The 62,727-nt window shown below is 35.6% G+C and overlaps 2 protein-coding genes across 2 annotated transcripts in view; one reads left to right on the forward strand and one right to left on the reverse strand.

Moving 5' to 3' along the window:
• The window catches only part of LOC113232388 (protein TRC8 homolog), a 20,068-nt gene extending 1,263 nt beyond the window's left edge, over positions 1-18,805 (reverse strand). Inside the window, exons 1-2 of the mRNA XM_026467088.1 lie at positions 18,477-18,805; positions 1-784 (exon numbers count right to left, since the gene is read on the reverse strand). The exon at positions 1-784 is cut by the window's left edge and continues 1,263 nt beyond it. Of these exons, the coding sequence (XP_026322873.1) occupies positions 1-784; positions 18,477-18,723 (1,031 nt within the window). The 5' untranslated portion in view covers positions 18,724-18,805. The remainder of the gene's footprint in view (positions 785-18,476) is intronic.
• Positions 18,806-33,741: 14,936 nt separating this feature from the next.
• On the forward strand, positions 33,742-60,403 carry LOC113232510 (protein glass). Its single transcript, XM_026467261.1, has 10 exons — positions 33,742-33,886; positions 40,051-40,292; positions 44,807-45,015; positions 47,756-47,873; positions 52,808-52,942; positions 56,150-56,560; positions 56,746-56,963; positions 57,148-57,231; positions 59,038-59,142; positions 59,963-60,403. Exons 2-10 carry the CDS (start codon positions 40,158-40,160, stop codon positions 60,033-60,035), a joined length of 1,488 nt encoding a protein of 495 aa, XP_026323046.1. The 5' UTR covers positions 33,742-33,886; positions 40,051-40,157; the 3' UTR covers positions 60,036-60,403.
• Positions 60,404-62,727: the final 2,324 nt, after the last annotated feature.

The following is a 62,727-nucleotide window of genomic DNA, read 5'->3' on the forward strand; positions in this document are numbered from 1 at the left end:
TGACAGAAGAAAGATATCACTGAAGTCATGCCGAGAACTGCAGTGATGGTTTCACATCCCGTTACTAGCAAAGACTTGGCCATCGAGGCGAGTGACTGAACAGCTAGTAGGGTGGAAACTTTGATTACTTCCTCTGTGTCTTCGTCGTAATTGTCCATTAGTAGTAAAATTGCGTGTTCAGCTACACGCATCACCCAAAACACTCTTAACACACACGGCACGTTTAAACGCATCCATTCGGTTTCCACCAAAGCCGATAATCCGTAATTGCTAACAAACAGTCTTCCGTGTTGATATCCAGCGTAAATAACTTGAATCACGTTATAGGCGGACGACCAAAGGACGTATTTCACGAGGAAAAGTGGTAATAGGGAGGAGAAAACCGGGGAATGGTGTAGGAGGTTTGAAGGCACTGGCAGCATGGCCATAAAAGATGGCGCCATGAAACTGAGGGACAACAGCTTTTGTACGGTTGGGTGTCGGGGGCCTAAGTGGACGTTCCTGAAGAGGACTGATAGTAGGAATTGTATGGCGAAGTTTTGAATGACTAAGATTCCAGGGCCGTCGAGGTCAAGCAGATTTTTCATGTTTAAGTTGAGGATATCCTCGAGGATGCTGGTGGAGGGTCCATCTGACGTGGATAGCGCGAGCGCTTGAATCTGCTTTATAGCTGATACATTGGTCCAATACGAGACGAAGACTATGCCCACTGACATGAGGTAGAGGTATACAATGATGAGATGCTTTGTGTAGAGTACGAATACGCAGAGTGCAGACATGCATCCTGAAATAAAAAAGAGAATACAACAATGAGATTTTTATTTCGGAAATGTTAAAAATATATGCGAGTTTACATAAGATTTTATTGAATCAAAAATGTAAAACAATAAATGCACTTTCAAATCACTGTACCGATAATAATTCCAAACTCGTGTAGCACAAAAATTAAATAACAAAAAATTGAGTTCCAATATTTGACCATTCCAATTTTAAAGAACATTTTGGTAATTTGTGACTGAGGCGACCGGGCGGGGGTCGTTAACTTACACAGAACTTGAGACATACGGAAATAGATTGACCTAACTCGATCAACGTAGAGTACGTTGAACTTTGTACGGTAGATACAAGTATGTAATAGGTAAGCAAAAAAACTTATTTACTTTTTTACAAGTTTTTATCGAGTTCTTAGGTTTTCGCGATTGTTACACATAGGAAACTATTTTTCCGGATTTAAATCGTGTATATTTGTTTTTTCAAACAAACCGACGTTTCGGGCCCTTTACAGGTCCCATGGTCATGGTTGACTGACTGATTACGCGATGTAAATCCGGAAAAATAGTTTCATTTCCTACAAGTTTTTAGTTTTTTAAACACGTCGAAAAAAGATGTGTAAAATCTGAAGTGAATTACAAAAAAAAAATGAACCAAAACAAACTTAATTTTGCGTGTAGTATAGTAAATATATAATATCATCTACCGTATTGGTTTTTTTCGACAAACTTTAAGGTTTATTGTGAGTAATACAAGTTTCTTTATGTACGAATTCATTAATTACAACATTAGTAACCTTTCTCTGCATAATTTTCATGATAACTTTATATAATTTTATGTAAGTGTCTCCGTAACCGAACGGTTACCATGCTGACCTGTCACGAAGAGGTCCCGGATTCAATTCCTTGGTCGGGAGAAATATTTGTATGGCCTACATTCATTTATCTCGTGAGTTTGAGTGTAATTTGTAGTTGTCTATGTGTGTGTCCATGTCACCCGCGACACTAGGTTTCCCTAGTGCGGGACTTTGAGAGTTTGTGTTGTTATATCAAAGTAAGGAGTATTTTTTAAAACAGACGAAACGACGAACCAACAGCAGAAGTTGATTAAGTTTATTCTGAATACGAAAAGTAGACTATCATTAAACCATTTCGTATCCCACTGCTGGGCATAAGATTTCTATAATGAGAGGGTTATATATCGCCACGCTGGGCCAATACAATGAGGACTTAACATGTTTCCAGGGGTTGTGAACCTACATACTTAACCCATTACGTGTCCTAGAAGTGCTGCGTTGTTCTCTTCCACCATTACAAAAGTATCTTTTTTTAATTTACCATAAATTGATGACATTCAAACACTGTTAATAACCAAAAAACAAAACGATGTTTTCTTCACCGTTAGCAAAAGGGATAGCTACTAAATATTCACAAATATAGGTACATAGATTTCGGACCGTCGTTGATTTCATAATTATTGGAAGGGACCGTTTTCGGGTGATTACACTTTTCGAATTTCAATGGGGTGAATCTCACCTTCAGATTTTTGTAAAACTCATTTTTCTTTCGGTTTTAAGGTACACATACAAAAGTACAAAATAATTTATTTATTTATTTAATAGTTTATTGTACAGGAAAAATACAAGTCACAAAGAATACAAGCGAAATTAAAAACAAAAGGTTCTGCTTATTTCTAATAGAAATTTCTTCCTGCAGACCTAAATACAGGACACTATAACTAAAAGAACGGGCATATGTGCACAACAAAACAAGGAAAAAAATAAATAAAAATAATATAAAAATATTAAATTGTTTTAAATTATATAAATACTTAGATAAATACATATTTTATAATATATACCTAAGATATGGATGGAATAGTAGATAAATAATGCTCTTTAACTCTCACTTTAAAAATAGCTAACGATTTACTTTCGTGAACAGTAATAGGAAGTGCATTCCAAAGTCTGACCGCATGAACAGTGAAGGAATGAGAATAGAAACCGGAATTGAAGCATGGAAAAGATAACTGGGACCTAACAAGAGAGCGACAGGGTTTATCCTGGGACCTAAGGAAGCTGAAACGCTCTTTCAGGTACCCGGGAGACACAGGGTTATGTAAAATATTGTAAAGAATGGAGACAATATGCAAATTCCTGCGGAGACGGATGGGAAGCCATTTGAGCTGACTGCGGAAATGTGAAATTCGGTCATATTTACGAAGCCCAAAGATGAACCTTATACATAGGTTTTGCAGTCGTTCAAGCTTATTTAGCAGTTCTTCAGTAGCATCCAAATAGCAGGAATCAGCATAGTCTAAGAAGGGCAAAATAAGTGTTTGGACTAAACATATCTTGGTTTTTAAAGGTAAATCGTTTTGGAGGCACTTAAGTGAGTGCAAGGAGAAATGCACTTTACGACTGACTTCATTAATATGTGGAGCCCAAACCAAATTACAATCTAAAAGCAAACCAAGATTAGTTGCAGTAGAAGCATAAGCAATAGGCGTGGAATTATACGCTATAGGTGGGACAGAATCTAGATGCAATATGCCACGCATATACCCACTTCCCACAATCATAGCCTGTGAGTTTTTGGGATTCACCAACAAACCAAAACACTAATACAATAATGTCATTAACAACATTTTAACATGTAACAAACATTTTAATTTCACTTCTTGTAACAAAATCCTTCTCATCCGAATAAGGCCATCTATCTAAATAAGTATTTTGTTAATGTCTATTAAACATTATTGTACATCAATATAATTATCATCATCACCATGATCACAGCCATCATCATAATACCATTATCATCAGTCACCATCACCATATTCAAAGTTACCATCACCACCACCGTCATCACCACCACTATCACCATCTGATTGTTACACTTAAAATAACTGTTTGATTTAAAAGTAGACAAGAATGAGAGCGACAAGAATGATATTAGAATGCATTTTTAATTGTCAAGGTCGTAGAATATTCTACATCGTTATAAAAGTGCGAGGATTTTAAAGTTCCCTTTGTCTAATTGGTGCACAATAAAGTTTATAAGACTATAACACAATATTTATTTAGACCATTGACTTACAAATAAATGGACGACGGGTCTAATACAAAAACCACGAAAAAAATGTCCCAAGTCAACCTATTCGAAATTTAAATTGTAATGTCATCGCAGTATCGCGCTGTTAGTCGAACAAATGAAGACTAAAGCGGAGTTTGGCGCTCTGTATACGATTTTAGCGTCTTACAAGTGCGGACACTTTTTAGCGCGGACCCGACGTCCATATAATTGTAAGTCAATGATTTAGACAGATTGATTTTATTACAAGCACTGAAATTAGTTTAAGTCGGTCTTTTGCAAAAAGGGGAGATGCGCAAGTTACTTCACGGTGTACACTCCAATCCGGCAGGAGCTCCTTCTCACGTGTGCGAAGGGTGAAGACGATGCGGTATGAACTTTTGTTATTAGACGATTTTTACGTGAAGTTACAGTAATAATAACAAAATTTTGAACATATTTTGTATTCCCAGGAAAACATATTTGTTTAGAATAAATTGTAAAGTTACGGTATTATTCGACGTGAAAGTTATTTAAGTTTATCCTTGATGAGAAATATAGCAATTTCCACGAGTGTCTAACGTTTTTTCTTCATTTCTTGAACTTAGGGAGGCGTGCAACCGGCTCCGATGAATGAAAAATTACCCACTCTTTTAATTTTAATTTATTACAGCGTAGTAAAATTGTCTAAGTAAACAATCAATCATATTAAATAAATGTTTAGAATTCATGTAAAAATATAAGAGATACATTTTTTGAGGTTATTTGAAAACGACCCTCTCCCGCTATGCTACCACTATAATCCTACCCCAACCCCTGAGTTACAGTTACTTCAACTTGTTCCATGAATCTCAAAAGTAATGTCAAACAGGTAAATAAACATTATATGCACCTGTAAAAACTGTCCTAAAAATAACTACCTCTTACGAAACTCATTCAAAATGAGGCAAAACTGCACATAAGACGTGAATTTTGAAGTTCAAGGTTAAGGAACCGGTCGATATTGTAAATAAATCAACTACTTAAAGGAATATAAAAACATATGTTATTACTTCCTAGGCATTTCAGGGAAGGAAATCTTTCGGAATACAATTTAAGAATGTTTATTTCAATTTATAATATTATATATATAAAGCTACACGTTTAGACTCACTTAGAAATAGAACGCATACATCCCGATATGGTGGAAAAAATTATTTATACCGTTGTACGCGGATAGGCTCCAAGGCAAACAATCGAATATGAGACCTGAATGTGGAAAATGTAAACGAGTGATCAACGGCCTGCAAAAGCTACAATACATTTTTGCGGGAGATTTTTGTGCATTTGTATGAGATACGCCCTGATCAATTTCCGTGGGAAGAAAAAAATGTTCGAAATTCAAAGAAACAAGATGGCCGCCATACAAATTTCAAAGCTTCTTATCACGGAAACTATTAGAGACAGGTAGGAGGTGCTCGAAGGAATGTCATAGAGGGTAACACTTGTCAACTCTCTGGGTTAAAAAAAATTCAAGATGGCGATTTCAAAAGGGCGGTAAACTTGCTTCGATCCGGATGAAAATTGGCATGCGAGGGTCTTTAGGAGTCCTCAATCATAATTTGTGGTCAAAAATTTCTTTTCGCCATTATTTAATATGGCTGCCGTATAAGTGTTTTATACTTAAAATTAGCTGCCACAAGAGATTTGCTTTGATTCGACTGAAAATTGGCATGTCAAGGCCACTAGAAATGCCGGATAATAATTTGTCCTCAAAATTTGTTTTTCGCCATTTTCAAATATGGCCGTCATAGAAGCGTTCGTTGAAGGCAGAAAAAAATTGCTCAGATCCCTTTGAAAATTGGCATACGGGGGTCTCGAGGAGTGCTTGATAATAATTTGTGGTCAAAATTGATTTTTCGCCATTTTTCAATATGGCTGCCATAGTTCTTAGGTTTTCGCGATTGTTACACATAGGAATTGAAACTATTTTTCCGGATTTAAATCGCGTATATTTGTTTTTTCAAACAAACCGACGTTTCGTTTCTTGTAACTATAGTGAAAAAATAGGGTGGTTTGCATTAATATTAGACATAACTGGTTGAAGACTGTACCACCTCAGTCAACCGTGACCATGGGACCTGTAAAGGGCCCGAATACTTGAAGCTTGTAAATTCACTAAAAAACACTCTGACTTGTATTCGCCGTTAAAAACAGTTAAACGAAATAATCGTAATCTGTTCAAGTTGAAATTACCTCCTTCAAAAATGAAATTGTATTCATCGGGTCCCCACTCAATGTTAATAAAAATATATAACCATCTCCCGAACAGCATAAAATGTACTCAGGATTCCAAGGCTTTTGAAAGACAATTAAAAACTCTCTTAATTGATAGGAGTTATTACAATATAACAGAATACTTTAATTATATTTTTGATGACCTTTTTTAAATGATTTAATATGAAATAATAATAGAAAATTATAATTGTATGTTTCTGTGTATAAATGTATGTAGGTAAAATTATTTCAAAAATTATATCAATTAGTATAGAGTTGAAACATAATGTGTAAATTATATAGTCCTACTAGACACCATTTTGTATGCGTGGTATCAATTAGGAAATAGTACTGTGTAATAATTTTTATCTTATTTCTAAAATGTGTATAGCGCCACTCTCTTTGCAATCACACTTACAGGGTGTCACATGTACTGTAATTTTAATATTATTAACATGTGAGTATGCAATAAACGATTGAATTGAATTGAATTGAGCATAAGCACAGCCCGTAATCTGAAACCGACCACGCGCCGCAGGCCGAGCCCGACCCCACCGTAGGTGGGGTATAGGGCTCGTTTTATATAACCTTGCTGCCTGCTATTATTGTATTTGTGACTTATGTTTACATACTAATACATAATTATTCTAATACTTTTTAATAATAATATATTTATTTAAAGCTACAACGCTATTGCTAAGGAAGATATAGAGCAGAACACCACAGGGAGCAGTTTCGGTGGAGAGCAAATTGACATGAAAGGCACCATGACGTTCAGTTCCAGTTTCTCAGCATTGAATACTTAGGAAGCTGCTAATACTTACAGTATGAACAATTAGGACATAATTTAAAATTTAGTAATAAGCACCTACATCAAACGACGACAAGTTTGCTAGTTTAAAGCGGATTACTTTTTTATGAAACCAAGTGACGGGGTGTCAATTGTGTGCCTGGTGGTGGTGGTAAGTGACATGCCTGTCGATAACAGTTGCAGTGCCGCTCACAGTTTTAAGGGAGTCACGAAACTTGTCAACGCGGAATCGCTTTGATGCGACCGTTAGCGCGCCGACGCACCAGTTGTTTCTTCTAAACCAGGATCAGCCGTCGTCGGATCGGAAATTCGCAAGTAGCAGATTCCTTGCCGACTTGTGTCATTTTCGCTCTTACGTTCATGGATATAAACATTTTCTGACCCGCTTAATGCGATTGTGCGTTAATAAGTGTGGTGACTCCCTTAATCGCAAAGATCTGAAGGGCACTACCACTGCGTCCGTTACCCTGAGACATAAGTTAACAAGTCCCATGTGCCTGTAATTTCTTCATCACCCTTACCCTTCAATACTAGAACACAGTAATGCTCACATAACTGCTTGGCGGCAGAAAAATGTAAGGTGGGCAGTAGGTACTTCCCAGTAAGGCTAGCACGACAGGGCGCGACTTGCGCGAGAACGACATAAAGAGCGCGAGATCTCTATGTGAGAATAGCAATATCTCGCGCTTTAAGTAGATGCCAAACTTATTAACGCGGAATCGTCTTGCCTGCTGCTTTTGCAAATTTAAAAAGATCTTAAATTTCAAACCTTATTGATAATGAATAATGTATTTCGCTACCCATAGCAGATATCCGCTTAGATGGGAACAGTGGAAATATCGCGTACCCACTCGGATTTCGCTACCCACCGCTGTAGTGAATAACGCGTATATCTGGGGCCTTATTAGTGTAAGTTGACAAAAATATGTAAATTAACTATCGCGTTTGCGTTAAGATTTTAATTTAAACCTTATAAATATGCAATTAAGATCTAAATAAAAATCTTAGCGCAAACGCGGTAGTTATCATTTCAAATATTACAAATTACACTCGGGTCTCTGAACAGGCCTTTATATGATTATATGATGCTTATTGTATACTTAGTGATAAGATGTCAGCCGTTTACGTTTACAACCTTTTTTTTTTTTAACTGCAAATATAAGCGCTAAATAAACGCTGAGTACAATTTAAAAAAAAATTGGCGAACGGTATGTCTTAGAGCTGTGCCCAAATGTAAACAAAGCTAGTCGGTATTTTAACCAGCTCAAGCTTATATTTTAACTGAGCACAGACAATATTGATTGTGTATTTAATTTTATGTGTGTTTGTTTAAGTACAAATTTCTGTGAATTTTCAAACTAATCATATAAAATATATCGTAAAAATCTTCATTGGAGAAGTTACGAAACATCGTACTGGTAATTATGAAGACACCAATTCGGGTAGCTGCCTTGGTAACCTTTACAACGCTTAAAGGCAGGTGTCACAGATTGCACGATACACAATAATTTATTAAAAAGTTTCGTTTATTTTAAATAAAAATGTATAGCGTCTCGTGTCACAATTCATAGACACGAGTCTTTACTTAATAATTATATTTCGTACTAAATAAACATCTAATTTTAGAAGATGGAATTGGGTATGGTAATAACTACACTTATTTCAATTTGTTGCAGAAGTGGTGGAGGTAACCAAGTCACTTCATTCTAGATACAGAACGATAACTTAAATCGTATCCTACATCTTGTAGAAACTAGTAGGATTGCTGGGTTTAGTTATCAGGTCTTAAAACTTTAAATCATTAGATCTATTGCAAGAACCGTAGATACGTATTTTATATAATACGTCTCAAGTAGATGAGTGAACAAAGGTTATGTTTTGGGATAATGCAATCATTGTTATTATGATCATCGAATATATAACCTAAATAAAAATGAAATAAGGGCCATCAATCCCTGGCAACTCATCAGTCAAATGGTACTGATATCACTTGTAAATATCAACTCTCGTTTGCGCTGAAATAACAAATTAGGAAGCTGAAATAGTACAGCGCCAACAGCTGACCTGTGTGTACGTCTCGTTTGTCGGTAATTAAATATTAAATTATGTAATTTTTCAATTGTCGTCCATTGTAGCAAAGCTCTAGTTAAACTGGTCGTTTGAAGCGATCGAATTCGGGCTGGCCAATCGGAGCGCGGTTGTCACCATAATGATATGGCAGAAGGTTTTCAAACAAATTAAAAGACATTTCGTCTCTATCTCTAGTTACATACTTACTCGGTGATGGTTACGATACTCTCTTGGGAAATGGCGCCGAAACTGGATTCATATGAGACAACAAAATAATTGGCTAAAAGAATATAGTGCATACTTCTTATCAGCAAAAATATAATAATGTATACTTTTAGTGCAAAATAAGAGTAACTGGACTGCAATAATAAAAACCTAAGAAAAACAATGCGTTAACTTTGCACCATAAACGAGTGAGCAGTGTAAAATTATTCAGTGTTGCGAAAGTGAGACCGTGCAAAAAGCAGCTTGGCCGTTTAGAATAACTTAGCGAACCTTGGCCTAGTAAGGTTTAAAAAATTCATATCAAACTAAACTGATTTTGTTCAATGAATCATGCAAGTATATTAGCTTCTTATCATTACTCGATTATGGAGTATCCAAAAATAAGTATAATAATGTCTACGATATAGCCACACCCATAAGGATGTTTACATGGAACTTCTGATATGCCATTTGATTGTGCAAAAGTAGAATAGGTATATTTTTAAGTGGTATCCCATCGAAGAGAAAAAAATGTATATTAATAAAAAATTGCCAAAAAACGCCAACATAACGAATATGTTGCATATGAAACCAAATACTCCCGTAACTTAAAATAGTGGAATTGAGAAAACACAATTTGAAAATAAAAAGAAAAATTGAATAGATTTTATTGGAGTAATGTGATTAGCGTATTTTTATTCATACATAATCTATAATAATTGTCCTAATAACTCTATGATACTATAATAATTGTCCATTTATAAACGAGAATATAAATATATATATATTGGTTTCATTAGGTTTTTCCCAATTCCACAATTTTGAGTTACGACAATATTTGGGTTCGATATTATATATAAAACACATGTTTTCATTTTCACATTTCCGTAAGCTCCCAAGAACACTCTTGAGATAAAAAAGAGACGATTTTCTAGAATTTCATTGTGGTTTCATAAATTTTGTTCATATGAAAATAGAGTAAACATAAAGCCATATTTATGATTTGGAGAACACATGGGTATTTGCTCGGACGCGCGATACAATTTCGCAATAGACGTAATCCTTGACCCGGCAGCGAGACATATGGTTTATAAAAAGTATACTGAAATTAAGTAAAGTAGCTAGCAGTATTTAGAGTCCGTGTCTGCCTGTTTTCTGTACCGTCTTTCGGAAGTAGCTCATTAGTGTTCAACCTCTTTTGTTGCCGCGGGTTTCACACGATCAAGGCCACTTGGCGGTGGATCCAATCGCATATTTTGTGATAGATGATATACTAGCACCCGTAACGCAATCATCATCAAATAATATATAAGAGGAATGGTAGAATTTAGCGTTTTGTCCTTTTTTTCAAACGCAATTGTCAGACTTAGCTCACTTTACTTTGTAACTTACTCTCGATATTATAAAATTATTAACACAAAGATCGAATTCTGTGTGATCCAACACTGTCTTAACTGCCTCTGTGGCCGAACGGTTACCATGCCGGACTGCCATGCAGAGGGCTTTCCTAGTGCGGGGCTATGTTAAGTGTGAGCGTTATTATTATTATTATGTGATCAATATGTGCTTGTTACAAATAACTGTTTTTATCGACTTTTTACCGTAGCGCCATCTGTGACAAATCTATGAGTTTTTCTTCATTCAACCAGGTACCTTTACAGCTACCAGCGGCTAACTAGAGATAACGCTTTAATAAACTCAATGTTAGCGTAGTATAAAATATTTGCACTAATTTTAGGAAATGTACATTAGGTCTCCAAAGAATACTCTTTTCAAATAGGAGGATATAACATCTTGACGGTAGGTATCAAGAAGCGTGATGATTTAAAGGCTGTTCAAACCAAAATTATAGAGAAAGTATTACGTGTTTAAGTGAGATGAATAATTGTCACCCATCACCGGTCGCTTGATTTAAGAGAACGATTACTATGCTCATATATTAACTGCCTTGTAAACATTACAATATCATATTAATGAACTTTGTACACAGTAAAATACTCTTTACACACTTCGTAGTACGGTCGGCAATTGGTGGGTACGTTGGTACGAATGTCACTTGAAGTTTAAAATTTTAATAATTGTTATTTCTGTAATCAGTATTCTTATGTAATGAATAATGAATCCTTTTATTTACGTAACAAGTCGTCGATCCCTGTATGTTACGGTGTCTTCAACGGCGAATAATAATCACCAGTTGTAGGCTGAAAATTAGCAAACTGCCAAGGCTTTTACCTTTTGTTTGACATAGTTTTAAGCCATTGACTTACAATTATATGGACGTCGGGTCCGCGCTAAAAAGTGTCCGCACTTGTAAGGCGCTAAAATCGTATACAGAGCGCCAAACTCCGCTTTAGTCTTCATTTGTTCGACTGACAGCGCGATACTGCGATGACATTACAATTTAAATTTCGAATAGGTTGACTTGGGACATTTTTTTCGTGGTTTTTGTATTAGACCCGTCGTCCATTTATTTGTAAGTCAATGTTTTAAGCAATTATTTTAAATGTAGTGTTTTGGGTTGAAAAATAAAATCTTTTTATTTTATTTTGATAAATTAAATTTATCTATACTAAAAACTCTAGGTAGTGGTTATTAAGGAAATTTACGATAGTGGCTTACAGAATAAACGCTTGCACGAGATCGCTCAACTGTGCGCTTCCAAAGCTGAAAATCGTTTATTAAACTTTGCACGTGTTTAAGAATCATCGCGAAATCTTGGTTGACTTTTTTCTCTTTTTAAGTAAAATAGGTGAACTTTTGGCGACTATTTCACCTAAATGTTAAGCGACGATGTTACGCGTTTGATCAGCAAATGCCTATTTACTCATGCCTTGCATAGTCTAGTAATAATAACGAATTTAGGGTTATGTTGGGACTGCCGTGGCGTTGCAGTGCTTCGGGAATGTTTGCGGAGGCGCACATGAGAAGACGCGGCAGCACCAACGGACTCCCGAGTGTGTTCATAGACCAATGGGACTCCCCAGTGTTCCAGGATTGGGTGCAGCTCCATACCAGGATATAGAGGAGAACTACTCTATTAGCCTACTAATACTAGTACTAAGATAATTTGTTACTAACACTACAAGATTTCGATATAAATGGTATATTATTATTATTATATTATTATTATTATAGTCCTAAATTGTAGGTTACGGGAAATACAGGCGCTAGTGTATTATTCCTTTGCCATACGCACCAAGAGGAATAAATAAAAGTGCTTCATAGGAATTTTGTGGTAAGTAAGTGACATAACGATGAGAGTGTTTTCTTGGATTCTCTGCCCTTAACCTGAAATCAAAATTTTTACCAACACTGTGCTGTCCTTAAATTTCTAACAATTTATCTATGTATTATTAAGGAGCACAGCAATAACTATAAGTCTTAGAAACATGAAATCTCGGAACTAAGTTACTTTTATTTAATGTCGGCACACTAAGAACATAATATACGTTTCGAAATTCAATTCCTCGAGAGGGTGAAAAGTGTGAAATTATTTGTATGAAATGAACGTATTCCTTGAACTTATAAAGATAAAACTTAGTGTAAATAATCTACAATGCAAAAGGTAAAAGATTGATATGATTTTTTCATACCACTCTTTAAATATGGATTAAATGGGGTATTAAAGTTTGTGTAGAAACTTTAACGCGTGGTGCGATTTGTTTCAAAATTTGTTTGGATACTTTACATGCAAAATAAACAAACATTTGTTTCCGGGTTTACCAAAACAAGGGCACGACAGTTTATACTACTACGCGACGCCATTATCGAATTATAACTATCGGTCAACACAAGCAACATGTATTTACATTTTAGCGAATAATTTAAGCATTACGTCTTACGTCTGCGTGGACGGAGTCGCGGGTAAAAGCTATTATTTATATTTTTCATTTGTTTTCGTAGTATACGAGAACAATACATGCAAACATTTACGAGGACGACTTCAATTTGTCTGCAATCAAAATTATTAATTTTTCACACTTTCGTATTAACTGGTCATGCAGGAGATAAAACTTCAAATGTATTCCATTATAATTTTTATTTTCGTTAAGATATTGATCTTACCAAAAATTATTTGATTATATATGAAAGAGCTAAATAATTAAGAAATTAAAAATCTAAACTATGATAACATAAAAAAACGTTTGAAAAAACAAATATACGCGATTTGAATGTGGAAAAATCGTTTCATTTCCTATGTGTAATAATCGCGAAAACCTAAGAACTCGAAACATTAAAAATTTTAGATTTTCTTGAATACTTTCAAAAAGTTTAAAATAATATTATAAATGCAAAAGTAACTCTGTCTGTCACCTCTGTTAACCGCAAAATTTTATGAATTTTGATATAGAAATAGACGAGACCTAAGAGAAGGACATAGGCTACTTTTGTCACAAAAAAAAACTAAGAATCTGTACAACCTCAAATGGCTTTGATTAATTCCGCATAATAGTGAGTGTTGAATTTGGAGAAAATATATATAGTAAAATTGAGGATAGACACTGATCACTATAAGGTGAGAAAACAAGATTCCTAAAAATTTTCACGATAGAAAAAAATACAAAGTTACCTCGAAATTTTACAAGAAAACCGCTGTATTCAATAGGTACTTTACATATACCAATGATTTCTTTTTTATAGTAAGTGAACTAAATAGAATACGTATACTATACGATGTACATTTTTCAAATGGCTTTAATTTCGTTTGTAAAATAAAATAAATTCTGAAATAAAGCCAGTGTCCCTGCCGCTCGACTTAAGCAAAATGAACCGTATTAGTAGGGGAAAAAATGCAATTCGAGCTGAGGTAGGATTGACTCTTGAAGGGAATGAAATAGGCGATGAAATTTTGTATGGAGAATCAACCATTTCTCAAGTAAGTACTGTACGAAGTCGCGGGCACCAACAAGTAATTTACAAACAAGATTATTAAGATACAAAATAATCAAGTGATGACTGTCATAAAACATCAATTCAGATGATCAAATATATTTTTTTATGAATTCACCACATCGTTAGAAAAAGTTGATTGACCCATAAGATCTAAAAAATTAAACAATACGGAAGATTCAAAACGAAGTCATTGTGTGTAAATCACAGATTGACAACGTCGCTCTTCTATTGATTCAAGTCAAGTATATGCTATCGACTTTAAAACGTTATTGCATTAAATTGAGTGTGATTTTTTTTATATAACACGTGGCAGCTTGCTTTAGCTAGAATTTAATAATGAAGCCTACCTAGTGAGGTATATAATTTATAGAATAATTTGTTTTGCTACTTCAAAATATGTTGTGTGTACAATAATTTCCAAATCAATAATTTAATATTTAATAAACATGAAAGGAAACAATATCGACGCTAACTTTCAAATATTTTCTGAAAATTATTGTGGGATATGGATACAAAGATCGATTCGAACCGACATCTTCTAGCATACCGTGCCAGACGCTATACCAACTAAAAGACGACGACGACGAAAAAAAAAGAAGACCTCGGTTCGAATCCGGCCGGATCGAAGGAATTTTTTCTGAGTGTTCGATCTTTGTATTAATAATTATTACAAACTAGTGGAGTAATAACCTTTTATGTCCGTTTCAGTCTGGCTTTCGTTCATCTCATAGCACTGTTGGAGCATTACTGAACATTACGGAAGACATACGTCGTGCTATGGATGATACGAGTCTCACTGTCATTGCTCTCTTGGATTTCAGCAACTCATACTATTCTGTTGACTTTGACATTCTTCTTGGTGCCCTTCAGGCAGTTAATATCCCCTCTTCTGTTTGAAGTTGGTTCTCTTCTTATCTTTTCGGTCGCCAGCAGTGCGTGAAAATCATTGATGACTCGTCATCTTGGTCTAACTTAACTGCTGGTGTGCCCCTAGGCGGCGTACTCTGTCCCTAACTTTTTTCCATTTTCATCAATAATATTTCCCGTGTCATTTCTTCTCTATTCCATCTATATGCTGACGATCTTCAACTCTATCGTAACTTTGAGGTAGGCGAGGTATCCGAAGCAATTGCGGCCATTTTGATTTTGATTTTGTTATGGGCTAAATCTTTTGGCCTTTCAGTTAATCCCGCTAAGTCTCAAGCCATAATTGTAGGCAGTAGCTGATTAAGGTGCAAGTTGGATTGGTCATTGGTACCTGCGTTAGTATATGATGAAACTCCCATTGCATAACTGACAAAGCAAAAAATCTAGGGCTAACAATGGACTGCACATTGTCTTGGACTTTTCATGTCAGTTTAGCAGATGAATGCACTTCTCATTTCACTCTGTCAAACAATTCCAATACCTTCTCCCTTTTCATACCAAAATTATGCTTGCACAAACCCTTCTACTCCCCATACTAGACTATGTCAACGTTTGTTAATTAGATGTGACCGAATAGCTTATGAATAAACTAGAGCGCCTACAAAACTTGGCTATCCAATTTATTTTCGGTTTCCGTAAGTTCGACCGCGTTTCCGAATTTCGCGCTCGGTTAAAACGGCTCCCAATTCGCCTCCGCCGTGATGTGCATATCCTGTCCGCTCTTTTTAATATACTTCATAACGCCAATTCCCCTTCCTAACTTCGCTCCCGGTTCCAGTGCATCACTAAGATACTCGTTCGTCCTAACTGTAAAACAAACTCCGTTCTTTCTCGTGCAACGCAGTTGTGGAACAGACTCCCTTCCCATATCCAGTCTAGTCTGTCTAATTCTTTCAAGAAAAGGTTGAAAGCGCACGTTTTTGCTGAAGTCTCTTAGTAATCATCTTACTGTATTTTTTTACATACTTATTTATGTATATATGTACAAGTGTACCTATGGTATATATTACATTATTTGTAATATAATATGTATGTATATTAATGCTATTTACTATGAATCATTTCAATACTTATGTCAGTAATGGTATTTTTTTAATGCTTTATTTATGTACTTTATTATATTTCTTCTGCACTCTCTCTTGCACGCTATTGTCCGCTTATAACCTTAGCTCTCACTACCCTGGGGTGGCTGGAAGAGATCTCTTTTAGAGTTCTGTTAATCTAATATTTCTGTTGTATTTATTTGGTGCAATAAAGAATATATATTATATATATGTAATTTCACATAAAAAATAATTGGATATCAATGCAATAAAAAATTCAATACTATGAATAGCGACATCTCTATGTAAAGGTATCTAACTAGGTGACGAAATACTTAAGATTTCTCATAGATGGCGCTACGGCTAAATGTCATTCAAAAAACCAAATACAACGACACAACAACAAACACATAGAAGAATTTGTGAGATCCGCTGTTTTGTTCTGTGGCTTAGTTGGTCTGGCACGGTAAGCTACAAGACGTCGGTTCGAACTCGGCCGGATCAAAGGAATTTTTTCTGAGTGTTCGATCTTTGTATTAATAATTATAACAAACTAGTCTCCACTAGTTATTCCTAATTTCACATAAAAAATAATTGAATATCAATTGAATAAAAATTTAAACAATTGTGTTGTTTTTAATTGTATTGTGCTACATTTTAGATACAATAATGCATGTTAACTATTAAATTGTAATTGTAAGCGTGAGCTATGGTAGCCTAATGGTTTGACCTACCGCTTCTCACATACAATATCGTGGGTTCGAATTTGGGTTTGCACCTCTGAGTTCTACAGAATTTATGTGCAAAACTTAATTTGAAATTTACTGTTAAGGAAAACATTGTCAGTGTGTGAAGTTCCCAAACAGCATAGGGCCCACAAAAGAACTATAATACAAGCCCTCTCCTTGCGAGAGGGGGCTCGTGAGATTTGATTGTACACTTATTATTTGAAGTTTAGGTAGTTACATTCTTTCATTACGATTTGTGCCTATGGGACTATACATATAAGCTATCTATTTAATTGCAAGTAAAAATATATATTTATTTTGAATTGATTTTACAGCTTTAATTTTTAATTACTCTGAAATTGCAGAGATAGAGATATTATCCACACCATTATTTGAGGTTCAGATAAATATACTCTTTTATTCCAATCTCTGCTAATATACACATTGTACTATTATACCATAGTGTACTAAAACTATTTTAAGCTATTTTGCAACCCAATCTGAAGGTAAATAATGGAAAAAATGCACTTAAACTTTTAAACAATAAAATGGTTATTGATTTTCATACATCTCTACTTGAACATACCTAAATAGTATTCCTACATTCTGGTATTGATTTTAAGATAGCTTATCCTACTACAACAATAATGGACAAATATACAACTCTGACAAAAATGAATAATATTTAATCATGTCATAGAGCATGAATCTCTGAATCAAATTATGTAAATGATGTTTTTTCATTAAAATTGTAAGTTATATTTAATTGTGATAAAGTGGACAATATATGAAAAGTCATGGTTATGTTACATTGTTTACTATATAGTTTCATATTAATATGTGATGATTTGTTGTATTTTCTACTATATTGCTGATAAAAAGTTAAGGATGTATGCAAAATACTGATTTCTGCTCATGAGAAACATTTCGAAATCTCTAGGCAAAGATCATTTTTAACGAGACTGTTTAGTGTATTATTGGCAAAGTTGAAGCCTTCCCAGTCCCTACAATAAATTTTTGATCATAATAAAAAAAAATATTTAAAATGTGATCTAGGGCCCTTAAACTTTATTGATTGACAACAACAAGCAAACTTCGGATGGTAGCTACTGACTGCCATTGCCCACATGCAAAAACAACTCTTATGATGGTAATGTGGCAATTTTGCTGAAAATGTATACGCCACCACCTTATAACAGTGGCAGGGTATGGAATTCTCTATTTAATACTAGAGTAATAAATTAAATTGTGAAGGTGTTATTCAGGATGTGTAACAAAGTTATAAAAATTTTGGATTTAAATAGGTTTAAAAAAGAAATCCAACTTAGAATGTCTGTAATATAAGTGAATAATTACTGAGCCACTCACACTGTCATTGAATGGTCAATTAAAAATAATAAATAAAATGTTGCATTCACTGCCATGTTTTACATTTTAATATAAATCAACTGAATTCATTATAATTAAGTTATTTATAAAATAATAAAACTATGCATTGCTTGCCTTTTAAAGTTTGAAGCCATGATATTGATAGACATTGAAGATAGATAAAGGAATATATTAAAATCAAAAACATAGTGACACTGTATCTGTAAAGAGCAAACACAGAGCGATTTCGAAACCCTCAGTTGAGAAATGAACGGGCTGACTAGGCAGTTACGTTGCAGAATCATTTGCTAATTAAAAAATAAGAAAATTTACTAACCCAAACAACAAATCAGGAACTTGAGGAGTGTAAAGAAAAACGCGTTGTAAAAATTGGCGTCGTAGTAATTGGTCTCCGAGTCTGTTATATCGACGTGGTCATCCGTCACGTTGCTCAGTGAAGGAACGTCCTCTCCATTTGACACCGGTAGTCCAAGGCTGACTTTCAAGAACTCATCCACCACAAACAGAGGCGGCACCCTCAGAAGCACCTCCACAAGGGCTAGCGCCTTCGACCTCAGCGACATAATTCATTTATGCGACACTTGACGCACGGCAACACTGACAATTTAGTAACAACAGCCGAAACGACCAATGGCCGGCGGCTCGGTAGATTGTTGATTTTTGTATTTATGATATATTTGATGTCGTAATGAAAATACTAAAATATGACTGAAATTTTTGCGATAATAAAAATTTGACAATTTGACACTACAAATTTAGAAGTTGCTATAATGAAAATAAAATCCTACCCTTACTACAACTACAGTAACTTTTTATTCTTTTATACTAGAAGACAAAAAATGTTACTATTATAATGGTCAGATAGATCAAAAGCGCTATTGAAATTAGAAATGAAATTATTTGTAATGATGTATTTATACATCATTATAAATAGAGCAAATAACTAATTTGTCAATTCAAATCACTGCAGTTGACGCAGTCTTCACATTTTTTAAATAGCAACTCTTTCTACACGTTTCACAATGCCATCTTCCAAAAAATTTACCAATGTAGTAGAAAAATACAAATCCAGCTGTTGAAAAAATTATTTTCTTAATTAATTATTAGTCTCTTCATATACTTTTTTTAATAATTTGCGGATAAAGTGAAAATTTCATGATGAAAATGAAGCCTCAAAAAGCGCTAAATGCGAAATCCCAATTTGAGTTTTTTGAAGTAAAAATGTATACCTCCTTTCTCTAACTTATAAGAAGACAGCCTTCTCGTAATTCGTGCCGTCTACTACGATCTTGCATTCTTTTTACTTTAACTTTTACAATGTCGTCCACCCATCTCGTTCTAGTACGTCCCGGAATGCTTCCGATCAATTGCAAATTTATATAGTACCTAACCAAATTTGCGTAATTAAAATTAGTTTCTTGTTAAAGCTATTTGTTTTGATAATTTGTTTTACCAGCAATTTTTAACACATTCTGATCATTTTGTTATACCCTGTATACGATTAAACTTATCTCCATTAGCGTTTAAAATATTGAATTAGTTTTAGTTACGCGGGGCGCACTATAAGTTTCGCGGAATGAATAAGAAAAAAATACTATAAATGGTCAGAAATGAATTTATTATTTATCAAAATATTCTCCTTTAGCGTCAATGCAGTTTTTCATGCGAATAAACCAATATTGAAAACATATAAGCCACTCCTCCGTGACTATCTCTGAAACATATTTTTCATACTCTTCGACAGCCTCTTCAGTTGATGAAAATCGTTGACCGCGTAACTGGTTCTTAATTTTTGGTAATATATAAAGGTCAGAAGGTGCCAGGTCGGGATTGTACGCGGGATGGCTTATAACGTCAACGTTGTTCACCTTCAAAAATTCATGTCTGTCTGGCCGTGTGAGAACTGGCATTATCGTGGTGCAAAATGATACGGCGTTTACGGTTATTTTTACGGAGTTTGTCAATAACTTCCAGCAAACAAATGGTCGTGTACCAATCACTATTCACGGTACTACGATTCTCTAAAGCAACAGTAGCCACGTGTCCAGTTTTATTAAAAAAATAAGCAATTATCCGCTTAGAGGCACTTTGCACGCGCGCCACTTTGGTTGGTTTCGGCTCATCTTGAAAGACTTTTTACGCTCGATTGCTGCTTTGTTTTGGGATCGTAACTATAAATCTATGTTTCATCACCTGTTACTATGTCCCACACCAAATTTGACGCCCCTTCGTTGAATCTGATAAACATGGCATTGCACCAAGTGACGCGATTCGTTTTTTAAGCCTCAGTCAAATTGTGTGGGATCCACCGAGAGCACAGCTTTTTCAAACTCAAATATTTGTGTAGTACCTACCTATTGATTGTATTTGACTCATGCCTATGCCTAAAAATGCCCGAATCTCATGGTATGTCACATGCCTGTCTGTTTTGATCATACGGAGCACAGCATCGATGTTTTTGTTGTTCACAGCAGTGGACAAGCGACCATCACGAGATTCGTCACTGAGATTCACACTACCGCGTTTCAATTCTGCAAACCAGCTATAAATAGTCGTCTTGCATGGTGCTTCATCGCCAAAGGCAGTTTGAAGCCGAGTTATGCTCCGCTGAATTGTTAAATTACACTTAAAGTCGTAGAAAATTATACTACGAAAATTTTCACCAGTTAAATCCATGGTGATGTAGACAACCAATTTCTAAAATGACGCCACAGTGTAACAACAGGTGACAGTTAGATGATACAAACTGTATTCTACAGCCAAAGAGTTCCATTTTCAAATGTTGTAATAACTTTTTAAAAATAGTTTATGTAAGTGGCCAGTTCCGGAAACTTATAGTGCGCCCTATGTAATAAAATAAAGTCAAAAATAGACAGCGACCCAGACATTTACCAACATATTACGAACTATGCAAACATTTGTAGATTATACCTATTCATAAGTTCGCTATGGAGCTTTCCCGCGAGCTTCTCACAATAACAATTTTAATTTCCCTCTGAACGTGAAGCCTTACGGGAAGCCACAAAAATCGAATCGATAAGAATGAACTTTCGCCGGCAATCGTCGAGTTACGAGCTTTCGGTTTGTAGGGGCATAGATTATTTTATAGTTTAGAAGAAGTAAAATAGATGGTCTTGCCCACTTTTAAGGTTTTTTTATGATACTAAGTGATGGGACGAACAAGAGGTGCGCCTGGTTATTAGCGACACGCCTGTTATGTCCATAGCAGTTGCAGTGCCAATCAACGCTTTAAGATCTGACGGGCACTGCCACTGTGCCCATCACCCGAAATATACGTAGTTTATTCGTAGTTAGTATGTACACATGGTATTCCCACAATTCAAACCGTACGTTCCTTGGTTACGTAAGTAATAAATTTGAAAAGATTATTATTGCTATGAGAGTTTTTTACATTTAATTTTGTCCACATCTCACCAAATGACGATATAGATAAAGAAGGACCATATTTGTCTTGAAAGTGCTTATTGACTCAACATTAGAAGTTTTGTGAAACAACAACGCTATATTCTTTTTAAATTGGTTTTATTACCGTATTCTTTTTCAATAGTTTCATTATTTAACTAAATAGGTATAACTAAGAAGTATAGGTACTATCTGGACGGGAAAATTAAACAGGCCCGAATAAATCTCTGGAAGGAGAGATACCCCACGGCATCATTCATCCTGCTGTCGGAACTCCTCCTCCCTCCTGGCCATGATCGATCTTGGCAAACTTGGAAGTCCCTAAATAGGCTGCGGACCCAAGTCGGCCGAAGCAAGGAGTGCATGCACGGGTGAGGTTACAGCACGGAGAACGCATGTCTGTGTGGTGTCTCTCCCCAGACAATGGCACATCTTTTGTCTTGCCCTGCGCGTCCCTACACCTGTACACGCGAGGACCCGTATTACAACGCCACTGATAATGCTGTCTCAGTCGCTAAGTGCTGGTCCTCACAAATATAAACGTCAATGTCTACACACTAAGAAGAAGAAGAATAAGAAGAAGAAGAAGGATAGGTATAAACAGTACTTATTTGCCTACAATAATAGCTTCGTTACGTAATGTTTTACTAAACCCAACCACATCATTTTGATGTGTTTTAATCTGTTAATCACACTATAATCTGAATAATACTTTTGCGAAAATGACAATAATTATTCGCATTGATGGCTGTAACTGCCAACAAATCGCAATATTCTGCCATGGCACGCGCGAGACACGCGGCAAAATGCATTTCGACGATTAAAACGGATTTCGGCAAAGTTTGTATTAAAAGTTAGAAAAGGACCTTATCATAAGGTACAGCGGTACGTGAAGGGTGACATAGACGCCCTCCTGGTACACTGTTCATGAAAAAATAAATGTATTTAACTTTGCGGATAGCAAATTAATCTTTGTGGAGTGGCAAACCAGTTGGTTGATGGAAGATAAGCGGTGAATCCACAAAAAGAGATTGAATTTCAAATGGCTAACTTTTATTTGCGTTTCCGAGTGGGATGCTAAAAAGTATCAGTTTACCTGATTAGTTAAAATGTTATTGTTTTGTATGGGAAAATGATTTGTTTTTATTACAAATGGAACTTGGGGTCGCTTTGTAATGCGGGACGCTGAATTAAACTCATTAATGCATTCATAAATTCATAAATTTAAACACATTGTGTGTCTACTTTGTTTTTATCTGTTTTAGGAAACTGGAATATTTATATAGTCATACATTTAGATTAAATACATATAAACATTTATTTTGTATGATATAAAATTTCGCTTTAGGGGTCACCCTATATATTAAGCTGAAAATATCTAATTTGGATCGAAACTAAAAACACAGATTTTGCTTACACGATACTTACGGTACATACTACAGCATAAAAGAAAGTTAAAATTTAAGTTTATAACTTGAAATTGATGAAATTCACCAGCAGCTGTTGAAGTTTCTGGGAATAAATCCAAAAGGAGGCGTTCAGAGTTTACTGAAATCCCTGCCAGACTTAAGATGCACCTACCATGTCATTTACTCAACCAATACCACAAGCACAACAATACCACAACCAATGTATAGGTGCAAGAATCAAAACGAAACGTAATGTTTTGGAGTTACCAGCAAGCGTTTTTTATTTATTACAATAGAGTTCCTCCTTTGAGAGGAGCGACAATTTTGTGCAGCTGGATTAGGGGGAGATATTGTTACTACCCGTTTTGTGTGATTGATACCTGTCGTAATTGGTCTGATAAAATTCAAACAGTTCTCCACAAAGCCAGCACACTTGCCATTAAGCCGCAGGGTAAACACAGGTGTGAACCACAAGAGAAATGTTTGCCAAATTATTTCCAAACGAATGGTTGTTTGTGGAGAGATTAAAATTTAATAAGGGTGATGATTTGTAACTGTTGATTTTTGTAATTTGAGATTTTTATCATTTTTTAACCAGTTTTTGTGCGCGTGGGAAACTTAGTACAGCAATAAGTAGTCATTGCAATACTAAGGGTCGTATTCCAGCACTCTACTCAATACTCAAGTCAGGACTTGAGTATTGCAGTGAGCACTGAAAATCATACTCAAGTCCTTGCCATTAGAGTCGTATTTCCAGTGCTTGAAATCATACTCAAGTCTGCTCAAATCCTGACTTGAGCATTGAGTAGAGTTCTAGAATACGACCCTAAGTCTATTGAATATACAATGTTTTGGTTACCATGGTCTTCAATTTTTTTTTTGGGAACATTTTCCACTAATACCTGGTTGAGTGAAGAAAAACTTTCATAAATTTCTCACAGATTGCTACGGCAAAAAAAAATCCTTCAAAACCAAAAACAAAGATCAGCAACAGGACATAGAAAGATTCGTAAGCTCTGCTGGATCGTTCCTTAGCTCAGTTGAAAGAGCGTCAGGTACGGTACGCTGAAGGAGCTGGTTTGAAACCTGCCTGATCAAAGGAATTTTTCTTAGTGTTCCATCTTAGAGTTAATAATCATAGTTATTGTAATTTCTTTCCTACGGAGTAAGTCCTTTAAGTGATTTGTTACTTTTGCTATTAAAGCACCATTTGGTTCTTTATCTATAATTTTCTGTCATTTAGCTATTAATATTTTAATTACACCATGTAACACGTTTTTTGCTTCTCGCTTAAAAATAATTGTAATTGGTTAAAGTAAGAAACTGTTTCGATGCAAAAACTTTGCTTTTGTGGTAGGACAACGAAAAGTTGAAACTTGCGTAACATTAAAGAAACTTCGGGTTTCTCTTTACTTAAAGACAAATAAGGAACATAATATTTCAAATCAATAGTAAATGTATTTCAACCAAAATTCTACAAAAGTATGACAAAGAAAAGTGTCGAATTGCGACATTATATAAATACCTCTATGTAGCTATGTAAATAGGCAGTTATATAAATCTTTGACTATGGAAACCATTTTTTTTTCATCCTCTAAGATATTGGATATTGAATTGTACAGTGTCGATGAGTTTCTTTTGAAACAATTTTAATTTTATTTTATTCGACAAGCAGTAGTTATACTACTTTATTTTATATTCATTATTATTATTATTATTTTGTTACTGACGATCATAGTTATCCCTTGACATTGTATTTCCAATTGTAATATTGTGACATTGATAACATGAAATAAACGATTCTATTCTATTCTATTTTATTCTATAAATACTACTGTGACTTCCACAAAAGCACTCTTCTATATAATTACTTACTTGTTAATTAAACATAAACCCATACTGTCAAACGAGAAACAGAACCTTTTTGAAAATAGGTTAAATAGTGTTATGTAATGCGGTTCACCGTGCGTAGCGAAGGAGGGTTTGGGGTCCATTCGGCGAATTGCGACGTGCCGTTAAATGTCGTACAATTGATTTCAATTGAATTGATTTTTTAATCTGATTGAATTTCTGATTGAAATTTAATTGATTAACGCCCAACACTGAACGGCTTTTCCTCTGTATTACAATGGACTAATAAAACCATTAACACTTATTTTACTCAAAGCGTAGATGGACTTAATGATCTTGGTTCTTCGTAAGAGTCATGGACGCGCTAAAGGCTTTTTCTGAATTCAAGTTTTATTTCTTTAATCATCAGGCCGTTTTATTTAACCTTGTAAGTACTTCGTAAAAACCGACGACCGACTCTTTTCTTACTGATTCTATGAAGTTAGTTAGTCAGCTAGTAGTTAGTCATAAAAATTATCAAGTTTAGAATTAAGTGCCAATGCGTAAAAGTGTTTAAACTAGTTGTTTGCACTATACAGATGGCACGTGCGTTACAGAGACGGTTCACTCTTTCGTCTTATTGTACTCTAAAGATGAAGCGATAAGACTAATCGGTGCACATCATAGACCACAAAAATTCTTTCGCGGTGCAAATAATATTTCGCCATCAATGCCTATTGACTTTTGTTCAGTACAATCACAGAGATAATACATACAGAAAAAATAATATGTGGTAAAATCTGTCACGTCATGACTGAGTCAGGAGGTTTGTTTATTTGTAAAATGGAATATTATGGCTTGATTTCCAGGTGCATCGTTATTTTTCGAATATATGTGTATATTTACTTTATTTAATTATTTAACTTACTATATTGCTATGAATTAAAAAAATTAAAAAGATGCCACAAAATATAAAGCCTGCAATATTGATCGTTCTCCTAACCAATCGCGCGAGGATTTGAATGGCGTGGGCAGGTGTATGGATTGATACATTGTTAATAGACCGTACATTGAAAATTTGATATTGCAGTAGGATTTATCAAAATTACAAATTAAATTCAAGAATAAGCAGCTTGCAGTAAGTATTTCAAATAATTTAAATTAAAAAATGTCCCGAAAATAACTAGCTAAGCCTTCCAGGATAGGGTTCGGATCCGATTACCGGACGCGGACTGGTCACCCGACACTTCCGTTTCCGAATGATCGGCTTTCCTCGATCCGACAGGTGACGATCGATCCGGTGCAATAGAAAAGAATTTGTATTTGAACTTATTATTCTTTATTCAAATCGAGATAAACTCATGGTAAATTGGGAATAAAGAGATAAGAGTTATCTTTTTTTTTTATAAAAAAAATGGAACTAGTTCCACGTGAAAAGAAATTAGTTATTAGCATACATTTCACACCTTTTCTCGTCGATATAGGCAGAGACCAGTAGGCAGCCTTCCATTTGCTACGATCTTGGCACTCATCTTTTGCCTCATCAACACGAATCAATTTTTTCATACGTGCTTGTAGGTATTCTAATTAAATTCAATTAGATAGCCTTGGATTTATATGGTTAGGTTTATGTTTGTGCTTTTTATTGTTTTTTGTACAGAAGCATTTTGCGTGATATTCAGAATTTAAATTCCCTTCAGTCTACTTGACGACGTCGTGTGAGGTAGGCCACCAACATTCAGGCACTGCTGTTCACTGATTCGCGTGGTCATCGCCAGTTCACACGGTGTAACTTTCGGGTGTTGCGGACAAGTAAGGAAATTTCGCACGCAAATTTTTGAAGTTTTTGTTCAAAGTTTAGTGCGTTCGAAGTTTTTGTACATGTTTATTTGGCTTCACTTGTTGTTGGAGCTATTTGTATAACGAGTTTAAGACGAACATTTTCGCAATTGTTTAAAAATTCAATTACTATACTTTATGAATCCAGAGATGATGATGCTAAGAAAAATGATTATCACTAATTACAGGTTTCTTATCACGATGTGATTTCTTTTTATTTTCCCGATGTTTCGGAAAGGCTCCATGGTCATGGGAAGTAAAACATCTGACATTCAAAAATTCCTTTTTTAAAATTTTTATCCAATTTAATTGAACGCATATTGTAATATGAAGTTTGTTGAATATCATCGTTTTTTCTTGCCAGCAATCATGGTACTAAGTAAAACGTTCATTATTGTTTATGAAATTAATCTACTAGTTTGTTATAATTATTAATACAAAGATCTAACACTAAGGAAAATTCCTTCGATCCGACTGGATACGAATTTACGTCTTCTGCATACATATTTTCTTGTAGACAACTCCAGTAAAAGTAACGTATCGAACGTTTTACGAAACCATCTGTCAGATCTATTGGAAAGTATATTGCACCTAATGTGGTATCAATGTGGCAGGTGTCCGTCCGTCTAGTGAGAGAATGCCACAATAAGGAGTACGCAGATCGATGGCGCCAAGGCTTGGTCCAATTTTGTGGCCGCCCCGTTCTCCAGGTTTGAACTTTCATTTTAGTAGAGTGGTCTGAAAGAAAAAGTTTATGCAAAATCAATTTCAAACGTTGTCGAACTAGGACGATGAATCACGGAAGCTATAGAATATACAAATTTACGACGATAAGCTCGATTGGTTAAAAGATAATTTTTTATGCATCGCTGTGCACATGGAAAGCAGTCCGAGCCGCGGCTGTAGCCTTTAATAAACTTATAATAATTTATGCATTAGTTTTATTTCAATTTTCAATTCCTATATCTGTCGAGAAAGCTGGTATTTTGGGACTGTTTGTTTTGCTCATACTTACCATTACTTTACAAATTAAATTAACTTAGGAGGCACTGATAGACATTTTCACCCAGAAATTGTAGGTAATATCTTTTTAAATTGACCTCTGTTTAGAAAAACCAAAATTGTTTTTTTAAAGCATGACGTAGAAAATTTTATACCATTTTAGAATCTTAATTTGTTGCGCCAGCTTACAGGTACAATAAAAAATAAAAAAACCTGCTAACAATTTCAAAAAAAATGGTAAACACATTGTTTTTTTGTGTTGAAACTGTAGCAATTCGGGCTTTCTCTGAGAATGTGTTCATTAGCTGGGCTAGTTAGTTGGGTTATAGTTACAAAATTAAAACAGTAAAATTTGTAAATTCGTAATCGTAGTACATAAAATGGTGAACAGAGCGTGCATTTTTCAATAAAATGCTCATATCACAAAAAAAATTACTCCGATTTTTTTTTGTGGACTTTCAGGCTGTCGTTCAATTTTGGGACAACCTGTATATGTTTTGGGAAAATACTCAACTAGTTTGTGGTTATTATTGACAAAGATCGATTAAACACAAAGAAAAATTCTTACCAACCGGACTTGTACCGTAGCTCCGTAGGAAAAGCATTTGCCGCGGGTCTGGCAAACAGGCGCTGGTTAGTGCCCAGTAGGATCGAAGGAATTTCTTTTTGTTCGAAATTTGTATCAATAATAACTGCCTTCGTGGCCGAACGGTTACCATGCTGGACTACAGAGGTCCAGGGCTCGATTCCCGGGCCGGGAGAAATATTTGTGTGACCAACATTGGTTGTCTATGTGCATGAGTTACAAAAAAAATAATAGGTTGTAATTTTCCAGTATTTTAAGTCTAAAAGATTTTTTTTTTCGCAGCAATGGATGCACTAGACTGCGTGTCTCCGCAACATGGGTGGCCTACAGATGCTCTCACTTCAAGCATAATCTAATGCGATCATCGTATCGTGCTCGGTCATTCACACTGTCTAAATTGAAAATATTTGAACCTTACTTTTAACCCTTCCAATTTCTGTTAATGTGCCAATAGAAAATACGAAAGATGTATTACCTAGACGTCCCGTAGAAACGAAGCTTGTATGAATACCTACATAACAAATCTAGTTTAAAAATTCATAAATTTGGATATATTAATTAAAAATAAACACAATTCCTGCACGTTACAAATTACAAGAACAACACAAAATGGATTGCCATTTTTTATAGATAGGTACTGTTATAGATATTTCTGCTTATTCTGTTATAGATATTTCTTAATAGAAGTAATATTAAGTAGAATAAACACGTGCGGCATTATTGTAAATGTACGGCCTGTCTGTGAAAATGTAGTCAGGAGGAGCTGTTTGCCCGTCTCGGAGGTTTAGTCAGGACCCCCTCATCGTCTTTTTTCAAAAAAGAAAGTTGGTCTAATTTTGAATAATAATTCCTTCATCTATATCTATGGAAACTAGACGAGACAACTAAGTAGCAATTTCTTTAGCACAGCTTTAACCATATTTAAACGATGTAAAAATGAGTGCAATCAAGGAATATTTTTAATAGAACAATAGCGATTTGTTTTTAATTTTTAAATTAGTACTAAGACCCGTTCGTTTTCGACGTTTATTTTTAACCGACTTCGAAAAGTAGGAGGTCTCAATTCGACTGTGTTTTTTGTTTCTCGATTAATCCAACATTTGGAAACTGATTTCGATTATTCTTTTTTCGTTGGAACGGTCTGGAGTGGTTCCATTCAAATTTGAAGAAAATATTGGCAAATTTGGCGATGAATCTGGTTTATTGGATTTCATCCACTTTCCGTTAGCAGAGTTCATTAAAACTTGGCAAATAGATTTAATAAAGTAGAAAATATCATTCCACAAACTTCAAAAGTTTATTTTATAAAAATGTTATGATTAATGGTTCATTTCCAAGAAAAGACCTTGCGCCTTAATTCTACACGAATTTCATCGTGCACACGCGCGCGTCTAACGCGCGACGGCCGCGCGGTTTTATTATTCCGAGGAATTTAAATGTTGTCGTGTAGCGTAACTGGGCGCTTACTTTGTAAATGTTAGACTATTGTCAGAAAATGTTAAACTGCCTCCGTGGCCGAACGGTTACCGTGCTGGCCGGCCACAGAGGTCCCGGGTTCGAGAAATTGTATGGCATTCATTTATTTCTCCCGTGTCTTTGGGTGTAATTTGTGGTTTTCTATGTGTGTATCCATGGTATCCGCGATACAGGATTTCCCTAGTGCAGGCTACGAGTGTGTGCGTTATTATTCTTTGTTAATATTGTATATTATTTTTTTCAATTGTACGTGTAGAGTGCCTTTAGTATTCTTTCCAAAAACGCCGTAAACACAAAGAAAAATATTTAACGTGATATCAGTCAGAAGATCCTTCGCTAGAGGTTTTTTGGGAAGGTTTTTCTCTTCAGGGCTGAAGACTATACTTAAAATGTAAACAAGAGTTTAAAAAGATCTAAATAAACTGGTTCCTACGAGGAAACGCCTTCTACATGTATTGTAATATCGAATATCATTGTTTTTACTACATGTAGAGCCCACATACACATATTACACATGTACATATGTATGTATGTACGTACGTAAACTCTTTATTGTACCACGAAAGAAATTACAAATTTTAACAAATAATTAGTAAACAAATGCCAGCTTATCCCATAAAGTAATTTCTTCCAATGCCCACCCATTCAATCTAAATGCCTTATTTACTATTCGTAATTTTCTGAAAGGGGAACCAGAAGTGCCATAAAACAGGATCCTATTTCCCGTTACAGTTAACCTGTACAATTAAATTTGTGAAAGTATTTTTTGTATTTTTATAAATTATTGGAGATAATAAAGAAATTTATTACATATTATATTATTTATTGATGAAATTATTAAACTGGTAAGGAAATACGTAAGGAACTTATTTTTTTAAATTCATTGTCATCGTATAAAAGTATAAAAGTAATGTGTATTTAATTCAAATTAAAAATATCTGCATAATCAAAATGAAGCAATTCTGATTACACGAAAACTGTACATAATACTCCCCTCCTTGTAATTAACGTAATCAACATTTCTGTGAAATTGAGTATTGACTATCTGGGACCAGCAAAACGAGATCTACAACCCTCTCTAATCGGTTTTTTTATATCTTATTTATTTCAGTTTTATCGTTAAGCAAAATACACATTTTTTACTAGCAAAAATAAACTAAAAATACCAATATTTCGAAAGTTACCGAAATGCAAATGTGTTAAGTATTCGATTTTTTTATATTGTAAATTTGTAATCGTTTATTTAATATTCGAATATTATACCGTGAAATGTTACTTAATAAGTACACGATAATAGACTTGAATATTTAAATAATAAAAATTGCCACGGAAATTAGGTAGTGAACACGAGTCCAAGAATGACCGATAAGTGCTTGCCTGCGCTATCTAAATGTAAGAATTTTCAATACGTATTTATAAAACACCGTTGTCACGACATTGAAAATTCAACTAAACATCAAAGTATACTTTACATGTAAGATCAATATATTGATCAAAATGTGCCAGACATCCAGTCTCCGCTACCTGGGTGGCATCGGATGGTCTCGTTCCAATTGATCGCTAGAGATCAGTGTTACGTGGCCAGCGGCCTGTCCAAATATGTATGTTAATTTTTTTGCTGAGAGTGCAGTGAAATGGGTCGATAAAAAACAACCCATTTTGACCTTTTAATTTATTTTGTTTTTGAATTACTTACAGTAATTTATTTAGTGGACATTATCTTCTTATCGTACCCATAGTATACACTACAAAGCGTGTCATCCCTCGTGGTGAAAGCATTTGATAATATTTTTTTTTGTAAGGCCGATTGTTGCCCAGGGTGTGCTAGACTCACAGGAAAGGAGTCATGAGGCGAGGATCCTTTCGTACAGCCCTAGTAGATATTTATATTAAAAGATGAAGTTGATAGTGAAATTACAGCCACGTGGGACTTGTCAACAACTTATGCCTCAGGGTGATAGACGTAGTGGCAGTGCCCCTTAGATCTTTGCGATTTAAAGCTCTGAATGACACTACAAATGCTACAGACAGACGTGTCGCTTACCACCAGGCTCTTTCGTCCCGTAACTTGGTATCATAAAGTGATGACAAGATGAGTAGTAGAAAACATCAACTGCCTCCGTGGCCAAACGGTTACCATGCCGGACTGCCACGTAGAGGTCCTGGGTTCGATTCCCGGGCCGGGAAAAATATTTGTATGGCCTACATTTATTTCTGTCGTAAGTTTGGATGTAATTTGTGGTTGTCTATGAGTGTGTCCATGGCACCCGCGACACAGGGTTTCCCTAGTGCGGAGGTATGAGTGTCTGCGCGTTCATTTATTTATTATTATTATTATTATACTGTACCGACGGTATGTAGCAGGAGAATCATGAAGAGATAGTTTTGTAACTGTTTTGTTATGTGTTATGTAGTATGGAAGAAAAAATATTGGAAGATATACATATAGTGATATCCTAATATATCCTAATATATATATATATATAATATATATATATCCTAAGATATAGTAATATAAGCCTGCATAGATATATATCTATGCAGGCTTCTAAAAAAACAGCTTCTTGGCTTAAACGCCCGTACTGTTCGGAGATACGGACTGAGCCACCGAGACTAATACAGTTATAACAATTATTAATCTCCACTTGCACTAAACTTAAGTACCCATGTTTAAACCAATGCTTGCAATGCAAGAGACACCATTAATTTAATACAAATGTGTTAAGAGTGTCTCATCAATTTAAGTATTGGTTTAAGAAGACGTACTTAAGGTTAGTGCAAGTGGACATAAGTATTACAGTGCTACTACTCGATAATAGACACTAAGTATGATTTAAGAAATCGTTTATTTGTGTCATTTGATGTACCTACAGCCGGTGTTTCTTAATTTCTTATTTAACGGAAATTAATGTGAAATTATAAGTTAAATTATGTATTTATACCCTATAAATAAAATTTGCTTTATGCTACAATTTGAATCATATTAGGTACCGTTTTTCTTACATAACTCTAGCATAGCTTTAGCAGCTGTAGAGCTCCTTGTGAAAGAGTTCGTCTCAGGAAGTATTGCCACCTTACGTATTCAGTGCTGGTGCTGGTGAAATTATAGGCACATGGACGTGTCAACTTATGTCTCAAGGTGACGGGCGCAGTGGCAGTGCCCCTCAGATCTTTGCGATTTAAAACTCAGAGTGGCACTGCAACTGTTATGGACAGGCGTGTAGCTTACCATCAGACGCACGACTTGTTCGACTCGCACTTGATATTATAAAAAAAAGACTCTAGGTATATGTTCTTTACTTATTTATTTAGGACAACTTATAAACAAATAGTCAAAATAATAAATATTTTTGCATGATTGTGGCTATACAGTATTCTTTCACTTACAAGTTACCACGGCATGCGTTTGTAAGAGTAAGATAAAGATAATTGACAACTTACAAATTTACTGTTAAAGCTTGATATAACATGCAATAATATTGTTTACTCTATATGCTTACTACTAGTTACAATTTTATATCATATTTAGTAAAGGGACACATTTAAATGAAATTTAGGTCAAATATCAAACATGGAACTTGGTGTTTGTTTAATGAGGTAAATATATCTACTTGCTTACCGAATATCATTTCAACGGCTACATCCGGCTCGTAGGACCAAATAAACTAATTATGAATTATAGTCTTATTAATAGGCAAAAAATATTTTATTACAAAATTACATAGGTATCAGATCACACTAAACGCGTCTCACCACAAAAACAAAAGCTTCCGCGCGCCGCCGGCTATGTTAACCCGATATGCGTTGACAGCCGCTTTCCCGCGCACAATATGTCATGTTTTTTTTTCAGACGAGGGGTTGGATACAAACACCCAATTACGGGGGCGGGTGGACTTGCACTTAGCACTTGATAGATAGTTTAGTCATCAATAGCAGGCGGACAGGACTCGACCTCTGCCTAAATATGTTAATTTAACAAATATATTATTTGTCTATCGCATGACAGTGTTGCCACCGCGCATGCTTTGACCGATATGTTTAATTTAATTAGTGATCGGACGAGTGTTTTGTGAATACTGTGATTTTTATTATATTTGAAGAGTTTTGTGGCTTTTGGATCTATTTTGGATAAAAAGTCTGGAATAATATAAGGGTACAAAGGTAATTAACATTAATAACTAAAGTAAAGCTACAATGGAACAGCGCATTTGTTAATTTTCAGTACCTAGAAAATAATTGGATTAGAAAGTTGTCAATCGACGTATATACATCATATGCTGGAAACACAATACAAAATAAGAAAGTTACAATTTTGACGTTCTTTATAAAACCTAATACAAAATATTTTTAAAAGAAAAGTAAAATATTTGATACCCACTCAACACAGACAGACATGTTACAACGAAGAAAAATAAATTAGAAATGTATGAAAGTTTTAAGAATGAAATAAAAAATAGGAATAGTGAATGATCATTTAATAATATCCAGAATATAACAGATATATGCAAATGGTATTCAATAATGGAAATACTATGGTATGTTTAACATTGAAGAGATAGAACAGAAATAGAATTTTTCAGATTCTTCTTAACTCATCTAAATGGTGAAATTACTAGTACATGGGAGTTTATCAATATAATTATGTATCAGGGTGACGGGCGCTGTGGCAGTACCCCTCAGATCTTTTTGCGATTTAAAGCTTTGAGTGGTACTGTAACGCTATAGGCAGGCGCGTCGCTTACCACCAGGCGTAGGACTTGTTCGTTCCGTCATTAGTTATCGTAAAAAAACCAGTTACATGTATATTTTTAAAATTATGTAAGCCCTTTGGATATACTTTGACTAAAGCTTAGTCCTCTAGTAATCGAAACCTTCAACAAAGCCAACCAGTTTAGGTCCTTACCAGGGAGAAGGTTTAGGTACTCGTGGTCCTCGAGGATCCAGGGTTTCCACTGAATAATATACAAAGTTGCAGCACTGGCTGGCTAAGGTTGACGTATTTGACTTTTGTGCAGTTCTCGGTTACTGTGGCAGCGGTCTGTGTCAATGTTCACAGAGGTCGTATTCCACACTAGCAGACTGCCCAGTTTCTATAAACCGACGACGTTAGTACCATCTGGCCTTGTTCCGAAAGATGCCAGTGGATTCGAAGATAGTTTAGTTCCGAATATTATGTTATGAGTGTATGTATTTAGTTACGAATATAATGAAGATCGAAATCGAATTCCGCACATTTTATTCTTGTCTTTTGTCAAGTTTACCTACAACAGTCATCACGTCTTTTTCACGTAGTATAATTTACGATTGAGTATTTTATTAACGATTATTATGTACAAAATGGGTCATACACAAAATGAAGTTTCTATTTGTAGAAAATAAAAAATATCGATAATTTTTAAAAAACCAGATATTTTTTGTTAGATCGTAATGATAATATTAATATAATCTTAAAAAACTAGTAGTAGTAACAGAGTTATGGCACTTTTGATAGTATTTGCAACCACAGAAGTGACAACAGTGCCACAGAAAAGAACAAAATTAGTCGCACCTTATTATATATATTTAATTAGTTGAACCTTAATTTTTCCAATCTCAAAATGTGGACATTGAGTGTGAGCTGCGCATGAGATGCTCAGTCTTCTTGCGTGAAGTATATAAGGTTCCATCGCACTCCAAGACACTTGATGTATTTGAAAAGTTCCTTTGAAGCGGCGGACACTATTTTCATATGCTATATTTTGAATTTCTGGCACATACTCATCATCAACGGGAATCACTACAATACCTTTGCAATTGGTTTGCATGCATTCAATGAAACTGTTAATATTGGTAATGTCCTTTCCGTTCGCGACAGCATTATCACAAATGCGTTTTATACAATCCCCGACATCGTCACTTTCTCGTGGCCCGCCTCAGTAAAGTGCCATATTATTTATTCAACGTTGCAAATTTTTCTTAGATAATTTACGATCAGATGAAACATTGTTTTATTACGGTACTGAGTCGTAGGTCCGTCACTCATTATGTGTAGTTCCATTAAGTCAGGAGACAGTAATTTGATTTGGTCTATTACAGGTTTTAAATGGGCGCAAATGAGTCATGCCTTAAATTTTTAGAGGCAGTACAAATAGATGTAGTGTTTTTGTTATTCAGAGGCGGCTGAGAATCAATGGTATTCCATTGATTCTCAACCGCCTCTGACATACATACATATATACTGTACGTGTGCTATTGTACACGCATGTATGTAAAGAGAGTTGTCCTTTAGATCCACCGAAATGAGCTAACTGAATTTCTGTTGCATATTTATACCTGTAATTTTCGGAGAAGTTTATATGGAGCAAACCATTTGAGGGTGAAAGTGATTGTGTTATGAACCGAATTGCTTTGAACTGGTTAATAACATTTGCAAGATGTTGCAGAAATATGTCACATTACGTATAAAGTTGACGAAGAGTTTATATCGCCGTTTTTTGGTTCTGGCTGATCAACTTTTTACTTTATATATTAATTTTATTATTATAAATAAAATGTCCATACCAAATCTGATCTATTGGGGGTATTACTTTCTATGTTTATTGTCTCTATTATGTATTTCGACTGTAGGAATAGGGGGTCAGTCTTTACACATTATAAATTTCATACAAACATATTGAGAATTTTTACACACACATTAAATACATGAAATAGTGTACAAAAATATACTTAAAATAGAAGAAAAGGAAAAAAATACATTTTCACCACACTCTGTTGAAAATAGTATTAATAATCATAGAGCCCTACCAGCCCCAGGACCGTTATGACTTTTTTTAAATTCCTTTGCGTCTCCACCAGCTTAGGCTAAACTGCTGATATAAATGTCGGTTCGGTGACTCGCGCCACATTTCTCGTCCCAAAAAAGTGGAATTTCCAATTTTATTTATTAGAACCAATACTCTTATACATGAAAAAAGGATTAGAACTAATATAAATGTAGTGGGCTTGTGACTCGCGCCACATTCCTCGTCCCAAAAAAAGTGGAATTTCCAATTTTATTTATTAGAACCAATACTCTTATACATGAAAAAAGGATTAGAACTAATATAAATGTAGTGGGCTTGTGACTCGCGCCACATTCCTAGTCCCAAAAAGAAGTGGAGTTTCCAATTTTATTTATTAGAACCAATACTCTTATACATGAAAAAAGGATTAGAACTAATATAAATGCAGTCGACTTGTGACTCGCGCCACATTCCTCGTCTCAAAAAGAAGTGGAGTTTCCAATTTTATTATTAGACCCTATGCTCTTATATATAAAAAAGGATTAGAAATAATATAATTGCAGTCGGCTTCATTACTTTTAGCCTCTCTCGCAAGAAAAGGGGGTTTGAAGATTTTGTGTGTATCTATGTGTCTAAAGCTGTGAGTCTGTACCTATATCTGTCTGTACCTATATATGTTATTATAGCTTCAAAACCAATAGACTGATCCAAAGCGATTTTTCTTTATTTAAATGCGAATTTAATCGGTATGGATTAGTCACTTGATATACAAAAAAAAAAAGGAAAAGGAGTCAACCGTTTTCTATCAGAGGTTACTAAATTTAATTTTTATAAGGTACTTAATCAAAGAGATATCACGATAATATAATAAGTACGCTTATTTAAGAGAGATGTAAGATTTAGAGAGAGATTTCAGATGTGCATAATTTGTTTCTCGTAGTTCGTATTATTTTTGTGAAATGTGTAAGATCACATGTGAGGGTACGAATTCTAACTCTCCTTATTTAAACGTCCTCGCAAGTAGGATGAAACACATTTATTGACACACAGGCAGCGCATCAATAAAATAGTCGCGCTTTGAATGTCCCTCTCTGCGTAATTGTCTACTCACCGCTCTTATAACGTACTATTTCCACGCCTTTTTAACTCTTAAAACGTGTTTTGTTCAGTTTTCAATTAATTTAAAACACGAAATTGCACGCTATATGTTCAACCCGTTCATAGACAGTAGCTATTATATATACCGCTCACAAAAATGTTTCTACTTTTCTTTTTGCCGCCGGTGCTTTACTTATTCAATATAAAACGTTCAATATGTAAATCATTGAATGTCAGTACGCTATTGATACTTCTCTGTCAAGAAAAATATTATGAGTGCACTGTTTAGGCACGAAAAAATTGTTATTCACAGTATTTCGCAATCCTTCCTGTGTCACTACCTCATGCACGTTATGCTGAAGTCGTGAAAAATGAGCGCGGCCACCGCGTGACTGCGGACGCGACTCACGTGCGTCTTTACTTCTATGACTGGAATTTACAAAGGAAGTTCTTTGACCTTTGTTACCATGATTTTCATTATAATAATTTGGATTATTACTATAATGTCTTGATTTTTTATGATTTTTATGGTAACTGTAACTATTTGTTTGGCCATAAGAACTGCGTTTGTAAGAATCATGATAAGAACCGCGGTTATAGGCGATCGGCCTGAACTGCATAACCTGCTCCGATTGCTATGACGACTTACATTTTCATCTACAGCTAGCTAGGTAGCTTCGGGAAGCCACGTGACCTGCCGTGAAGCTACAATGATGTTCAGCCTTGGGTCGGAGAGCCCATCTGCGAATCGCTTGATCGCAGTTTCCTCGTTGAGAGGATATTTCAAATTTAGCGCTGTCCTCATCGGACTGAGCTAAGGTCAAATTTACAAACATCTCCTCTAGCTCCGTTCCAAATGCCTCTATCGATCTACGTCCCTGTTTTGCTCTAAAACACAGCTGTGTTTGTAAAGCTTCTGTTGATTTTTTAGGCAACAAAAACTTCTTAATTAGTGCAGGACTAAATCTGTCACTGTAGAATACTTACGTGCTTTTTAATCTTAATTTAGCACTAGGTGATAGTCGAGTTTTCAATACGAATTCGATCAACTGAGTCTGTGTACTGTCAGTTATTAAGTGTGTAACAAAATGCTATCAATTAAATGTTTAGTTACCAGCTCCTGACCATTCATCATTGGTAACAGCGAAATGGCCGTTTTTATATCAAACGGATTCGCCATTGTTGTTTGAATCCCTGTATATATGTTGAGTGTGTGCGTTATTATTATTATTATATCTATTTTAGACTCTCGCCTTTCCCAAAGCCTAAAAGATTATTATTATTTTATTATTATTATTATTGTTCTTATCTATGAGAGATAATAATAATTTAATTTTCTTATAATTACTCTTAATTCCTCTAAATAAATGTTGAAAATATTTAAAAGTTTTTGAGCTTGGCTTTTGTTCGTCGACCTCTTTATTTTACTAAGACACAATATCTTCCAAACATCTATATAATACCTAGAAGCTTCTTCTAATTTCAATATCTTTTTTACGTCCCTCTGGACCAATTTCACACAAATATTCTCTGAAATAATTCAACTTAATATGAATTTCCTTTAATTGCTCTGACATAGGTATTTAACATTAAACATGACTTTGTCTACCTACTACATACCTACAAAAATAATAAATGAATATTCTAACTTACATTACAACATAATTCACTCCGGACGTATGTTGTACCGCACGAAAGTAGGTCACGATGACTCATGAAGTGGTTTTTGGCGTTGTCCTCGCTGATTCCATGGTTGACACGATGCGCTTCGTCGTGGTGCTGCATGCCGCAATACTGATTTGTGTGCTGGGCTGGACTTCGTGGGTCGGGATTACCCTAGACACCGCTGCTATATGGGCCGGGCTATACCCTGGACTCCGTGGGTCGGGATTTCCCTGGACACCGCTCATACGGTTCTCTCTTCTTTTTTGCAGTCTTCTATAATATTGCTTCTACGATTTTTCTTCTTTAATTCTTCTTCTATAGCTTTTCTTCTATGATAATTCTTGTATCTAATTTTTCTCCAATCATTTTTCTTCTATAGTTATTCTTCTTCACATTCTATAATTTGATTTTCTTTTTTGATATTAAATTTTCTGTTTCGCAGTCTTCATTATACTTATATTACGTTGTTCAAATTAAATTTCTTTAGCTGTCAAATTGCTTCACAAAAGATAAGCTCGCTGGTATGGGTCGCCATCTCATATATTAAAAAGGATGGTATTTGATAGTGAGTGAAGTACGTTGATTTAAAGACACATGTTTATTGTTCGGTCTCCAGAATATAAATGACAAAATATACGATGTAAAATAAAACATAATTGCTAACCAAGCAATACGCACAACATGTTGCAATTAGACTATAAATGTAGTCTATCTATACTACAAACTAGCATTTCAGTACCTAAGTATATGTGTGCGTATGTTACCTCTACGTAAGTACAAAGTTTACCTTGACAATTTCAGTCATGCCAACGCGGGACTACAAGCGTCGGAAATAACAGCATCCTAGGATGCGAGAGGCGTGGACCGCTGCTGCGCGGTAAGAATGCGCGACTACAGGGGGCGGGGCCATGGACTGCTACGTGCCCAACAACCCGCAGTTCGGGCTGGCCGAATGCTGCGGTCACGGCCTCTGCTGCGACTCGCTGCAGTGCACCTGCCTCGACGCTCAGCTCAGGGAGTTCCCCGACGAGGATTGCTGTCAGGTAAGATTACTATAGTGTAATTTTCGAAAAATTCTTATAGTGAAAATTTTTCTGGAAAAATATAATTCGAAGGCGAATATTATGTTCTACGTTTAGGTGCATCTTTTGAAGTTTTATTTACAGTGAATTATAAAATAGAATTATATAAGTGTAAGTAAGTTAGAGTAAAACGGGGTTTAAAATGATCGGACAACAGCGAAATAAAAGAATCAGGGGAAAAAACTTTGCAATGACTCCAATGTTTTCAGTATTGTCAACTTTTGACAGGTTGACTGACCAGGACAGGAGTTGACTCTTAAATGTGGAAAAATTATTCGGGAAAATATTTAATATTCTGAAAAATATATTTTTAATTTCATAAGTAAATTTTTGTATAGGTAAGATCCATATAGAAAAACAAAATGTAAGAAGACGCTCAAATATTTAACAAATTACTGAAAGATGTAATGTTTTTATTTCTATATCGTTGGTTTAATTCGTAAAAGAATTTTGTCCAACAATGGAATTACGAAGTTTTCAAATTTAGCCGATAAGTAATTGCTACTAAAGTGTCACTACGGCAATAATTGCCAATTTTATTAGTACCCTTATGGTACCCTTGATTAGAATTTTGAATTGTATTTTGTCAACCCGTAGATACTCTCTGTACAAGTTTTATTATATCTTGTATTTCTCTCTAAATGAATTTGTTTTCTTTAGAGAAATAAATATCTTAAACCATAATTTATATCACGCAGTTCACATGCTTTTTTAAATAGAAACCTACCCGTGAGATTCACTTTTTAAGAATAATGGTCCAAACTAAAACAGTTATAATTTTTTATCCTATTACAAAGCTGAATTCATAATGTGTTAAGTTTTGTTGCAAAATGAACACCCAGCTTTTTATTAGTAGAAATAGTCATGTGACAACATAGACCAATATACGACACGTCGGCTTTACATTTTAGTTATGCTGCAGTTGTTTAAAACTACCTTCACGATGTAATAGCTGATTTTGAGATAGGCCGATATTAAGAAAGCAATCGATAATGATTAAACTATAAATGAATAATCTCAGTACAGAGTACTAAAAAAACCGACCCCAAAAGTTCGAGGAATTACATCTATTTGCTAAGTTTCATTGTAAACGGTTACGGAAAAGTGCGCGAAACCGTCTTCACCCCCTAGTTTTCCAGAGAAGGAGTATTTTCTTCAAATTTAAATGGGACCACTAATGCGGTACCTTCCTTCCAAGAAAAAAGAATCATCAAAATCGGTTCACAAATGAGTTATCGCGTAACATACATACAAAAAAAAACATACAGTCGAATTGAGAACCTTCTCCTTTTCTCGAAGTTGGTTAATAAATAATAAACAAATTATTTAGATTTTTCTCACCACAATACAATTTAACGCGATGCAGTAGCGATGCAGTCGCTAATCGTCAACCTCTACACACGCGCACGATTTTAAGCAGTGATGCAAACGCGATGTAAGCGCGCGACTGCATCGATACAAACGCGCGATTGCATCGCAACACTTGGGAGTCATAGGCGATTGCATCGATGCAATCGCGCGTTTGTATCGATGCACTAGTGCGTTTGCATCGATGCAGTTGCGAGTTTGCATCGATGCAATCGCCTATAAATCGCAAGTGTAGCGATACAATCGCGAGTTTCAGGAACGCAACGGTTTGCATCGCTGCTAAAAGTCGCCCTGTGAAACCACTCTTACCCTTCAAAACTGAAATGGGTAAGGTGGCAGTACTTTCCTGGACGAACTCTTTCACAAGGAGCTGCTACATAAATTCCCATCGATTTCCGATTCCCGTTCTTCACTATTTATTGTAGGTACTTATGGCGAAGGAATAATTACATGAGTTTCCAGTTAGATGATCGAAGTGTGTGTTAATAACATCGGAATGTAAATATAAAATAATGTTATTTTCTGAAACATTATACTTCTATTTAGAACTAGTATTTTATATTTTAACCTCCATTATTTCGGGATCTAACAGTAGATCGAAGCACGTAAGGGTCGAAATACCAACAAAAAACTAGTAAAGTCCTAAAATTCAGGACAATTATTGGGTCTCGAATTTAGATGCGAAAAATGTTGGTATCGATTTCCCTATACTATGAGCGTTATATACGATATCAGGCGACTGTTGTACAGAAAATGACGAAGTTTGAAACACGTTAAATGAATATTTCTTTAGAAGTTGCGACAGTAAAGTTTTATGTGATATTGGCGGTAAATATGTGGCTTATAAAATGATAGGTACTTCTCAAGGTTATTCCCAAATTTAAATATAAAATGTCTATTATTTTCAAAACTAGAAAACATGTAGTTGCATTGCAGACCTAAGCCGAGCGCCAGGAGCTAGGTATTTTCTCATACCATACACAGTTGTGAGGTTTTCGCGATTCGTTACACATTGGAAGTAAAACTGTTATTTTGCGGTTCTATGACCAGCGTAATGTAACGTTGGTTTGTTAAAAAAAAAAACAAATCAACGTAACGAGCCCTTTATACAGGTCCCATAGTCACGGATGATAGTAAACAAGATGACAAATATGGGTAGGTACGCGATTTAAAATCGAACAAAAAAAATAGTTTTATTTTCTCATACTGCGTCTTTTGAAATTAAAGCTGCCACGCGGTAGGTACCATTGCTACGGCGTGCCAGGTAATGAAAAATTTTTCATTATATTGTTATTTGTAGAAGCAAAGCAAACAACGTGCTTTGGATGGCAACGGGAGCTCTACTTGTCATAAACAACGCATTGTAATTTGGTTTGGCTTTCAAGATATTCCCACCAAAAGTTTTGTTTTCTTATCTCGTTTTGCTGATTTCAGATATAAGTAAGAAGGTAATAATTAAATTTTACTAAATTTAGTAATTCAATTACGATATTTCAGTAGCAGTAGAGCTCCTTGTGAAAGAGTTCGTCCAGGATAGTACTGCCCCACCTTGCCTATTTCTGCCGTCAAGTAGTAATGTGTACTGTGTTCCGGTTTTGAAGGGTGCTGGTGAAATTACAGGCACATGGGACTTATCAACTTACGTCTCAGGGTGACGGGCGCAGTAGCAGTGCCCCTCAGATCTTTGCGATTTGATTTAAAGCTTTGAATGAAGAGTTTTAAATCGAAACTCTTCCCTCTGTCCAACAGAAAAGGCGTGTAGCTTACCATCAGGCGCACGACTTATTTGTCCCGTCACTTGATATTAATATTATGAGACGGAGATTGACGGACTCGTTGGTACTATCTATCATAGATTACGGCAATATTGTATATGGTTCCTGTTATATATAAAAAGACTAATTAAAAGAGTTCAGAACTCCTGTGCGAGGTTTTGTTACAGTGTATCCATCTCGTTCTCATATAACTCCATTTCTAAATAGGTACTTTTAATATTTTAGACATGAGTCACAGGCGAAATTTAAAATTGAATGGGCTCATATTCAACTTACGATTGAGTAGTACGCCTCAGTATTTGGCGGATAAATTGAACTGGAATGATAGGGGGAAGAGCAACACTCGATAAATTAGATACCCAATGTTACAAATGCGGATTCGCCCATATCTGACTTCATTCATAGGCAGCTTCGGTTTTGCCGCCTCTAAATGTTGGAATGACCTTCCACCACCAGTGAAGACGGCTGAGTCTTTTTATACATTCAAACGAAAGTGCAAGAAACGGCTTATTTTGCAACAAAAGTCGTCTTGTTCCTGGTCGTTTGTGGAATAGTAATCCGTATAGTCTGATAACAGTCATTTGTACCCTTTGTCGTCCTAATTAGATTTGTTTGTTTTTGCTTCATGTGTGTATTATTATCACTTGTAACCAGTAAATAAATAGTTAGTTTTTAGTTAGATTTAAGTTAGATTAGTGACGTTTGTTTTGTTGTAATTCTTTGCTCAAAATTATGTTCGGGCAATATCCGACAGAGAACACAGGCGGGGACTGAAATACAGCACTATGCTGAGACTTCGTCCTTCTCATCACTCATAGCACATAATTTGTTAGTACATAATATCGTGTGACGTTCAATGTATATGTGTGGGTGTGTTTGATGAATAAAGTCCTATTTAATTTTATTTAATTTATAAAATGATATCGACGGTTATATATAACCTTTGGTGTAATAAGGCCATATCTGCAAAATGACAAGTTTTTAAGAAAGAGGCTGAACGAAACTAGTCGATAACTTTTATAAGTTCAAATGGAAGTGTTTTAAAATTTCACATTACATAAAATTTGTTTCACGTAGTTCGTATTATTTTTATGACATTCACGTAAGTCAATGCTTTCACGCGATAGAAGCACTTTTGACAAACGATTAGCAATTGACATTTTTCGGAGAAAAAAATCACTTTAGGTGCCAATACGTCGAAAGTTACTAGATTGTAAACGCGTTGTTTATGACAAGGATAGTACAAGTACCTTGCTTATTTTGGTCCCTTCAACACTTTGTATGTGTATTAGTTTCCTTTGCAAGAGTTATGGATGAAAGTTTTCTTTACAGCAAGAAAACGAAAACTGCTGCCCAGAAAATGGCGAAGATTTAAACGCGTTAAGCGAATCCATCGCACCTTGCGAGGTGAACCTCGACGGCGATGTGAACTCGGCAGAAGGCGTGTGGCCCACAGAAGACATGGGCTCATTTTCGCTGCCGCCGCTTGAACTGGATCCATTGCCGTCATTATTCCCATTTTCACCTTGCAGCGGATACAAGTGAGTTATTTTTGTATTTATTTACTCTAATATTTCAACTTATTTCTTCTCCATGTCATCATCATCATCATATCAGCCGGAAGACGTCCACTGCTGAATATAGGCCTCCTCCAAAGATTTCTAGACTAGTCGATAGGACGCGACGTACATCCATCGGTTACACGCCGCCCTTATCAGGTCATCCGTCCATCGAATAAGGGGCCGTCCCACTAAACGCCTTCCGGTTCGTAATCTCTATTGAGAACCTTTCTGCTCCAACGACTGTTAGTTCTACGACCTATGTGCCCTGTCCACTGCCACTTCAACTTGCTAATCCTTTGCTTTGAACTATATCCGTGACTTTCGTTCGTCTAGGGATCTCTTCATTTCTGATTCGATCATGTAGAGAAATGCCGAGCGTTGCTCGCTCCATGGCTCGTTGAGTAACTTTAAGCTTTTTTACGAGGCCCATAGAAAGTGACCACGTCTCAGAGCCGTAATCGCTGGCAACACGCACTGCTTTTGTCTTCAAGGACTACTGTATTGTGGGCGAGAAGACGTCCCGGGGCTTTCCGAAAGCTGCCCAACCGGGTCTGATTCGACGATTGACTTCTTTCTCGAAGTTGGCTCTGCCTAATTCGACGGTTTGTCCGAGAGTAGAAGTTACTACTATTATAGGGGTGGGTACGACATGGACATTCGACATAAGTTTCGTCTTGTCCATGTTCATTTTTAGACCCAACTGCTAGGAAACTATTGAGGTCACCGAGCACGGTGCCAAGCTCTTCCTACGATTCTGCATGACCACGATATCGTCAGCAAATCGAAGGTGAGTGATGTACTCGCCATTGATATCGATGCCGAGTCCTTTCCAGTCCAATAACTTGAAGGCATTTTCCAGCGCAGTGGTGAACAGTTTCGGAGAAATGACATCTCCCTGTCGCTCCCCTCTTTGCAATTGGATAGGTCTTGTCCCTGTAAGAGCTCCATATAATGTAAACAAAACGCATGTATATGTTAATGATGCATGTATGTTATTGAATATCCTGAACTTTTTACTGCCATATTTTAATATTCATATATTTTTTGTGAAAATATTCCACTAGTTTGTTGTTATCATTGATACAAAGGTCAAACATGAATAAAACATTCTTTCGATCCGGCTGGACTCGAATCAGCGACTTTTGCGCCGAATAAAATAAAAAAGTTACAAAAAATCTTTACTTTAAGATCAATTGACATAGGGTGTTAGTAACAGAAATATTTAAAATTATCTTGTTCGTTCCGTGGCTTAGTTGGTATAGCGTCTGGCACGGTAAGCTAGAAGACGTCGGTTCGAATCCGGCCGGATCGAAGGGATTTTTTCCGAGTGTTCGATCTTTGTACTAATAATTATAACAAACTAGTGGAATAATTTCACAAAAAATAAATTAAATATCAATTCAATAAAAATTTAAAATATTTAAAATTATGTTTATAGGTGGTGTCTGTTCCTATTTTGACTCATCCCTCTGCAAATCGAAAAGTGACAAAAGTGTTCCTATATTCCCTTTATGGCGGCCACTAGGCTTAGAGTTTGCTGCATCGCGTTTGCATCGCTAAACAATTAGCGACTTCTTCGCTACTGCATCGCTGCTAAAAGCGCCGTGTGTAACCGCTTTTAAAAGAGACATTGCGCGTTTCAATTCCGATCGCATTGTAGAAAACGCACAAAGTTTTTTTCGCTGTTATTACATGGGCATAAATTATCTGACCGGTTTATGCGATTTCGTATTAAGAAGTGCAGTAACTCCCGAAAAGGACATTTCGTATTGAAAATTAAATAATGCTAAAAAACCCAAGCCATAATAAAAAATAATTTCATTAAATTTGCCATTTGCTAAAACATCAAAATATAAAGAAACAGAACGGTACTTGGTACTTTTAGGAACTACGAGAGGGGCTTTGCTGCATCGAATGCAACCTTATTAATTACCTAGTTTCGTGGCCTTGACACATTTTCTCGATCAAAGAAATTAAAAATAAAGTAGAAGCACTCGTTACGCAAAACACTGATTACACGAGAAAGAGAGAACCGGTACGACCTCCAGCAGAAAGTATTTAAAATAACTTGTACACTCGCGTACACGTTATGGTAGTAACGCGACAGTTACAGCGACAACAGTGCGTCACTACTGTTAACAATTAAACGATGAGAAGCTTGTAGGTACTTTCTCATATTGTAGGTACTCCGTGGCCGAACGGTAACCATGCTGGACTGCCAAACAAAAATCAGAAAACACTCGTCTCTTTTAGGCAAGACAGGGCCATGGTCTTAGACGTTACTTGCGGGGTTTGTTGGAAGGACCATCCGCTATAGCAGCCGTAAAGTCGGTTGAGAATCTAGCGCCAAGTAGGTTCGGAGGTACCTTTAGCTGTGGAAACTATTCTCGTGGTGGAGATTTATGAAAGCTGATTTGGGTTTCAGACAATGGTTCGTTATCCTCAGCATATCCAACACGGCCAGTGCACGCGCTATACATATAAGCCTCTTCGACTTTTGCCCAACTATTTTTTAATTTATATGTTTATTTAATCATTTGTACAGGAAAATCATGAAGGCTTTTTCTTTAACATTTATTTAAGAAATATCCTCATCAAATCTTTCTTCAATATTTTTAATTATTCTAGTTTAGACGTAGATACATTATGTAATGCAGCCAGAAAATCTGTTACAATAATACTTATGAGACGAGTTGTTTTGAGAAGCTTCCGTTTTCAGCAGGAACAACGGGGGCGAATGTAGAGAACGAGGAGGGGGGGAAGCGGCGGACGTCCTTCTCTCCTTAAAGCACGCTGTCGTCCATAGCGACTGCTCTTCCGAAGCTGTACACCCTCAGGTATTGCTCTCTCTTTCCACTTCTCAATCAAGTAACATGTGCCAGAAAGGGATGCCCATACATTTGTAAGTTTAACTAATATTTGATAAAGCGTCGTCTTGTTTCAACATTCAAGTAATGTAATAAGCTATCCTTTTCTGTTAAAAGGGGTGGTTTAGGAAAATTGCAAAGGAATAAAGTAGAAATATGAGGGGCGGGCGTTTCTATGAAATTGTTGTAATTAATATAGCAATACTGAGATTAATCTGGCTTCGTATTGTATGGGAATACGTACAAAATCCGTTTGCTCAGCTTTATGATTGAGTTTTTTGAAATTAGCTTTAATTTGATGTAGGTATTTAAAGTTCCTCTGTTGTAAAGGAAACCTAAAAAACAAAAAACGTAAACTTTCTTGAAAAAATGTTCACTTCTTCTAACCGTAATAGAGTTTTTTAATTTTGGGACTTAACATATCGACTTTGAGTAGAATGTTGCACTTTGATTGCATTTGCTTAAACAACAGACCACATAAATGGCTTAAACGTATGTACATACCTACAATGACCATAGGTCGGAAAAAGGTGATACAAATCTATAGATACATGTATAGATATAGCTATAAGGAGTGACATAGAGTTGTTAAAACCACCAAATTTTAATTCATTACTTTTTTCGTATTCCGTATTTCTGGAAATGGTTTTACTGCATCGTAGGACGAGGCTACTCACATAGCAGCTTTGTCCTACGATGTTGTACGACGATGTTGTAAGTCAAAGTTGGATTTTAAAGAAATTCATGTCAAAAAAATGCAATAGGGGAGACGTTCCAAATGTTGGATACGTGCACAATACTGGATACCCCGCTATAATGAAAACTAAACGACACCATCTTTATTTAAAAATTAATACTACTTCGATAATGTAAGCTTTTACCAATATTTTGCTAGTTGTCTACGCCATTATTGCCTTCGCTGTCAACATTCAAAGTGTATTTTTTCAGACCTTGATTTCAAAACGCTGTAAAAGTACTGTAAGTGTTATATCATATTTTGTGACAGTGTGATACCGGGTGGAAATTTGTAATGCCACCTGGAGGGAAAGTACTCTAAATACTGGAGATAGAAATTTTTACTTAAAGGAAACATTCCTTTATTTTTTAAAAGAAATAAAACTGCATTCATAGATTTTCGACAATTTCTAGCAACACGCGGGAATCGAACCCGCTTTAATCTGGAAAAAATGCACCCGGCCCTTTTATTGCATCGATCGATTGTTAATTATAAGATTGGGTTAATTATAAGAATAAAATCTCTCTCACAAAATTGGTTAATTAAATGAAAAAAAAGCCATGAAATCTTAACGTATTTTAATAAAACGAAAAAAATGGTAATCTAACTAATTAGTTGCTCGAAATGAGCTCCATTTTTTTGGATACACAAATTTAATCTTTTAACGAATTCATTTTGAGTAACTTCTAATAACGTGTTGTGATGGAATTGTATTACAAATCGTATTCTGAACCTCAGTCTTCAACTCGTTTACACTCGCATAGGATTTAAGGTAAATTTGATTTTTAACATATCCCCACAAAAAAAATCTAAAGGGGTGAGATCTGGTGATCTCGCAGGCCATCTGGTTATGCCGTTTGTACCAATCCAGGTATTAAAATGGTTACTAATGTAGGCAGTAGTAGTGACTCTGCTGTTATGGGCTGGAGCACCATCTTGCTGCAGAAATATTCGAATTCAACACGAAACATTTAACTCATTTCTTAAAAGGTCCAGTATTTCGAGATACTTGACAGTGTTCAAATGACCTTCGTACACGTGGACTAAAACAACCATAATCTCATAATTCCGCACCAAACATTGAAAGAGAATCTTACTTGACTGTTAGTTTCATGAACACGAACAGGATTCACTCGAGACCAATAATGGTTATTGTCGCGGTTGTACCTACATGCCGTTATTACTGAAGTTGGTTTCGTCAGATCATACAATGTTACTCAAAAAATTCGGGTTACGGCCAACTTCTCTTAGCATGTTTTGACAAAATTGAAGTCGTTTCTCACAATCCCCAGGATGCAATTTTTGCACCAACCGGCCGTCACGATAACATTTATACTTATACTTTTAAGCATTTGGAGTACGCGAGTGTGGTTCTTTCCAATATTTTCTGCAGCATCTCTGCTTGAAGCCTTTGGAAATGTTTCGAAGTATGTTAAAACATTAAAATCGAATTCGGAATAGTTCTGTTGGGGAGTTTGCCGTCGCTTTTCGTAGCTACCCGTATTTTTTAAATTATTTACCATTCTCTTCAGAACGAATAGATTTGGTGCTTGTCGATCCCGATATCTCTCTTCATACCACCGCAGAGCTAAATTTACATTTTTGTTATTTAAAAAATAAGCTTCCATTAAATCAAATAGTTCTTGATATGCCATTTTTACGATGAGACAAATATGAAATTTATTTATTTATACATTGACTTACAAATAAATGGACGACGGGTCTAATACAAAAACCACGAAAAAAATGTCCCAAGTCAACCTATTCGAAATTTAAATTGTTATGTCATCGCAGTATCGCGCTGTCCGTAGAACAAATGAAGACTAAAGCGGAGTGTCGCGCTCTGTATACGATTTTAGCGCCTTACAAGTGCGGACACTTTTTAGCGCGGACCCGACGTCCATATAATTGTAAGTCAATGTATTTATAGGAAAACTATCAGTACTTAGAAAGGATATGTAAAAACAATCAAATGGAAATAACAAAAGACAATCCCTTTTCAAATGAAACATTCCATATTTAAATTACCTCATGCCACTGACCAAAGAGTCTGCATTACAAACATGTGCAAATTGCAATCTTCTTATCTAAATAGTACCTACTTCATAATTTTAATGGATAAATGACGTCAACGATAATTAACAAGTAATCTGATGGACCTTTGAGTAAAAGTGCTTTAACTTGACCCATTGAATTTATAAATCCAGATTTCATGGTTTGTAAGAGAGATTTCGTCCTCATAATTGACCCTATGGATTGATTTAATAAAAGTACAGGGCAATTTTTAAAGATTTTAGTGGGTTCGATTCCCGCGCGTGGCTAGCAATTTTCGAAAATCTTTGAATAAAGTATTATTTCTTTTTAAAAATAAAGGAATGTTTCCTTTAAGTAAAAATTTCTATCTCCAGTATTTAACGTACTTTCCTTCCAAGTGGCATTACAAATTTCCACCCGGTATAACACTGTATACTATCGCATCGTTAGAATACTTAACGCATTTTAGCGATAATTTCGCAGGTTTATTATTTTCTTAACCGATTATTGTACAAGTAGGTAGTTACCTCAATGTTGGATACCTAGGTATCCACAATACTAGATATCCGATATTGGAGTATACATCACTGGTTGTACTGTGTCTTACACATTCAAAAGTTTAATTATTTGTTTAGATGGGGATCATTAAAAAAGATGACCGTTTAGATCTTTTTTTGCCTACTGCTTTCGCAAATTTAAAGGATCGTTTATATACATGCCCTGGTTAATAGAGTGTACCCTATACAGGATATCCAATATTGAATAGCGTACCCTATACTGGATACATACACTTAGGGTACATGTGAAAACATCGTTGATTTTTCTTATTAAAACAAAATAAATATATAAAAAATAAATGAACATAGATATAAGTTTCATTCATTTTCTAATGTAAAGCGTTTAGATGGACGATGACTGTGACTGCAATAAATATAAATATTTAAATATTAGATATATTAGTGTTTTTTTCCAATGTTCAAAAAGTATCCGATATTTGCTACGTCTCCCTTACATAACTGACTTTTCATTGCATTAAACTTGCTAGTTGAAAGAAATAATTATAGTTGGTACTGCTACTAAAATGATGATTATGACGAAGACGCTAATAAAGTTAATGCAGCTGATGATGCTTGCATATAATGCTAATGGTGCTGATGATGCTAATGATGCTAGTGATTCTGATGGTGCGGGTGGTGCTGATGAGGCGGATGGTGCTAATTCTGATGGTACTGATGATGACTATGCTAAAAGTGCTGATGATGCTGGTCGTGCTGATGATTGTGATGGTGCTGATGATGACTGGTGGCTAGGCGTGACTCAATATTGGCATCAGCACCATCAGAATCATCAGCACCTTCAGAACCATCAGGACCACCAGTATCATTAGCACTTTTAACATAATCATCATCCGCACCCTCAGCATCATAAGCGCCATCAGTACCATCAGCATCATCACAGTCATCAGCACCATCAGAATCATTAGCTCCTCAGCACCATCAGAATCAAAGCACCATCAGCAGCATCAGCATCATCAGCTGCATAAACATTATTAGCATCTTCGTCATTATCATCATTTTAGTAGCGGTAGAGGTCCTTGTGAAAGAATTTGTCCAGGGAAATACTGCCACCATATATATGCTTATTTCTTCCGTCAAGCAGATTTACTGTTATGAAAAGTCAGTTAATTACTGCATTATTTTACAGGGCACCACTAGAATTACTTTAAAATCCAACTTTGACTTCCTAGCTGAGTAGTTTTGTCCTACATGACGGTATAAAGTTAGAGGCGCATTGTACCTATATCCTCTTCCAACAACCTGCCACGTCTTGGTGCAAAAGCAAAGTAACGATGAAATAGTAATAATAATAATAAAATAATAAAAATTTATTTAATATAACTTAGAATTAACAATTACATATTTGAACCATGATCCCCACACTATAATAATAATAAAATTTATTTATTTCCACAAATTACAAATAGATACAATAATACACGTAATGGTTTCAGAAAAAAAAAACTACGCCTGTCTCGTGGGAAGCAAAGCAATAGTCAAATCAATCATCTACCAACCAACGATTAATTAATTGCTACCTTATACTACCATGGTGCAATTAGAATTTCTGTCTACAGATGATGGTGAACAGCGGCAGTGGGTACCCGTACTACGAGCACTATGGCGCCGCGCCGCTCTTCCCTACAATGAGCGTCAATGTTTCTATGAATATGACCATGCATGGCTGTCCACCAGACCAGCTTTGTTCGCAGGTTTACATTTATTTGTAACATATTATAAAAACGTTTTTAGTTCAACAATAGTATATGGAAATATATAATATAAATATAATAGACCGAAAGTGACGATGAAGTCGATAATGGAGCATGCACACCTAAATAATGCCTATTCCCTCTCGCCTTGAAAAGGCTCATGTTCTAGCGTTCAAGGAACAAGTCTGCAGGCAAGTAGTTCCACTCTTTAGCTGTTCGCCATATAAATGTGGGAGCGAAACAAATCGTGCGAATCCTTGGAATATCCACAACATAGAGATGAAACCCCAGCCTACGTCTGGTCCCCCGATGATGGAAAGGGGAGGCGGATTAATTTGTGCAATTCCCTCGCATACTCTCCGTCTGAGGGAATTGCACTCACAGTTATACATTGACGGATCTTGTTCCGTTACTCCTAACAAAAGTGTGTAGCTAGATGAGCTGTTGACTGTATATTTTTATGTTGTTTAATTAGAAGTACCTCTATGTACTTATAATAGTAAATCGGAAATAATGATGTAGGTAAGTAATCAATACAACTTCAAGAAAAATTTCCGTTGTTTACATAAACGGGTTTAGTTTTATATAAAACGAGCCCTGTACCCCACCTACGGTGGGGTCGGGCTCGGCCTGCGGCGCGTGGTCGGTTGCAGTTTACGGGGTGTGCTAATGCTCTTCGGTGGCACAGCAGTTAGTACTATGGGCGCTTGATGAGGAGGTCGATTCCCGATTTATTCCAATTTAAGAAACGAACATTTCTACGTTGGTTTTGGTCTGAGTATTCTGGGTTATCGTTGATTTGGTATTCATAGTTCAAGAAAATCGGCAGTAGTTTGGTAGTAGTTTTTTCTCCCTAAATACTTCTCTTTGGCATAGCTTCTAAGAAAATGAAATCTAACATAGAGGCGGTTGCGATACAACAACGCTATAATAAGTATCTCATTTCCACTACATCGGGAAGCATGCTTTACATTTTTACAATTGTGAGATCTTGTACTCGTAATCCATTACGTTCCGTATATTATCTCCATTGGATGGCGTGCGAACGTTTCGGGCTTCGACCTCCGCGGACCTCGGCCTCCGGCCTCGGCGCTTTTGGGTTTGTTTTAAAAAAAATTAAATAGCTATTTAATGGCGGCCATACTTAAAAATTGCAAAAATATATTTAGACCACGAATTATTATCAAACAATCTTAGAAATCTTTTCGTGGCAATTTTCAGTCCGAGCAAAGCAAGTTTTTTCAATAGCCATTTACATAAAAAATTACGGCTATATTAAAAAACGGCAGAAACAACATTTTTACAAAGTTTTTTAAAAATTTTTACAAAACATTTTTAGTCGAATTCGAAGAAATTTTTGTCTACTACCAAAAAAGTTTGTAAGGCAGCCATATTGAAAAATGGCGAAAAATAAATTTTTACTGTTAATCATTATGAAACACTCATAGAGACCCCGACATGTCCACTTTCAATCGAATTAGAGCAAATTTTTATCTGGCGCTAAAAAGTTTGTATGGCAGCCATATTGAAAAAAGGCGAAAAATAAATTTCGACCGCAAATTATTATCTAACACCTATAGAGATCCCCATATATCGATTTCCAGTTGAATTAGAGCTAATTTTTATTAGTTGTTGAATGGCGGCCATGTTAAAAAATGGCGTAAAACCATTTTTGATCACAAATTATTATCAAGCATTCCTAGAGACCCACACATGCTAATTTTCAAAGGGATCAGAACATTTTTTTCTGCCGCACTTCTAGAGGCCATTTTGAATTCGCCATCTTGTTTTTTTAACCCAGGCAGTTGACCACTATTAATCTCTATGACATTCCTTCGAGCACCTCCTACCTATCTCTAATAGTTTCCGTGATAGGAGACTTTGAAATTTGTATGGCGGCCATCTTATTTATTTAAATTTCGAACATTTTTTACTTCCGGCGGAAATTGACCAAGGTATACCTCATAAAAGTGCAGAAATATTCCCTCCATATATATAGTTTTTGCAGGCCATTGATCACTCTTTCATATTTTCCACATTTAGGTCTTCTCATATTTGATTCTTTGCTTTGGAATCTATCCGCGTACAACGGTATAAATATCTTTTTTCCACTATATCGGGAAGTATGCGTTCTATTTCTATCAGTTAGTAAGAACTTGTAGCTTTATATATATAATATTTTTCATAGTTATGTTCCCTCAATTTTAGATTGTCCCGTCCAAAATTTAAAAGTTTTCGTAATCATTTTTCATAAAGCTCTTTTATGTAAGTTTATTTAGATGTTTTACAGCGATAATACATATTGTATTTTAATAATAATAATAATAATAATAACAAGAGTTTAAAATAAATACGAAAATAATAATAATAATAGAACTTTATTTCAACAGATTGTAAGGCCCTGGCTTCTGAGCTAGGTTCAATGACCTGTGTTACGGAAGTCAGTGTTTTCTCTCATAATTAGTTACACTTATTTTATATGTAATTAAAAGCAATAAAAGTTTGTTCTCGACATTCTCACTATGTCCGGTTATATCAGTATTGTACCCGCATTTTCTCGTAAATTTCTACAAATATTTTTTTGTTTTCTGTTTCCTCCATTCTGGGTAGCTTTTAAATTGGTTTTGCTATACGTGTCTGGAATGAAAAATTATCTTGTTTTGGAACCGGAAGAAAATCTGAAACTAATCAATTAACATTATTTTAGAGATTTCATTATAATTATATGAATTTCTTAAAAATACAACTAATTAGCAGTAATTTCATTTAGGCAGTCTCCATACCAATTACCTACAAAAAGACGCGCGTTTCGCTCATAGTACACGGACACAAAGATTTTTCTAACCTACTTATAATTGCGACTCCGTGTCGACAAATGTGGTGACATCCTTAATATCAGTTTGATGTGGTAAGGGTACCTAATGAAATGGACGATACGATTTGACGACATCATGGCTAGGTTAGAAGCTTTCCCAAAAATCTTTGAAAATAAATAGAGAATATTTCGTTTCTGACGTTGAGTTTCAGTGTTAATTTTATTAACACATGCATAATCCTTCTAATACAATGGAAGATTTTTTCAAGACAACTACGTTGATCGATATTGTTTATTTTTACAGTTGTCAATGTGCCATGAAAAGAAGGAGTTTGTTAGCTAGTGCTTATCTTGCAATTTTCCGCTTACTAAAACAATGTAATTCCTTACAGGTACAATGGAATCAAAACGCAGCACCTCCATCAGTAAACGTCGTATACCCCCAAACACAAAATGTCATTAATCCTAATGCTTATCCCTCTGCCACGTATTCCTTTACCGCTGACTTCCGCTCTCCTAACCAATCTGATCCTTTAATTACAGCCACATCAACTTTTAAACCTTTGCAGCTGCAGAACACGCAAAAACCTAATTCGAATTATCCCCTCTTCTCACAAAAATCCAATTTTCCCCAAAAGTCTCTTGGTCCGAACTTGAAAAGGTCTCCGTCAAGAATTTTTCTGCAAGAAGGGCAGAAGGACAATCAAAATATGGGGAATGGATATATTTTTAATCATCAAGGACAAATGCATCCACAAGAATACGGTTACACTACTTGTGTTAATGCTACAGCTAAAGTACCTGTGAGTGTTGAAAACTACCGAAACATATTATTTACTTCATATTTATACATTATAACAAATAGGGATAAAGAATAATTTCTTAAAAACTTTAAACATTCATAGTTGTTGGAGTAGCTGCATGATGTGAAAGTATTAAAATCAGCTCAATGTCAATGGACTAAATCAAAAAGTCTCTTTTTCCGTAGTTGGGTTCATTAAGTGGTTGCTCAGAAGATGATGAACAGAAACCCAATCTGTGTCGAATCTGCGGCAAGACTTACGCCAGACCAAGCACACTTAAAACTCACCTTCGCACGCATTCTGGAGAGCGGCCCTATAGGTGCGGGGACTGTAACAAGAGCTTTTCTCAAGCTGCGAACTTGACTGCTCATGTAAGAACTCATACGGGACAGAAACCTTTTAGGTAAGTGAATTTTAAAGACAGACTTCTAGCCATTTCAAAATCTGTTTTTAAGGTTTTTCTAAGATAGCATATTTAAGTGCCAAAATCAAGTAATTGTTGAGTGCTTTTTTGTTGGTTCGTAAATATATAAGTGACAATAATTAATGTAGGTATATCAAAATTTGATTTATTTATTATGTTCTAGGTGTCTTATCTGTGACCGAAGGTTCAGTCAAAGTTCAAGTGTAACCACACACATGAGAACACATTCGGGAGAACGACCATATCAGTGAGTATCAGGAGTTCTTTAATTCGCGGTGGTACGGTTGGTTGTGGAGGTCCACGTCGGGCGCGAATTTTGCCTTATAAGTTAAATTATAAATTTTTTGTCAATTATATGCTACCATTTACTATAGCCATTCTGACAAAATTACTAGACAAAATGGATTTTTAATGTATTAAGACAAAATTGACCCTTAACATGGAATCAAAATTGTTTGCATTGTAGTCGCATCAATGATTCATAAAACGTTTATACACTCGAGAGCAATGAATCCGGGTCACTAAAAGAATCCGAAAAATCTCGGAAACTAAAAATGCTAGGTTAATGCAATAAATTGTATTTAATAGACAATTTAATACTCCTTAAATGAAGGTATTAAAACTTTTTAGTTATTGTAAAGTCATATCATAAAAAAATCAAATATGAAAAGGGAACACTTTCGAAGATGGAACTACGAAATTACAGCATTTGTTTTTGCTTTTGTTTGTAATCTGTCATTTATGTGGGTACATAAACCATGTTGATAGTGCTTAATATTCATTATTTAAGCTGAAATCATGTCGCTTACACTTGAAGAATGCACCAGAATACTTACATTGGTGGAAACTGGCCGGAGTCAGCGCGATACAGCCAGGACTGTCGGTGTGTCGCTGTCAACAGTACAAAGAGTTCTCCGACGTTACGAAGAAACTGGTTCTAACCTACGCAGACCAGGAACGGGCAGAACTAGGTGTACCACAGCACGAGAAGACCGATACTTGGTGAACACCATGCTTCGAAATCGCTTTCTCACAGGAGCTGAACTCACAAATCAGTTTCGACACCTCGGAGGAAGTAACCCAAGTGCATGGACAGTAAGACGTCGGCTTGCTGAATCTAACTTAAAACCCCTTAGACCTGCAAACGGCCCTAAACTGGAGCGTGGGCATCGTATTTCAAGACTAAGATATGCCCAGAACCACGTAAATTGGAGTATTGAAGATTGGTCGAAAGTTATGTTCTCCGACGAATCAAAATTTATCCTCTACAAGCACGATGGAAGACACAGAGTGTATAGAAGACCAGGGGAGAGATTCAAGCAAGCATGCATCGAAGAAAAAGTAGCCTACGGTGGTGGGTCTGTACTTGTGTGGGCCGGAATTTCTTCTGAAAGTCGCACAGAGCTGGTGATCATAGAAAACGGCTCTTTAACTAGCGAAAGATATGTAGATGAAATCCTCAATGAACACGTTGGTCCATTTATGGTCAATTTTGGTGAGGATGCTATATTTATGCATGACAATGCCCGACCTCATACAGGTAGGATTGTAAATGACTACCTTCAAGAGATGAACATTACTTGTATGGAGTGGCCTGCGCGCAGCCCGGATATCAACCCGATCGAGCATGCTTGGGACGAGCTAGGGAGATGCGTAAAACAACGAAACCCTCCCCCAATCACAGGAATGGGAGAATATTCCCCAAAATCGTATAAGGAACTTGGTGTACAGCATGCCAAACCGCCTAAACGCAGTAATGGAAGCACGAGGAGGCAATACGAAGTATTAAAATTCAAGAAAATCGTAAGTTCAAAAATTTCATGTTTCCTATTTTTGTTTTAAGGAGAGATCAGCAGTTTTTTTTCTTTATGTAATTTTGTGTAAATAAAATGTATGGTGACTCATATTTTTTTTACTTTCATTTAAGGAGTATTAAATTGTCTATTAAATACAATTTATTGCATTAACCTAGCATTCTTACTTTCCGAGATTTTTTGGATTCTTTAAGTGACCCGGATTCATTGCTCTCGAGTGTAATATTTTTTTGTAACAGGTGCCGTTCTTGCAAAAAGGCGTTTTCAGACAGTTCAACTCTGACGAAACACCTACGGATACATTCAGGAGAAAAACCTTACCAATGCAAACTGTGCTTATTGAGGTGGGTTTAAATAACTACTGTGATACATTTTGTATAAGGTACTAAGTGACGCTACGACTTGTGCACCTAGTGGTAAGCGACACGCCTATTCATAACAATTGCAATGCTACGCAAAGCTTTAAGTCGCAAAGACCTGATAGCATTGCCAGTGCACCCGTCACTCTGAGACAAAGTTGACAATCATTCATTTGCACGCTTAAGGCCCCTATATATGGTACGATATGTATTCATTATCATGACTGATCGAAACAACGAATCGATTGTGTATGTTTATGTCGTGAACGATTAACTTGAACGCCAGGGGAGTAGCGACGGATCGATACGATTATCGTGACGATCGATTGAATCGAAGAATCGCCTATATGTATAAGGGCATCTCTTTACCTTCGAAATCGGAACGCAGTAATACTCACATTACTACTTGGCGGCAGAAACAGATAACTGGGTATTTGTTTTTATAATATCAAGAGACGGAACGGATAAGCTACACACCTGTTCTGTTGGACAGAGTGAAGAGATTTGATTTAAAGCTCTTCACTCAGAGCTTTTGAAATCACAAAGATCGAGGGGCACTGCGCCCGTCACCTTGAGACAACATAAGTTGACAAGCCCCATGTGCTTGTAATTTTACCAGCACCCTTAGTACCCTTCTAAACCGGAACGCAATCATTTTCACATTAGGTACTGCTTAGCGGCAGAAATAGGTAAGGTGGCAGTACTTCCCTGGAGGAAGTCTTTCACAAGGAGCTCTACTGCCACTCCTACTCGATTTTTTATTGAGTATAGGTACGGTACATTACACGTGATTATCTGTTTTCAGGTTCTCCCAATCAGGCAACTTGAACCGTCACATGCGTGTTCATGGCAACATGTCGGGTAGTATGCTGGGCTGACATTTGCCGCAGCGTGGCGTGCCCGCTGTTTACATGTAAATCCGAATATTGTGTATAATTGTTATGTCAATGGGCTATCCATAAATTAGAGAAGTACGCGACATTCTAGTTGTGACTAAATAAATGGAAGTTGATGACGACTCTGATCATAATCAGAGTGACATTATTGAGTGACAATCGTTTGTTATCCGTCATGTTGTTACTTTATCTAATGTATTGATGCCGCACAGGCTTACAAAAAATGTAATGAGTGAACTAGGTACGTGTTATTCAGATCTAATGTATTATTTCCTATATTATAAGTATTGTAAATAGGTTGTAAGAATTAAGCGTTTTTCATTTTTTAGTTATATTTTAAATTCAATTTTTTTCCCCCTTCTTTCTAGACTTTTCGCAATAAGCCTATCAGTCTTTACAGAGTGTTGACCAAACTAAACTTATTGAATAGAATATTGATTTCAATATTATAACAAGATCCCTGCGGCGGACTGTCCATATTGACTTTTTGTTTCGTCCTTCACGATGATTTCCAGTTAACAGTCATTCAAAAAATAACCATCGCCATCAAATTAACATTTGACATTTTGGTACAGTACTAAACTGGTACCTACTAAACATAAAGTTGTAGTTACCTACCAATATCATAAGTGTAAATATCTACAATTAAAATAAATGTAAATATTTTTTTAGGTTTTTTAGGTTAATATATGTATAGTTTTCAATCAATTTCAATAATCTCACTCAGTATTATGAGGTTCTAGTCAATATACTCAGAGTTATATACTTAGCTAAAATGTTTGAATAGTAAGGAAATTGGTTATACTTAGGTAATCCTTTGTCAGTATTATAGCCAAGCTGTGTATGTGAAAAGTAGAAAAAATAGAAAATAAATAAAGTTACAAATGTTACAAGACGCGTATCTACTATGTTTTATTTTATTTACACTACGACAATGATTAAAAACAAAAAAATTTGCTGGATTGACCTGCCACACAGTTGCCATCACAAACTAAAAATACAAGTTGCCATTGTGTGGCAGGCATAGATGTGGGTACCTACATATGTACTAAATGTATGATGGCAGGTCACTCCACCTAAGTTTTGTTTAAATGTTAAATCTCAACGGTACCCGAATTTATGTTTATTGTCTGTTCCTCGCTTAACTCTACTCAGGGGCAGTTTTCGATACGCAGCGAGTAAGTGCTGCAATTACCTGCCGCCTCCGTTAAAAAATGCTAAAACGCTGTTTCTTTAAAAAAACTTGTAAGCAATATTTCTTGTCTGTGCAGAAATCGAGTAGCAATTGGTCGGTGGTTAAATGCACTTGTTGCTAGTGCATTTAACCACCGACCAATTGCTACTGCGAATAATTGCAAATAAATAAAATTTTAGAATTTTTTTTTTTTTTTCATTTTACATATACTTCAACACAGATAGTCTCTATTAATTGCTTGGTGTTTAGGCATACACTCCACTTGTCGGCCTGATGCAACAAGCGAATAGCTTTAAGGTGAAGGCTGAAAGTCTGCAATGCTGAACTTCATCCTTTTTGTCCACATTTACCTACTCTTCTTTTGATTTAATTGTTCGTTTAAGTTTGTTTATATGTTTTCTGGATAAATAAATGTCTTTTTATTTTATTTTTTATTTATTTAAATATGATACAAAACAATGATACTTCTTAGAACACGACAACGATACGATACGGACAAGACGGATGACGACTTTAACATTAACTTGATGTTGTATTGTCATACATAAATCATACATAACACATGGTGGTATACAAGTGGTTTATAACAATTCTACCAGTGATATATCTGATTGTTCGTCTTACGAGTACCCATATAGGACGAGTAAACCTGCGAATCCTACATCCAATATTGTTTGATTACTTGATCCACAATTTAAATATTTGCTCTTTTTTATATTATTTTCATTTATTTATTTATTTATAAAGCATTGGCTTCAGAGCCAACAGCTTAATGGTAACAAATAATGAAGAAACGCACAATGTAATATACATAAGTTAAAAATTAATTCGTGTAAAAAATTTAACTATTATAACCCGCCATTTTCACATACATTTTATTATTTCGCTCTTTAATTCTATTAAATATAATATATATATAAATACTTAGAATAATAACGCATAGAATGATAGTTTCATATCAAACCAACTGTCACAAGTGAGGCAAAAACCAAATTCATGTAGGCGTAAGCAACTTGTAACTACACTCGTCGGCACGCACACAAATATACAAATAATGATGCCATGGAATAACATTTCCCTCAAAAGTGGGGAAATTGTATCTTGCTTAACTCATCATTAAGTTAAAGGTGCCTACAAATTTGCCCGACATTGTCGATCAGGTGCCTACAGATGTGCTCGATTTTGTCAATCGACAATGTCGATCAGGTGCCTACAGATATGCTCGGTTTTGTCGATGAAAAACGAATATAGCACTTATTTGTAAATCCAAGATGGCGGACACGATTTTTCAAAATATGCTATATGGGTATCCTTTTCGAGGTATTTGGGGATACTCATTACGAATATGGCACTCATTTCTAAATCCAAGATGGCGGACACGAGTTTTCAAATAAATGCAATATGGGTATCATTTTCGAGGTACTTGGGGGTGCTCATTACGAATATGGCACTCATTTCTAAATCCAAGATGGCGGGCAC

The sequence above is a fragment of the Hyposmocoma kahamanoa genome, unplaced genomic scaffold (genome assembly GCF_003589595.1).
Source record: "Hyposmocoma kahamanoa isolate Upper Pololo Valley unplaced genomic scaffold, ASM358959v1 76, whole genome shotgun sequence".
NCBI classification, from domain to species: domain Eukaryota; kingdom Metazoa; phylum Arthropoda; class Insecta; order Lepidoptera; family Cosmopterigidae; genus Hyposmocoma; species Hyposmocoma kahamanoa.

Bases quoted from the DNA above. Each gene is read 5' to 3' on its own strand.
- LOC113232510 (XM_026467261.1), top strand. From the start codon at position 40,158: ATGGACTGCTACGTGCCCAACAACCCGCAGTTCGGGCTGGCCGAATGC. The intron at 56,561-56,745 runs GTGAGTGTTGAA...CTTTTTCCGTAG, and splicing joins ATGCTACAGCTAAAGTACCT to TTGGGTTCATTAAGTGGTTG. The intron at 56,964-57,147 runs GTAAGTGAATTT...ATTATGTTCTAG, and splicing joins ACGGGACAGAAACCTTTTAG to GTGTCTTATCTGTGACCGAA.